The sequence below is a fragment of the Callospermophilus lateralis genome, unplaced genomic scaffold (genome assembly GCF_048772815.1).
Source record: "Callospermophilus lateralis isolate mCalLat2 unplaced genomic scaffold, mCalLat2.hap1 Scaffold_847, whole genome shotgun sequence".
Taxonomy (NCBI): domain Eukaryota; kingdom Metazoa; phylum Chordata; class Mammalia; order Rodentia; family Sciuridae; genus Callospermophilus; species Callospermophilus lateralis.
Genome location: NW_027516554.1, coordinates 32,493 through 104,581, shown reverse-complemented (window position 1 = coordinate 104,581; position 72,089 = coordinate 32,493). Strand labels below are relative to the sequence as shown.

The following is a 72,089-nucleotide window of genomic DNA, read 5'->3' as shown; positions in this document are numbered from 1 at the left end:
ATTCTGCACAGCATCCAAATTTCTAATTTCAGAACGATTTTTAAAGTCTGTACAAAATTCAGAATACAGATTTAAAATAACAAATCCTTCACAAATGTCAGTAATAAATGGCTTAATTTCTTTAAATTATTCTTTGCAAAAAAGATGTCTACTATAACTTCTCTTTCTGATTTTATGACATTTCAGTCTACTCCATTTTCTGTTTAGCTCAGGACACAGAAATGGAAGAGCTGAAATTTCCCTTCTTTTAGATGGGAAATTTATTTCTTTTTCAAGGTCAGAACTAAAACTTGATCTATCTAATTGAACAATGATATGAATGATACAGCACTGCCTAAGTAACAATAGAAAAACCCCAACCTTAGAGATTTGCTGCATAAGCACCTCACAGTAAAAAAACATTAAGTTAAAGTAAAATTTACATAGGGTTGAAGAGAATCTCTATTATCCAGAGAGTTAAACAGTTTTTAACTGAGCATCACCAACAGCAGGGCTTTAAGTCACTTTTGAAAAAATAAATTTTATCTGTATATATTTAAGGTATACAATATTATGTTATGGGATAATGTAGATAACAAACTGGTTACTACAGAGATGGAAATTAGTATATATATTATCTAACCTGCTCCTTCATTTTATGTGTATGTACCAAGGGCAGCTACAACCTACTCAGGAGAAATACAAAATACAGTATAACATTAATAACTATAATATTTATGCCGTACATTAGATAATTTCATACTAATAAAATACTTTATAAAATTTCCTGAAGGATATTACACTTAATTTTTAAATACTTATAGTCAAAAAGGAAAATTAGTTGTAATTCCTTTATGATTATAACGTCCTGATCCTATTTATTTTCAGTTTGAACAATGTCTAGAGATTCTGTTTTTCTGTGTGTATTCTAATTGTACCAAGAATATGTGACAGGAGAACTTGGAAAGACAGACTTTGAAGGCTTCCAACTGGGTATCTGAGTATAGGATGTGGAGATAAAAAGGGAAGATGTGGAACAAATGACAGATTGTTTTTTGTTCTTTTTTTGTGAACCAATAATCCAAAGTCTTTTTATCATTAAACAAATTCCTTAGTTTTTCTTTTTTAAATTACTTTTATTCAACTAAATGTAGGTCATAAAGTCAAGTCAGCATTGAAGCTTAACAGAAATATTGAACTGGCACCGGTCTGCGCAGGTGCAGTGGGAGGCCCGCCTTCCCAGATTAGGTGGCTCTGCTGGGAGGTATATTCTCTGGGCAGCCACCAGTCATGCAACCTACGCTGGGACTCCCTGGTTAGGCTTTGCTTCATTAGGCAGTGAAGGTCCCAATGAGAACTGCTACCAGCACTTTGGTAGACAAGTTGGAGGCTTCATTCCATGCTTACTTTGCTTCTCTTCTGAGTTAGGATTATGTGAATGGCATTGATCAGGAAGAAATTGGAACTGGTGTTGATCAGTGTATCCAGAAGTTTCTGGATATTGAAAGACAGATTGCTTTTTTTTCTGCAAAAAAAAAAAAATTGTAGCTCTCTGTCCAGAAACCACAGCAAGCTATCAAAGAGGTTGTCTCAGGACTAAGGAATGAGTTGCAGTGGAAAGATGTACTGGTGCAGAAGTACTTGACACAGCTGAGGCATTGGCAGCAGGTGCTAGAGGTCATCAGTGTGCAGCACAAAAAGCTAGCCAAGTCCCTTAGGGCTCCTTGGCCTATCTGGAGCAGGCATCTTCCAAAATCCCTGCACCTCTGAAGCAGACGTGAGAGAGGTCTGGCCTACAACATAGCCTTCTGCAAACAGTTTCTCCAAACCTCTCTGTGTATACATGCCATTTTAGAAAAACTATCTGCCAGAGAATGAGTTGTTGTTAATTTTATTTCCACTGAAAAATTTCCCCAATTTTTATGACCTGTTAAGTACTTGAGTACTTTATAAATGCCAATAGCTTGTTAACGAAAGTGAGGTTGCATTTTGTTTGTTTTGTCCACAGCAATGTTTAGATTATTAGTTTGATGCAAATTTTTTTTTCTTGTTTTTAAAATTTTATATAGCTTTTATCCAGTTGTTAGTTTGTTGTGATCTGAGGGGGGATATTTAAATACTCCTAGAATTATGGGAGAAGGAATTTGGTTTTAGGCCTTAGAGAAAAATATGTAAATTTGCTGTTTCAAGACTTTGAACTACCTCAAGAAGCGGAATCTAATGCAACATTTATAATGCTTCCATAGCAGTACAGAGTGCAGATATTTTGTAAATCTGTCAGAAAAAAAGGGTTAAGATAGGCTAGGTTAGCATAGTAATATTACAGTAGACCCTTAAGTTGATGCTGCCTTTGTTATGTGTTCTGTGATGTTTGCTGTTTTAAGCAAGCTGTATTAGGAGCTACTTCACCTCCAAACAGAGCATGTGGATCCTCTGTGGGAAGGTGTTTTGCCCTCTTGTTAGCAGAAGTTTTCTTTTCTCTGTTTCATGCATCTCACAGATTATATCACTTCAGCCAGGACAAACACTCCTCTGACTTCTGAATAGTCAGTATGTCTGTGGCTGTGTCTTGGTTCATTTTGTCCATTCCAACATTGAAGATTTCTCCCAATGCGCCTCAGTATCCCCACTCATGTTCCTGGTGTGGCCTGGATGCCACCTGGTCCACAAAGCCTCCACTCCATTCCAGGGCACAGGACTTTCATTCCATTTACTTTCTTGTGAATTAGTGAGCTGTATCTGTTTCTATGCTCCTTGCTGCATTATATTCTCATGGGAAATAGGCATTATTTCCTTTGAATATACAGGAACATGTATATTATATGATACTTTGTACTCACTTTGTGTACACATATTACTCATTTAGTTTGTGAGCTGTGAGGTTGATACTTGGTTTGTGGACTCAGGACCTCTGATAACCAGCCTGAAGCCAGCATATTTCCCCTTGGTTGGAATATATAGGTCAAAACAGTTATTTTTTACTCATAAGGGTTTTAGCCAGGTCACCTCATGCTAGTTAGAAGCTCTGATTGGCAGCTTTAGGTTTCTTGATTAAAAACCTAAATAAACACCCAGCATGATGGCACACACCTATAATCCCAGTGGCTCAGGAGGTCAAGACAGGAAGATAACATATTCAAAGCCAGCCTCAGCAAAAGCCAGGTGCTAAGCAACTCAGTGAGATCCTTTCTCTAAATAAAATACAAAATAGGGCTGGAGATGTGGCTCAGTGGTTGAATGCCCCTGAATTCAATCCCTGATATGCCCCACTTGCACCCCACCCCAAATAAATTAAGTTGAGGCAGTCTTTCAATGATAAAAGTGTTTTTAGTTAAAAAATCAGAAACTGTTCTACTTGGTGCTTAATGAAAATGTTTTCAATGAATACATATACAAATTATTGTCATTTCTTTATATTAATTCAGAAGTTATCTGTCAAATAATGATTTTTGAATATTGTCAAAAAACTCAGAAATGTTGCATCAGGCCTTTTGTTTATCCTAATTTTAATTTAAATAATTTGTTAATTTATTTCTCTTAATTTAAATTTTAATATGCTTTTAAAAATGCTATCAGAGTACTTAATATCTATCACTTCTGGTAGACATACATTAATAGGACTTGTAAGAGCTTCAAACTGCAATGAAAAGTCGAAGATCTACATATTCTCTTAGGAAATCTAATGACAATATTTTTTTTTTCTTTTTCTCTTTTTAAATTACACAATGGCATGGAAAGCATTACAATTCTTACTACACATATAGGGCACAATTTTTCATATCTCTGTATATAAAGTATGTTGATGCCAATTTATGCCTTTATACATGTACTTTGTTGTTGTTATTTTGCATTATAATTCTTAATACACATATATACCACAATTTTTGTATCTCTGTTTGTATATAAAATATGTTGACACTCAATTTGAGTCTTCATACATGTACTTTGATTACTATGATGTCCATCACACTCCACCATCCTTGCTAATTCCCTATCCCCTCCTTTTCCCTCTCAACTCCTCTGCCCTATCTTGAATTTATCTATTTCTCCCATGCTCTTCCTCCCTACCCCACTATGAGTCAGCCTCCTTATATCAGAGAAAACATTCGGCATTGGTTTTTTTAGGATTGGCTGTTTTGGTGTGAATATCATGCTGTTGTTGTTACTATTGCTCTGTAGTATAGTTTAAGTTCTGGTATAGTGATACCACCTGTTTCACTCTTCCTGTTTATGATTGCTTTAGCTATTCTGGGTCTCTTATTTTTCCAGATAATTTTTATGATTATTTTTTCTATTTCTATGGGGAATGTCATTGGGATTGTGATTGGAATTACATTAAATAGGTATAGTGCTTTTGGAAGTCTGTTCATTTTGATAATATTAATTCTGCCTATTCAAGATCAAGGCAAATCCTTCCATCTTCTAAGGTCTTCTTTGATTTCTTTCTTTAGGGTTCTGTAGTTTTCATCATATAGATCTTTCACCTATTTTGTTAAGTTGGTTCCCAAATATCTTATTTTTTTGAGGTTATTGTGTATTGGGGTAGTTTTCCTCATTTCCTTCTAAGAGGATTTGTCACTGATATACAGAAATGCTTTTGATTTATGGGTCCTGATACTTTGCTGAATTCATTTTCTAGTTCTATAAGTATTCTGGTGGAGTTTTTTTTTTTTTTTTGTGTGTGTGTGTGTGTGTGTGTCGGTGGGGGAGGTCTTCTAGGTATAGAATCATATTGTCAGAGCTAATTTAATTTAATTTCTTCTTTCCCTGTACATATCCCTTTAATTTCTTTCATCTGTCTAATTGTTCTAGTCAGTGTTTCAAGAACTATGTTGAATAGAAGTGGTGAAAGAGGACATCCTTGTCTTGTTCCAGATTTTACAAGGAATGCCTTCAGTTTTTCTCTGTTTAGAATGATGTTGGCCTGAGGCTTAGTGTAGATAGCCTATTCAATGTTGAGATATGTTCCTGTTATCCCTGTTTTTTCTAATGTTTTGAACATAAATGGGTGCTGTATTTTGTCAAATGCTTTTTATGCATCTATCAGATGATCATATGATTCTTATCTTAAGTCTATTGATGTGATGAATTACATTTATTGGTATCTGTATGTTGAACCAACCTTACATCCTTGATTTGAATTCCACTTTATCATGTTACACAATATTTTTGATATGCTTTTGTCTTCGATTTTCCAGAATTTTATTGAGAACTTTTGTATCTATGTTCATTAGAGATGTTGGTCTGAAATTTTCTTTCTTTCGTGTGTCTTTCATGGTTTTGGAATCAGGGTGATATTGGCTTCATAGAATGAGTTTGGAAGTACTGCCTGTTTTTCTATTTCCTTAAATAAATTGAAGTGTATTGGTATTAGTTCTTCTTTGCAGGTCATGTAGAACTCAGCTGTGTATCCATCCGGGCCTGAGTTTTTGTTTTTTTTTTTTTTTTTAGAATTCTATGGCTTCTTCTACTTCCTCACTTGATATTGGTCTGTTTAAGTTGTGAATATCTTCCTGATTCAATCTGGGCAGATCATAAATCTTAAGGAATTTATTGATGCCTTCAATGTCTTCAATTTTATTGGAGTATAAAGTTTCAAAATTCTAATTATCTTCAGTATTTCTGTAGTGTCTGTTGTGATATTACCTCTTTCATCATGTATGCTGGTAATTTGAGTTCTCTCTCCTCTTCATTAGGGTGGCTAAGGGTCTGTCAATTTTATTTATTTTTTCAAAGAATCAACTTTTTGTTTGTCAATTTTTTTTCAGTTTTTTTCTTTTGTTTTGATATAATTGATTTCAACTGTAATTTTAAATATTTCTTGACTTCTACTGCTTTTGCTGCTGGTTTGTTCTTCTTTCTCTAGGGCTTTGAGATGTAGCCTGAGTTCATTTAATTGTTGATTTTTTTCTTCTTTAAAGGAATGAACTCCATGCAATGAGCTTTCCTCTTAGTACTGCTTTCATAGTGTTGCAGAGATTTTGATATATTGTGTCTGTGTTCTCATTTACCTCTAAGAATTTTTAATCTCCTCCTTAATGTCTTATGTAACCCATTGTTTATTCAGTACCATATTGTTCAGTCTCCATGTGTTGCAGAAATTTTTATTCTTTATTTTGTCATTGATTTATAATTTTTTTCCATTATGACCTGATAAAATGCATGGTAATATCCCTACTTTTTGTATTTGCTAAGAGTTTCCCTATGGCACAGTATATGGTCTATTTTTGAGAAGGATCCATGTGCTGCTGAGAAGAAAGTGTATCTGCTTGATGCTAGTTGATATATTTTATATATGTCAGTTAAGTCTAAGTTATTAATTGTGTTATTGAGCTCTGTAGTTTCTTTATTTGACTTTTGTTTGGAAGATCTCTCCAGTGGTGAGAGCGATGTGTTAAAGTCATCCAAGATTATTGTGTTGTGGTCAATTTGACTCTTGCACTTGAGAAGAGCTTGTATGATGAACATAGCTGCACCATTGTTTGGGGCAATTTATGATTGTTATGTCTTGTAGGTGTATAGTTCTCTTGAGCAGTATGTAATGTCTATCTTCATCCTTTTTGATTAACTTTGGCTTGAAGTCTGCTTTATTTTATGTGAGTATGGAACCCCCTGCTTGCTTCTGCAGTCCATATGAGTGATATAATTTTTCCCAACCTTTCACCTTCAGTGTGTGTATATCTGTTCCTATCAGATGAGTCTCCTAGAGAAAGCATATTTTGGGGTCTTTTTTAAAAAATCCAATCTGCTAGCCTATGTCTCTTTATTGGTGAGTTTAAGCCATTAATATTCAGGGTTACTATTGAGACATGGTTTGTATTTCCAGCCATATTTGTTTATTTTTGTTATTTAACTTGACTTGGTTTTCCTCTTTGATTAGTTTTTCCTTTAGGGTACTTCCTCCCTCTGTTGATTTTTACTGTTGTTTTTTGTTGTTCTTCGTGGGATATTTTCCAAGGATGTTTTGTAGTGTCCGTTTTCTAGCTATAAAATTATTTTAACTTTTGTTTGTCATGGGAGGTTTTTATTTCATCTTCAAATCTAAAGCTTAATTTTGCTGGATACAAAATTCTTGGTTGGCACCCATTATCTTTCAGAGCTTGATATATGTTGTTCCAGGATCTTCTAACTTTCAGAGTCTGTGTTAAAAAATCTGCTGTTACCCTAATTGGTTTCCCCCTATTTGTAATCTGGTTTCTTTCTTTCTCAGCTTTTAGACATTATTATTACTATGTGTGTGTGTGTGTGTATATATATATATATATATATATATATATATATATATATATATATATATATATATAACTGCATGATCAATGTGATTCTGCAACCTATACATATATATATATATATATATATATATATATATATATATATATAGATATAGATATATAGATAGATATAGATATATAGATAGATATAGATATAGATATAGATATAGATTGATATAGATAGATAGATAGGTAGATAGATAGATATATTCTCTATCTCCCTGTTGAGGTGATCTTTTGCTTCTTGGATTTGTTTATGTAGCTCATTGTCAAAATGATCTTTCACTGCCTGTATTTTCTCTATTTTATCTTCCTGGAGTTCACAAAACATTTTAAACATGTACATCCTGAACTCCTTCTCTGTAATTCCTTCTTCTATGGCTGCCAATTATTCTAATCATGTGTGGTGTCTTGATTTGTTTAGGACCCTTTCTTCCCTTGTCTTTTCATGTTGCTTGTGTGTGTTCCTTTCCAGCTCTGTGAGTCTGGAGTATTATTGCTGTTTATTATCAGGTTTGTAGTGCTCTTATAGGGTTCTAAGATGTCACCTTTGTAGGGAGAGACAATGTTAACAGATCCTAATTTCAACAATATACCACTTATGTACAATTTGTTGTTGTTAAGACATTTACAGTTTAGTCTCAATGTACAGAAATGTTGTATTCAATTATTATCTAAAATATAATCAGTAATTTTGTAAAAAGATTTAAAGTTTCTGAAGGTGGACATTGAACTGAGGGTGTGGTGTAGGATGATATGCTGAGGAAATAGGATGAGATGATATAAAGTTAATATATCTTAGGAAGTGTGAAAGAAATCTAAGGAAGAGGGTTAGTAGCCAGAGAATAGAAAGGAAGTAATTTAGGGTAGACAAGTACATGGGAAGACAGAGTACATAAAACAAACACACATATGTATTTAGAAAAATACAGGATGTTAAAATAGTAAAATTTGGAGGGGAAAAGAAAAAATGAAAGAAGAAAAAAGGGCATATACAACACTTCTATATTATATTATTCAGGTGGCTCAGTCTTCAAAATCCTATTTCATGCAAAGTTCTTGGTTTCACATATATTGGGAATGTGAGGGCCAGAGGATAGAGGAGTAGAAGAGAAAGAGAAACAAATATTCCAAGAAAAAAACCAGAGTTCTTGCTAGTTTTAGAGATGTGTATCTTTCATACTTCTCTTCTCATCCAATAGGTGGCGTTGTCTATTGTAAACTGGTTTCTCTGCCCTCAGGGTGTTGTAGGTAACCAGGGTGGGAAGATTTGTCCTGGTGTAGGGCACCTGAAAACAGGGAGTGCCACCTGCCAGACCCTGCAGGGAGACTGCACCTCACGGGTCTCTTTCTGGGACCACTGATATGTCTGGGGTGCCCAGTACTATCTCCCTATCTTGCCTGGAGATTTCCCAGGTCCTGGTCTCTCTGTTAGGCTCCAAACATGAGCCCCATCTCCCTCTCCCTTAGCAGTTCCCAATTGGGGAACTTATCACACCGGTGCTTCGGGGGTGGCTCCCTGGTCACACTGCACACCTGTGTTGAGCAGCTACTGTGTTGGGTTACCACCGCTGGGGAAAGGGGGAGGTTGCAAACCTGGTACCTGGCTGCTGGAGATCTGATCTGGGAGCTGCCCCCACCTAATATGGTGAGAATGTTGAGCCAAGGTGGAGGCAGTCTGCTTCCAGCACCGGCTGGGGTGTCTGGTAAGGTGGGGGGAGCGGGTGATGACATTGTTCTGTGGGTAGGTAGTAGCTGAGTGACCTCCATGGGAGGTGAGCAAAGTCTAAGAGTTCTGCAAAGGTGCTGATAGGTGATTCTGCTAAGGTGCCAACCAGCCCTAAATGGGATAGAACTTCAGGCTTTGGGTTTGGGGAGGCAGGAGTCAGGAGTCCTACTTGAAAGCTGAGGCCCAGCCCTGTGCAGAGTCACAGCTGCTGGTGATTTCTGTGGAAATCAGCTGTGTAGGGGTCTTCTAACACTCTCAGAGATGCAGTATTCTGACTAGGTGAGATCTGGATCACGGAGCAACACAGACTGCTGCCTCCCTCTGACCTTCCATCTTTTTGATATCCTTTTGGAGAGTGCAGATTGGCCACAAGGTCAGGAAGGTATGTGAGTATTACTACTGCCATATCTACTCCTATTCAAACACTGTTGAGAAGTGAAAGGAGATTCAGAAGGGGTTGAATACTGGGATCCAGGATCTCTACACTGTGCTTCACAAAACTGAAGATTATTTAAGGCAAGTGCTGTGTAAAGCTGCTGAGCCAGTGAACAGCCACATAATCCAGGTGAAGAAAATGAAAGCCATTTACCACATGCTGAACATGTCCAGCTTGGACTGACAAGTGCCTCATCCCCAAGGTCTGTTGCCCTGAGGGTGATCTGCTTGACCTGCGCAGGGTGCTAGAGGAGGGCTTGGGAGAGAGCAGGGATACCATCTCCTCATTTATGAATACAATCCCCACAAAAGAAACACCCTCAACCCTAATATGGACCAACAGATTCATCCAGGTATTTCAGAGCATCATGGATGCTTATGGCATTGGGAGCTACAGGGAAGTGAATCCAGCTCTTTTCCAACATCACATTCCCAGTTTTGTTTGCAGTGGTGTTCGGAGACCTTGGCCTCAGCTTTGTGATGTTCTTATTTGCCCTCTTATTGGTAATAAATGAAAATCATCCTGGACTGAACCAGTTGCAGGACATCTTGAGGATGTTTCTCAATGGCCGATACATCTTTCTGCTCATGGGACTGTTCTAAGTGTACACAGGCCTCATCTACAATGACTGCTTCTCCAAGTCACTGAACATCTTTGGCTCTCAGTGGAATGTGTCTGCCATGTGCAGATCCAGTCACACTCAGCAGGAGCCTGAGAAGATGGCTCTGTGGAACGACGGTGTCCTGAGGCACAATAGGGTGCTGCAGTTGGACTGAGCCATTCCTGGAGTTTTCCGACACTCTTATCCTTTGGGGATTGACCCAATTTGGAACATAGCAAACAATCACCTCACTTGATATAGAGAGATAGATAGGTAGATAGATAGATATATTCTCTATCTCCCTGTTGAGGTGATCTTTTGCTTCTTGGATTTGTTTATGTTCCAATTTGGAACATAGCAAACAATCACCTCACTTTCCTAAATTCTTTCAAAATGAAAATGTCTGTGATACCTCATCTTTATGACTGTCTATAAGTGGCTCATGTTTCTGGCAGTAACTTACAACGAAGCTCCCAGCATTCTGATTGAGTTCATCAACTTGTTCATATTCCCAGCAAGTGGATCAAGTGGCCTTTACCCAAGGCAGGAGCAGGTCCAGAAAGTTCTGCTGCTTGTCACAGTACTGTCTTCTTGGGAAAACCAGTTTTCTTGTTGTGGCTACACAATGTGCAGAGTTGGTTACACACTTGTAAGGAAAAATAGTGAGGAAGTTGTTTCTCTGCTGGGAAACCAGGATATAGAAGAGAGAAATAACCAAATGGAAGATGGATGCAGAGAAATGCCATGCAAAGAGTTTCATTTTGGAGAAATACTATTAACACAAGTAATTCACTCCATTGAGTACTCTCTTAGCTTCATGTCCAACACTGCACCCTACCTGTGGCTCTGGGCACTCAGTACTCATGCACTGCTCTCTGATGTCCTGTGGGCCATGCTGATGCGTGTGGGCCTACAAGTGTACACCATCTACCGTGTCTTGCACTGCTCCCAGTGATTGCTCTCTTTGCAGTTTTGATTCTATTTTCATCCTCTTGATCATGGAAGGGCTTTCTGCATTTCTTCATACCATATGTCTCCACTGGGTAGAATTTCAGAACAAATTCTACGTTGGTGCAGGCACCAAATTTGTTCCTTTCTCATTCAGTCTAATTTCATGGAAGTTGAGTGGCAGTGACAACATGGCATGATCATATTGCTGTAACCAATGCTTTCAGAATTATGGAGAATATCATGCAGAATTTCAAATATGTCAAATTTATGATAGGAAAAGTTCTGTCTTCATTGATTACCTTATGATGTAGCCAAATAATTCTGTAAGATATACCTCTTCTTCATATGTTAAATATTTTGTAACACTTATCAATTTCAGATACATAATTTTTTGGTTTTTATTACAAGCAAGTGTAAGGTCATGCCAAATATTATACTAAAGTTATTTGTTTCTAAATACAGGATTGGGGGAAAGAAGCCAATTTTGGAAGGCTAATTGAAAATGGTTCTAGATACTTGATTCCTTTTAAACCTTATTTTAAAAGATACAGAGTTTATTATGTCAATAAATAAATAAATATATATAGTTTCTTTCCACCTTCAGATAGTAAAAAATGAAACCATAAGGAATAACTTTTAAACAGGTGGTCTCAATAATTCAACTAGAATGAAACTATAGAAGAATTACTTTTAGCTGAAGGTTACCCAAATACCTACCCCATCATCACAGTAAAGGAGAGTGGGGTTGAGCTTACCCAAGAGCAAATCACTCCTGGTAATTGCTAACTCTAAACCAGTACTCCCTATAGTATCAGGAGGAGATTAGGTGAAAACAAGCCACTGACTTTCTATCTCAGTCATGAGAATGGGTAGAATTGTGAGGAAATGCACCAGCCAGGGTGGACATTTCTGTACTATAGATCAGAATATAGGATTCTGCATTCACAGGCCCTACAATTGCAAATAGCCAACAATTCCTTTGATACAGCCACTACACATAAGCCCCTGCAGAGGAAAGTTGTTACTTTACAATTCACAGTCCCCAGCCACCATCAATTATACTACAGAGCGATAGTTAAATGTGTGTGTGTGTGTGTGTGTGTGTGTGTGTGTATATATATATATATATATATATATATATATATATATATATATATATAATCATCAAAATAGGCATGAATTCCAATGGAATAGTATAGAATACACATAGACAAACTCACATAGATACAGTCATCTAATATTCAACAAAGGTGTCAAAAAGTAACATTGAACATAGGCTTTTTAACAAATGTTGTTAAGAAAACTGGATATTCATATGTAAAAAAATGAAGTTAGATCCCTCTCTCTCACCCTGCACAAAAAGATGAATAAAAAATCTAGGAAATAGACCAGGATCCCTGCAAATGCTTAAAGAAAACATAGGTTCAATACTAAAACATATTGGTTCAGCTTCCAAATTCCTTAACAAGACCCCTCCCAAAATCTCAAAAAATAAAACCAAGAATCAATAGTTGGTATTCCGTCAAATTGGTAAAGCTTCTGCACAGCAGAGAAAACAATTAAGAACATGAAGAGAAATCCCACAATCAATAAATGGGCAAAAGAACTAAACAGACATTTCTCAAAAGAAGAAATACAAATGGCCAAAAATACACACACAAAAAAATGTTCAACGTTTTTACCAATCAAGGAAAAGTAAATCACAACTACATTCAGATTTCATCTCACTCTAGGTAAAATGTCAAATGCAAAGAATATGAGTAATTATAAATGCTGTTAAGAATGTGGAGGACACTCATATGTTGTTAGTGGACTAAAAATTAATATAAGCACTTCGGAAATCACAATGAAGATTCCTCAAAAAACTAGGAAGCTACCACAATACAACCCAATTTTCCCAGTTTCCTTGGTATTTATCAAAATAAATTAAAGTCACATATTCTAATGATACATGCATACCAATGTTTATAGCAACATTATTCATAATAACCAAGATGTTTAAGCAGACCAGATACCTATCAGTAGATGAATGGATAAAGAAAATGTGGTATATACACACAATGGAGTTTTACTCAACTATAGAGAAAAATGAAATTGTAGCATTTTCTTATAGATGATGGAACTAGGGAACATCATGCTAAGCGAAATAAGTCATACTCTGAAAGTCAAAGATTGAATGTTTTCTCTCACATGCAGAAGCTAGAGCAAAATAAGTTAAAAAATGGGGAGGAGAGATTCAATTATAAAAATGGGGAGATCTCAGTGGAGTAGGAAAATGCAACTGAGGGGCAGAAAGTATAGAAGGGGAAAGGAAGGAATTGCAGAATAAATTTGGTCAAATTATACGTACATATATGAATATACTTCACCTTTATGTATATCTTTAAATAAATAAATAAAAACAATAAGTAGAGAGATGACCAGTAAACTAGAGAAATGGGAAGAGAAGAAGAGAAAAGAGGATTTAAATGGGCAAATTGTACTCCATACACCTATAAATATGTAAAAAAGAACCCCACAAAAAATAAAGTTAAAAAAGACCAGCATGGAACTGGCATAAAAATAGATACATAGACCAATGGAACCAAATTGAAAGGCCAGTACAAACCTGCACATATGAGGTCAACTAGATTTGACAAAGGCACCAAAATACACACTGCAAAAAATAATCAATTTAATAAAAGTGTTTGGGGAAAACTGCTTTCTGCATGTAAAAGGAAGTGAAATTGGATTCTTACCTTACACCATATACAAAAATAAGCTCAAAATGGATTAACAACTTTAAACTATAAAACTCCTAGAAGACAATATAGAAGAAAATCCCATGCCATTGGTCTTGGTAATGAGATTATTGCATATGATATAAAAAAACACAGACAATGGAAGCAAAATTAACAAGTGGAAGGGCATCAAGCTAAAAAGCTTATTCAGAGAAACAATCAACAGAGTGAAAGGGAAATCTATAGGAAGAGAAAAGATAATTGCAAACCATATATCCAAAAAGTTGTTCATATCCAAAATGTAGTAGTAATTAGCATAACTTATTAGCAAAAACCAAAATATTGTAATGAAAAATACATCAAAAAGAGATGTGTTCACAAGAAAGGCAGAAAAAATGGCTATGAAAATGTGCTCAACATCACTTAGTCACCAGGGAAACACAAATAAAAACCACAATGAGATGTCACCTCATACATTCGAAAAACCACAATGAGATGTCACCTCATACATTCGAGGATGGCTATCATCAAAAATTCAAAAGATAGTAGATCTTGGTGAGGATGTGGAGAAAGGTTTATCCTTACACATTGTGGGTGGAAATGCAAATAGTTATAACCAGTATGAAAAACAGTACAGAGGGTTCATAGAAATTAAAAACAGAACTACATTATGATTTAGCAACCCCACTTCTGTGTATATATCCAGAGGAAACAAAATCACTCCCATTTTCACTGAAGCATTAATCACAACCACCAAGATAAGTAAACAATCTAAGTATCAGCTAACAAAGGAATAAATAAAGAAAACGTGGTATGTTTATATACAAAGGAGTATTATTCACCCTTAACAAGAGAGAATGCTGCTATTTGTGATAATATGGATGAAATAAAAAAATAAATAGTAGAAGTGTGTTTATCAAAGATTATGTAGTGGTAGAAATTGTGTAGTTATAGAAATGAGGAGGTATTGATCAAAGGAACCAAATTTTCAATTCCATGATGAATAAATAGAGATGCCCTACTGTATTGCAAGCTGATTGTACTTGATAATTACATATTATATGTAATTATATACATATAATATATGTATATACTTGTAATTTGCTAACAGAATGAATTTTAAGTATGCTAAGCACACATGCAAACACTCAGATACATAATTATGTGAAGTGATGGATGTGTTAATTAGCTTAGTTGTGGTAATCATTTCAAATGCATCTATATATTAAAATATCATGTTGTACACCTTTGAATTTGTACAATTTTAATTAGCCAAATATATATCAATAAAACCAGGAAAAAGAAAATTGTAGATCAATTTTTCTCAGTAACTATATGAAAATTAAATCCAATTTGGGATGGGGTTATGGCTCAGTGGTAGAGCACTCACCTAGCACATGTGAGACACTGGGTTCAATCCTCAGCACCACATAAAGATAAATAATGGTATTGTGTGCATCTACCATTAAAAAATATTATTTAAAAAAAATCCAACATGAAAAAAGTTAATAACATAATTAAATGTCAATTCTAGGAATCACCCATAGATTAATGTTTTTAAATAAGTCAATCAGTACAATTTCTTGCATTAATAAAAATTAAATTAAAAGAATATTTCTTTTTCAAGGATAGTATGTGTGCCAATTATTGCCACTTCGTTACAACTTTTACCAGAGAGTCTAGATAATTTAATAACACAAAAAAGAAATATAACCATAAAAGTAGAAACTAATAAATGTTCTTGTTTTCAAATAATGATTATATACATATAAAACTGTAAAAACCTACAAATTATAAGCTACAAGATATACATAAATATAAAAATATTGAATAATGAGTCCATAAATAGAATTATATACATCCAAATACCTAATTTAGAGATGATAATACAGAGCACTTGAAAAAGTAGATCTTTTTCAATAAATTGTGCTGGATTACTTCAACTTTTGCAGTAGAAAAAAATTTGTGATTCGCTAACTCACATCATATATAGAAATAAATTTCAAATGTATTATCATCAATATGTAAATTATAAAGCAATAAAATAGAGGAAAACTAAAAAGTAATCTTCACTAGTTTGATGTAAGCAAAGACTTTTCAATAACATAAAAATAGGCCTGTGCCTGTAAGGTAGGCGGACCTATGATGCACCAGCAGAGCAGGAGCAGTGGCCCGCCAGCATGGTAGACACATTGCCCCGGTTGGGGGAGGTGCAAAGCCGACGCCCGCGCCTGTAAGGTAGGCGGACCTGCTACCGACTGGAAGAACAGGCCCAGCAGCCTGCCAGAGTGGTAGGCACATTGCCCCAATTGGAGGAGGGAGGGAGACTTTGCAACTATACAAGAGCAATATAAATATATAGGGGGAAAATTTCAATAACACAACAGTTTCACCAAGCAGAAAGAAACGCGAGCAGTATGAAAAGACAAGGAAAGAAAGGACCACAAGCAATTCAGGTCAACTCATTGTCAGATGAGGTAATATCTGCAGCAGATGGAATGTCAGATAGAGAATTCAGGATATACATGCTCCAGATGATCTGGAGTCTCAAGGAAGACATTAGACAGCAAAATCAGACAATGAAAGATAACTTCGACAATGAATTACATAAAGAAATCCAAAAAGCAAAAGATCAACTATACAGGGAGATAGAGGTTATATAAAAAACAAACAAACAGAAATCCTAGAAATGCAGGAAGCAATAAACCAACTTAAAAACTCAATTGAGAATACTACCAGCAGAGTAGAACACTTAGAAGATAGAACATCAGACAATGAAGACAAAGTATTTCAACTTGAAAAGAACATAGACAGCTCTGCAAGACTGTTAAGAAGCCTTGAGCAGAGCATCCAAGAAATATGGGATAACATAAACAGACCAAACTTAAGAATCATTGGGATACAGGAAGGTATAGAGGTCCAAACTAAAGGAATGAGCAATCTCTTCAATGAAATAATACAAGAAAACTTCCCAGACTTGAAGAATGAGACAGAATCCCAAATCCTAGAAGCCTACAGGATGCCAAATGTGCAAAACCATAAGAGATCCACACCTAGACACATTATAATGAAGATGCCCAACATACAGAATAAGGAGAGAATTTTAAAAGCTACAAGAGAGAGGAAGCAGATTACATTTAAGGGTAAACCAATCAGGATAACAGCTGATCTCTCAACACAGACTGTGAAAGCTAGAAGATCCTGGAAGAACATATTTCAAACTCTAAAAGAAAATGGGTTCCAGCCAAGAATTCTGTATCCAGTGAAATTAAGCTTCAGAATGGAAGATGAAATTAAAACCTTCCACAATAAACAAAAGTTAAAAGAATTTGCAGTTAGAAAACCATCTCTTCAAAACATCCTCGGCAAAACATTACAGGAAGAGGAAATGGAAAATAACAATGAAAACCAACAGTGGGAGGTAGTACAGTAAAGGGGGGAAAATAATCAAAGAGGAAAAACAAATCATGTTAAGTAACATAAATAAACAAATATGGCTGGAAGAACAATCCATATCTCAATAATAACCCTAACTGTTAATGGCTTAAACTCACCAATTAAGAGACACAGGCTAGTAGAATGGATCACAAAAAAATACCCAACAATATGCTGCCTACAGGAGACACATTTGATAGGAAAAGACATACATAGACTGAAGGCAAAAGGTTGAGAAAAATCATATCACTCATATGGACTTCGGAAACAAGCAGGAGTGTCCATACTCATATCAAATAAAATAGATTTCAAGCCAAAGTTAATCAAAAGGGATAAAGAGGGATACTACATACTGCTCAAGGGAACCATACACCAACAAGACATAACAATCATAAATATATATGCCCCAAACAATGGTGCAGCTATGTTCATCAAACAAACTCTTCTCAAGTTCAAGTTCATAGAATAATTATGGGAGACTTCAACACACCTCTCTCACCACTGGACAGATCTTCCAAACAAAAATTGAATAAAGAAACTATAGAACTCAATAACACAATTAATAACCTAGACTTAATTGACATATATAGAATATACCACCCAACATCAAGCAGTTACACTTTTTTCTCAGCATCACATGGATCCTTCTCAAAAATAGATCATATATTATGACACAGGGCAACTTTTAGAGAGTATAAAGGAGTAGAGATAATACCATGCATCTTATCTGATCATAATGGAATGAAACGGAAAATCAACGAAAAAAGAAGGAAGGAAAAATCATGCATCACTTGGAGAATGAACAATAGGTTACTGAATGATCAATGAGTTATAGAAGACATCAAGGAGGAAATTTAAAAATTCTTAGAGATAAATGAAAACACAGACACAACATATCGGAATCTATGGGACACATTGAAAGCAGTTCTAAGACGAAAATTCTTTGCTTGGAGTTCATTCCTTAAAAAAAGGAAAAATCAACAAATAAATGACCTCATACTTCATCTCAAAATCCTAGAAAAAGAAGAGAAAAACAACAGCAAAAGAAATAGAAGGCAGGAAATAATTAAAATCAGAGCTGAAATTAATGAAATTGAAACAAAAGAAACAATTGAGAAAATTGACAAAACTAAAAGTTGGTTCTTTGAAAAAATAAATAAGATCGACAGACCCTTAGCCATGTTAATGAAGAGAAGAAGAGAGAGAACTCAAATTACTAGCATACAGGATGAAAAGGGCAATATCACAACAGACACTTCAGAAATACAGAAGATAATTAGAAATTATTTTGAATCCTTATACTCCAATAAAATAGAAGATATTGAAGGCATCAATAAATTCTTAAGTCATATGATCTGCCCAGATTGAGTCAGGAGGATATAGAAAACCTAAACAGACCAATATCAATTGAGGAAATATAAGAAAACATCAAAAGACTATCAACTAAGAAAAGCCCAGGACTGGATGGGTATACAGCAGAGTTTTACAAAACCTTTAAAGAGGAACTAATACCAATACTTTCCAAGCTATTTCAGGAAATAGAAAAAGAGGGAGAACTTCCAAATTCATTCTACGAGACCAACATCACCCTGATTCCTAAACCAGACAGACACTTCAAAGAAAGAAAACTACAGACCAATATCTCTAATGAACCTAGATGCAAAAATCCTCAATAAAATTCTGGTGAATCGCATACAAAAACATATCAAAAAAATTGTGCACCATGATCAAGTAGGATTCATCCCTGGGATGCAAGGCTGGTTCAATATACGGAAATCAATAAATGTTATTCACCACATCAATAGACTTAAAGATACGAACCACGTGATCATCTCGATAGATGCAGAAAAAGCACTTGGCAAAGTACAGCATCCCTTTATGTTCAAAACACTAGAAAAACTAGGAATAACAGAAACATACCTCGATATTGTAAAAGCAATCTATGCTAAGCCTCAGGCTAGCATCATTCTGAATGGAGAAAAATTGAAGGCATTCCCTCTAAAATCTGGAACAAGACAGGGATGCCCTCTCTCACCACTTCTGTTCAGCATAGTTCTTGAAACACTGGCCAGAGCAATTAGACAGACGAAAGAAATTAAAGGCATAAAAATAGGAAAAGAAGAGCTTAAATTATATCTATTTGCAGATGACATGATTCTATACCTAGCAGACCCAAAAGGGTCTACAAAGAAACTATTAGAGCTAATAAATGAATTCAGCAAAGTGGCAGGATATAAAATCAACACGCATAAATCAAAGGCATCTCTGTATATCAGCAACAAATCCTCTGAAATGGAAATGAGGACAACCACTTCATTCACAATATCCTCAAAAAAAAAAAAAAAACACTTGGGAATCAACCTAACAAAAGAGGTGAAAGACTTATACAATGAAAACTACAGAACCCTAAAGAGAGAAATAGAAGAAGATCTTAGAAGATGAAAAAATATACCCTGTTCATGTATAGGCAGAACTAACATCATCAAAATGGCGATATTACCAAAAGTTCTCTATAGGTTTAATGCAATGCCAATCAAAATTCCATCAGCATTTCTTGTAGAAATAGATAAAGCAATCATGAAATTCATATGGAAAAATAAAAGACCCAGAATAGCAAATACAACTCTAAGCAGGAAGTGTGAATCAGGTGGTATAGCGATACCAGACCTCAAACAATACTACAGAGCAATAGTAATAAAAACAGCACGGTACTGGTACCAAAACAGGCGGGTGGACCAATAGTACAGAATAGTGGACCAATCCACAAAACTACAACTGTCTTATATTTGATAAAGGGGCTAAAAGCAAGAAATGGAGGAAGGATAGCATCTTCAACAAATGGTGCTGGGAAAACTGGAAATCCATATGCAACAAAATGAAAGTGAATCCCTTTCTTTCGCCATGCACAAAAGTTAACTCAAAATGAATCAAGGAGCTTGCTATCAAATCAGAGACACGGCATCTGTTACATGAAAAAGTTGGCTATGATCTACATACTGTGGGTCGGGCTCCAAATTCCTCAATAGGACACCCATAGCACAAGAATTAATAACTAGAATCAACAAATGGGACTTACTCAAACTAAAAAGTTTTTTCTCAGCAAAAGAAACAATAAGAGAGGTAAATAGGGAGCCTACATCCTGGGAACAAATCTTTACTCCTCACACTTCAGATAGAGCCCTAATATCCAGAGTATACAAAGAACTCAAAAAATTAAACAATAAGAAAACAAATAACCCAATCAACAAATGGGCCAAGGACCTGAAGAGACACTTCTCAGAGGAGGACATACAATCAATCAACAACCACATGAAAAAATGCTCACCATCTCTATCAGTCAGAGAAATGCAAATCAAAACCACACTAAGATACCATCTCACTCCAGTAAGATTGGCGGCCATTATGAAGTCAAACAACAACAAGTGCTGGTGAGGATGTGGGGAAAAGGGTACTCTTGTACATTGCTGGTGGGACTGCAAATTGGTGCAGCCAATTTGGAAAGCAGTATGGAGATTCCTGGGAAAGCTGGGATTGGAACCACCATTTGACCAAGCTATCCCCCTTCTTGGACTATTCCCTAAAGACATCAAAAGAGCGTACTACAGGGATACTGCTACATCAATGTTCATAGCAGCACAATTCACAATAGCTAGACTGTGGAACCAACCTAGATGCCCTTCAATAGATGAATGGATTAAAAAATGTGGCATTATTATACGATGGAGTATTACTCAGCACTAAAAAATTACAAAATCGTGGCATTTACAGAGAAATGGAGGGCTCTAGAGCAGATTATGCTAAGTGAAGCTAGCCAATTTCTAAAAAACAAATGCCAAATGTCTTCTTTGATATAAGGAGAGCAACTAAGAACAGAGCAGGTAGGAAGAGCATGAGAAGAAGATTAACTTTAAACAGGGATGAGAGGTGGGAGGGAAAGGGAGAGAGAAGGGAAATTTCATGGAAATGGGAGGAGACTCCCATCATTATACAAAATTACATATAAGAGGATGTGAGGGTAAAGGGAAAAAACAAGGGAGAGAAATGAGCTACAGTAGATGGGATAGAGAGAGAAGATGGGAGGGGAGGGGGAAGGGGGGATAGTAGAGGATAGGAAAGGCAGCAGAATACAACAGACACTAGTATGGCAGTATGTAAAAATGTGGATGTGTAACCGATGTGATTCTCCAATCTGTATATGGGGTAAAAATGGGAGTTCATAACCCACTTGAATCAAATGTATGAAATATGATATGTCAAGAGCTATGTAATGTTTTGAACAACTAATAATAAAAAAAGAAGAAGAAGAAAAAATAAGTATCAATTTTCTATATACCACCTATAACTTAATTTCCACTATATATATATACACACACATAAATATATTCACATAATTATGTGTATATATATAAATATATGTGTGTATATACATGTATAATACATACATAATTATGTATATATACACATAATTATGAGTATGTATATATTAGAATATATAGAGAAATTAGTATATATATGGAAATAGTATATATAGTGGAATGTATATATATATATATATATATATATATATACATATAAAGTGGGAATTAAGTTATAGGTAGTGTGTGTGTGTATTTACATTTGTGACTAAAAGTGCATGCAAACACACATACACACATATATATTTGTATACATATATCTGTGTGTGCATATTTTTCTTTATTCTTTTAAAAATATATACATAGAGTCACAGAAGTTGTCCTTTTCTGCTCTTAGAGTAACATAAATTTGTGAAGATTATTTGCAAATCAATAATTTTCCATACTGAGGAAGATTGGTATTAGTTCTTGTTTTATAAGTTTGGTAGAACTTGGCTGACAATCCTTCTGGTCCTTGGCTTTTCCTTGTTTATAGGCATTTAATTACTACTTCTATCCCTTTGCTTGGTATTAATCTCTTTAGGTTTCTTTACCCCATGGTTCAATTTGTTTCAGTAATATGAGTCTAGAAATTTGTCATATCTTCTAGATTTTTTTGTTTATTGGAGAATAAATTTTCAAAATAATTTCTAATATTCCTGGATTTCAGAAGTGTCTATTGTATCTCCCTTTTCAACTCCAATATTGTTGACTTGGGTCTTCTGTCTTTTTTGGTTAGTTTGGCTAAGGGTATGTCATTTTTTTCAATGAACCAACCCTCAATTGATTCTTTGTATTTTTCTTGTCTTCATTAATTTAAGCTCTCATCTTAATTATTTCCACACTTCTATTTGTTTTAGGGCCTTGAGGTATAACATTAGAGTATTTGTTTTTTAATATAAATATAAATGCTTAATGTACCATCTCTTGGTATTTATCCAAAAGAAATAAAATCAGGATATGGTAGTGATATAGGCACATTAATAACTATAGCAGCATAATTTACAATAGCCAAATAATGCAACCAGTCCAGATGCTCAGGTGAACGCATAAAGAGAATGTGGTGTATATATACATGATGGAGTTTTCCTCAGCTATAAAGAATAAAATTACGGTATTTTCCAGTGCATAGATGAAACTTATGAAATAAGCCAGACTCAGAAAGTCCAGAGTTGAGTGTTGTCTCTCATATGCAGAAGCTAGAGCAAAATAATGGGGGCAAAGTACAGGAGTTGCAACACCATGAAAATTGGGGAAGAAAATGGAATTGAGGAAGGAGGTTGAGTGATTGGGAAGGGATGGAAAAGGGGAGGAATAGCAGAATGAGGTCTACCAAATCATGCTGTATATCTGTGTGAATATACTATAGTGAATTTCACTGTTTATTTTTAAGTATCAATTTATATAAAAAATCAGGTCAGGAAAGGCCAGTGAAGTAGAGGGATGGGAGGAGAAGCTGAAGGAGAAGTTACTAAGAACCGAAATGGAACAAATTATATTCCTTGCATATGTGATTGTCAATATTGATTGCACTATTATGTATAGCTATAATGTACCAATAAAAAAAAATTTTCAGTTGGGCATGATGGTGCACACCTGTAAGCCCAACAGCTCAGAAGGCTGAGGCAGGAGGATTGTAAATTCAAAGCCAGCCTCAGCAAAATCAAGGCAATTACTCAGTGAGACCGACTCTAAATAAAATTTAAAAATAGGGCTGGGGATGTGGCTCAGTGGTGGAGTTCCCCTGAGTTCAATCTCTGTACCCACCCATCCTTCTCCCTGCCAAAAAAAATTTAAAAAATCTTTCCATACTGGGCTTTTCTGGATTACCAACCAAATAAAATTTAATACTAGATTTTCTTCTTGAAGCCATAGCACATAATCAAATTAAATGAGAAAAGAGAATGCATTAAGCATTTTAAAATTCACTAGAGAAAGAAGTCTAGGAGCCCTTATACTTTGCTGTTATACCTGTATATAACCACAAATATGCCAAAATGAAGGAGAAAAGTCTAATTATTTTTCCCATCACTACATATAAAATCTCTCTTTATCCTCACCCCACGTAATTATTCTTCTTCATAAAAAACTCTGCAAATGAATTGTCCAGACTTCTAATCCTATATGTTGCTTGACTTTTCTCTCAAAATTGCTCTATCGGGTATCCCCACTACAATTCATCCTTTAAAAACCAAGTCATTAATTATCTAATTTGCTAAATCAAATTGCCAATTAACAGAACTCATTTTACTGAATCTGCTATTGGTGTAAAACAGTAGATAAGAATTTTTTCCTTGAAACATGTTCCTTTGCCAGTTTCCAGAGTGATCTTAAAACATATTATCAATCTACCTTACTGAATCTTCCACATCTCTTCAAATTGATAATATCATAAGACTCCATGGCTCAGACTGGGATGTTTTCCATTTTCCACAAACGTACATTCCCTAAATTTATCCCAAATTTATATGTCTACCATAGAATTTTGTCCAAACTATAGGTACATATATTTCACTACTGACAAAGCATCTATGCTTGAATGTTTAACAGAGATCTCACACATCACTTCTAAAACCATGATATGCTCTACATGATGGCTCATGCCTGTAATCCCATAAATTTGGGAGGTTGAGGCAGCAGAACTAAAAGTTGTGAGTCCTTAAGCAATTTAGTGAGAATTTGTCTCAAAATAAAAACCCAAAAGGGATGGGGATGTAACTCAGATAAAGAAACCTTAGGTTTAATCCTAGGTTCCAAAAAAATAAAAATATAAAATAATGATCTTTGGACATAGATGGTTATTAAATGCTTGTCATATAGCTGGATGAATGAATGGATGCTTTAAACATTAAAGAGAGAGAGAGAGAGAGAGAGAGAGAGAGAGAGAGAGAGAGAGAGGGAAAGAAATCATGAAAGCATAAAATAAAGATGAACATCTGTTCTTAAGAAGAAAGAAGAAAACATAAGAAAAAAATCAGTATTTAATAAAAGCACAAAATAAACCAATTTTTTTTATTTGTTGAAGCTCGATGATGAGGAGAAGCTTAATAAACTAGTCTCTAGTTTCAGTTTTGTTTAAAAATTCTCCCCAAAGTATTATTGAACAACTTTTAAGAATATGTATTTGAAATCATTTTTTAAAAAGTTACTTTCTTCTATAATTTGAAAGATTGCATTTTTTAGTAGGGAAATGAGAAGAAGGAATATTTTTAAAATTTTTTTTAGTTGTAGATGGACACAATAGCTTTATTTACTCATTTACTCATTTTATGTGGTGCTGAGGATCTAACTCAGTGCCTCATACACGTGAGGCAAGTGCTCTGCCACTGAGCCACAACCCCAGCCCAGAAGGAAGTTTTTTGACCAATAAGAAAATAATAAAATCCTGACCCTACCATTTCATAACCAAAAGATTAAATTAAGAATACATTTTAAAAAGGAATTAAATTAACTCTTAAACACAAGTAAATAAAAATCGAAACAGAAAAAAAATCACTAATAACTTCTTCCACTTGACAAATATTTTAAAAATGAATCCAGCAATATGTTAAGAGGAAAGTAAACAGAATCTCAGCAATATTTGTGGCAAACTAATATTCTAGATAACAATTTTTAATTTTACCATAACTTTGCAAAAATGAATATATTTTACACCAAAATTCTTCTACTAGAAAAATTAAACTAATCAATAAAATAACTTTTAAAACTGTATAATAAAGGAAAATTGAAAAACTGTGTAATAAAGGAAAATTGAAAACAATCCAATGTCTGCTCATAATAAATTGACTAAATAACTTTTGTAAAAATATTATATTGTAACTTAAACTGATATTGCAAATAAACAATTTACAATAAATGAAAAACATTCACAATACTGCATGTTACAAAAGAGTAAAAAGAAGCCTGTGAATAGAATTGCCATATTCCCAAATATATATGATGCTCCATAATTTCATAGAAAAAATGTAAATGATAACACCAATAAAGAGAAAAGGATATTTTCTCTAGCCTGTGAGATTATAGGTAGGTCATCATTATGTTATCTATTTGCTTTTCTCCATTTTAAGTTTTCAAAGGAAACTTTATTATAAAATTTTGTACTATGAATAAATATCTTTTAGAGAATAAAAGTTAAACAGTACATTTTTAAGAAGTCCCATATCTTTTCATAAGTATAAATTAAATTTTGACTTGTGATACTATATTACTATGTTAAATATTGAAAACACAAAATTCTTCATTTACTGGGGGACATTGTAGAGGCTTAGTACCTGGGAACTATGAGCTGTTATTCCTGTTGAAATGCCTCCTAACACAGCCACCAGCTTGTTTCTCTTCTCATACCTACAGTCATAATTAGGAACTGGAGGACTCTCTCCTGAAAGCAAAGACATGGAACTCTCCATGGCCTTTATCTCAATAAAGTCAGAAATCCATATTGAAGAGGTGAAATTCCAGAGACAAATTGCACAATATATTCAGGTCCTTGTTGATTTTTTCTACAGCAAAAGCCATGGCCAGCAGGTGCTGATAATGCTTAGTAAGATCCTTAGAAGGCAAAGATGCAGAGATAGTCTTCCTTTTATTTCTAAAGTAGATAAGTCAAAAAAACACATGACAATCTAAGAAATAACTAAAATATTTGCTGTAGAAAATGTTGAGAAATTGGCTGCCTAAAAGATATTAACCTGACAGTCTGATGATTTACAGTCAGATTTACAGTTTGGGCTTTTTTATGTGCAGCTTGAGGCAGAGCAAGTAAGGTCAGAGATGAAGTAAATGGAATTAAATTTAGAATTCACATTTTCCTGTCTTGGATTATGTGATATATTTCTGGAAAATATATTTTACTAAATTACCCATGGCAATACACAAAAGTAGTTTCCAATAAACCAATTTAAATGGATATAAGTCAAAAAAATTCTCATCACCATGTCCTATAACTTTAAACAAGGTAAAATAATTCTCAGCTCTTGATTGCTTTTTAAACTTTCTTATGCACTTCATGGAAGTCAAATACTTACACAAGAACATAATCTGGCATATAAAATTTATCTTCAAAGACAAATTGGCTTCTGGTGTCACCATCAGTCACTCTTAGGAAAAAAAAAGTCCACCAGTAATGAAATCCCCATTTTGATAGTACCCAGGAGAAGCAGGTTTCATTAAATAATGAAACAATAGAATTTTTGTCCTGAGATACAAAGAGGAAAGCAACCAGCAGAGAAAAAGCAACAGGTAATTTCATATTAACATTGATAAATATTAATAGAATTATAAACCTCAAAAATATACTTTGTTGAAAATCTTGTCAAAAACTAATCAATGCTTAGAGTGCTTAAATAGTGCTCAAAACATATGCCTCTCCAATCAGTGTGGGGCAAGGTTATAAAAGATTTGATTTAGCCTGATGTTCATATGCTAATATGTAAACATCCTTTGGTTTGTGGGATTATTTCCAACTTTCACTTGTTCAGCCTACATCTCTTGTCCCATTTAGAGTTACTATATGTCTCTAAGGGATCAAAAGTTTCTAACTTTGCACCTGGTATCCATATTCTCATAAGAAAAACATTTAATTAAAAACAAATTTTAAATAACAGAAAACTCCTAGTAATTATTTATTCTCAGTAGATTCTAGAAAGGCCAACGTAAGTGCAATAGACTATATGCTGAAATTATGTTGCCATGAGTCAAGAAGCTTCATATAAATAATGCTCTTATGGTTATCAAACAATTAACAAAGTAGGAAGTCACAGAGATCAAAAAGAAGGGTATGAAAGGGTACAGTCAGGTACAGATGCTTCATTAGACTCCTGTATAACATTGGACCCTTGTATAATGTTGGACAAAAAAGGAATTACCCAATGTATATCTCTACAAAAACAAGCCAAAATATTTTCATTAGATAAAATCATTTCTGATCATTTCACAGAGCCAGTTATTTAGTTATATATGTCTAAAATGTTCAATTGTATATACTTATGGGGTATAACAGGATTTTTTTGTATGTTTGTTCATGGTACTAGATAAAACTCAAGGGTCCTCTGCCACCAAACCACATCCACAGACCTTTTCATTAATTTATTTTGGGAGAGGGTCTTCCTAAAATGTCCAGGCTGGTCTTGAACTTGAAAACCTCCTCCCTCAGTCTCCCAAGATGCTGATTTATAGGCATGCTCCACTGCTCCCAGCTTGGAATATTTTGATATATGTATGCATCATGGAATGATTAACTTTTCAATTTTCATATAGTCTTTTCCCTAGCAGCATAATTATTTCAAATTGATTTACTCCACAGAGAAGAAATCAAGGGAATATTTACAGCTAAGATCTATTATGTGTGAGAATCTGTTTATAGCCTTTGATCTAATAACATGTATTCATAACTACAAACTAAAATGTACATCAGATATTATTTTTATTTTCTTCCAATCAAAGTGATCTATATTATCAAGTCCTATCCAACCCATTTTGTTTACTATCAAAAAGAGGGTAATATCCTCTATAAAATTACACACACATTTCATTGTTTGGAAAATTAAGAAAAACCTACCTTTATCCATATTCGATCTTGACTTCTTCTGATCACCATCTCATTCAGGTGATAGGTGTTCTCTGAAGGACAGTGCTGCAGATTTTGAACCAAGTTTGAGTAAAGGAATCTGCCAATGCTGCCATTCCCAGTACTAAAAGTCCTGCTTTTCCAAGTTTTGCCAGGGGTACATTGATAAGGTATTCATAAATTATGACCATACAGCATTTTATCAATGTATAGAAAGATGGTACGCCAAGTTATATATATCCATATTCTGAATAATTCTCAGAAATTTTGTATCTTCTGGCTCATGAAATACATGTAGTCATGTGTGTAAATCTAGTGGATAAAATTACCAGTTGTGAAATTTTTAATTTACTAGATGTTATTGAAATAATTTCTAAATTGCTTGATTATCTAATAGTCCTTCTAATACTTCAAATATATACCTCTAATTCTGCTGCTAGATCATCTTTCTTATTCTAGCATTAGCCCACATAAATTATTGACAGCACCTGGTAATAATATAAATGCAAATCCTGCTTTGCAAATTCTCTTAGAAATTCTGAAATTTATCCATATTTTCATTTACCCACAGTTAAAATGATCTTCCAGAACCATGTTCATTTCTCTATTCTATGTCTGTGTTTTTATTTTGCTTTCATTGGGCATGTGTCAACCCCTAAAAGATAGACTATACAATTTATAATGTATATGAGGATTTCTTATAGATCTTGCAAATTTATATCAAGAATAAATATAATTGCTATTGCTGATTATACCATTATATCATTTTACTCTTTTCATGACTAAATTTTATTTTAAATGTTTCAGAAGCAAATAAATAGGGTAATTACTTTCCAATTTACTGTAGAAAAACAAAAATTTTTGTGATCTTCACTGGATAAATTTTAGAAGTGGTTTTGAATTTTTATTCCAAATCACATCACTCATTATCTTTGTCAACATATATAAAAAACAACTAAGCTTTTTTTGAATTATGTATGGCCTTGCTTCACTCTTCACTTGTGAGTAAAGAAGAACAATTTAAAAATCACAGAATAAATAAAACTTAAAGATCTTACCATTTCTGATTGATGCTTTTTGTTGGTGGTGGTGCTAGGGATTGAATCTAGGACCTTGTGCATGTGAGGTAAGCACTCTACCAACTGAGCTATATCCCAAGCCTGATGCTATTGCTTTTGTAACTAATAATTAATTACATGTTGTGAACAATTTAGTTCTTAATTTTTTTCAGATTTTAATTTTTAATAGCTTTGGTCAAATGTAGTCATCATGTTTAAAATACTTCCACATCAAAGAGGTTTTTTTCCTTTTTAGTTTAATCAAAAGAAAAATAAATTCATTGGATCACAATACTTCTTTGCAAAATCATCAAAAAGTTATTATTTTATTGTTTTATTTAGAATTAAGTAAGACATAGATGTTCAACAGGATTATAGTCCAGAAGAGACAAACAGGTTTTTTCTGATGGTGACACTTGCACCTTCGGTAACTCAAAAAAGCTGTCTGTCTAGGATTGGAACTCAGCATGATCTGCAGACTTACTCTTTCAACTTAAAAGAATTTTTCTACAAATTGTTGAAAATTTTTCAAAAAATTAAATTGTTGTTAATTTTTTTAACAACAGAGACATATTATTCATATGTCTAGTTGGGTGTGCATTCCACTCTTATTTGGAATACTTTATCTCATTCCTCTTTACTTTGTAGCTCTATTATTTCAGTTTCCACTTTATGTGTGGAGTGATACTTTTATTTAGTGAAATATTATTTTACATCACACTGAAACACCTAATTATTTTCTAAATATCCAGCTTTTCAGTAACATTAGAAGTTGTTTTTCAGTAAAATAACTTTTCATTTGTGCTTTGGCATGTAAGGAAATTTGAAATTATTACTTTGTCTTAACAGGTTTAAACTGAACAGAGAAATCAGCAAGCTTCTTAAATCCAATGGAGAAGCAAGTCAGAGGGCAAACCCTTGTTCACAATATTTCAGAGACCTAAAGACAAATACAGAGAATTATATCTTCTTCTAGCAGAAACTTCTTCTAGCCTCAGTTTCCCACCAAGAGGAAGAAAATGGAAATGTAACAGCAATGGTCCAGTCCAGATGCACAGGATCACCAAAGACAGATCCAATCACACACCTGTAGAATTTTTCATCTTCCCCACATCTTACCACTACATTACTAGAGACACATATGTTTAGAACCTTCTTTTACACCATACATTATGTCTAGCTATCAAAAAAATTATAAACCAGAAAAAGGCAGAAAACATGGATTTAAGAGACAGAACAGCATCAGAACCAGTCAGATATAGCAGGGATGTTGGCTAATCAGATAGGGAACTTAAAATATCTATGATTAATATGCTAGGGGACCTCAGACAGAAAACTTAAGACAACTATGATTAATATACTAGGGGACCTAATGAACAGGCAGCATGCAAGAACAAATGGGCAATTTAAGTAGAATTATGAACTTTCTTATTAGGAACCACCCCCAAAATGCTAGAGATAAAAATCTCTATAAGAAAAGTCATAATGCCTTTGATGGGCTTATTAGTAACCTTCACATTTTTGAAGAAAGAAACCCTGAGCTTAACAATATCTCAATATAAAACTTCAAAACTGAAAAACAAACAGAAAGAAGAGAAAAGAAAAAAGAGAATATTCTAGTCTGTGAGTCAACTACAAGAGTTGAATAACTATTATAGAAAGAGAGACAATAAATATTTGAAATAATAATGACTGAGAAATTCCCCCAAATTAATGTCAGACACACCAAAGTACAGACCCAGGACATTCAGGGAAAACCAAGCAAGCAGACCAATGAAAATAGATGTGCACACACACTCATACACACTTGCACACATAAGCATAACATATTCTAACCACAGAAAATCAAAGGTAAAGAAAAATTCTGAAAGAAGACATATAGTATATACATATGGTAGATATATTATCTTTACCATATATAATAAAATATAAACATATTTAATACCCAAATGATGTTAAACATTTTATATATACATATATATGTGTGTGTGTGTGTGTGTGTGTATATATATATATATATATATATATATATATATATATATTATATATATCAAACTATGTAGGTTAGTTATATAGTATAACATAAATATGTATATATATGTTAGTTAAATATGTATGTGTATATGTGTGTGTATTATATATATACATATATATTAATATTTATATATATATATATATATATATATATATATACACACACATATATATATTACCTTTACATCACTATAACAAAATGCCTGATACACATCACTTATCAAGTAAAGACAGGGTTATTTGGGCATGGTTCTGCAGGTTCAAGTTCAACATTGTACAGCCACATACATGGTTTGGATCTCAGGTGAGAATTCCAAGATGTGCCACTATTCCCTTTAGGATATATCCCAATGATCTAAGAACCTTCTACTAGGCCTAATTTCTTAAAGGTCCAAAGCACCTACCTATAGCACCACCCTGGGGACCAAGCCTTTACATTATAGACCTCTGGAGAACACTCATATAAACCATAGCATTTTGCATATATAATTTTAGAATGTTTTAAATATATATATATATATATATATATATATATATACTATAAAAGGAAGAATATAAAGCAAATTTCCTAAACTATTGAAATAATACAAAGTCCCTGTGGGACAAAAGACATTTTCTAATACATGGAACATCTGCATCATCAAATGTGGGGATTACCAACTCATGTGTATCATACTTCTGCTTCTTTGCACTTGGGAAATTTTAAGACAATGGAGACCAATGTGCTCATGTTCTTATTCTCCTATCTTTAAGAAAGGAAATGGAACCTATCAAACTAACATTCTGGCGAAGCATTACATTCTAACATCCAATAAAATTGCTTCTTCAGACATGTAAATCTTTCTCTCATAATGTAGGTTACAATAAGTAAATAAAATTTCCAAGTGTATCAGAGCAATAGAATTAAAATACTTGCTCTCTCTGAGGCCTCAGGATTTGTTTCATATTGTAACAAATTGAGCTGAATTTCAAAGGAATCATGTCCATGTTGCATGAGGTTGATCAGCTAAGGTGGGTCTGTGAAATAAACCATTGTTGACATTGGATAAAAGGGATGCAAATACTCAGCACTACCATCTCAAGAGGAAGGAAGTAAAATGATAAAAGATGGAAAAATATTCTTGTTGCTAAGTGATAAATACACCCACTATATGCCCAGCTCTCTGCTAAATCTGTGAGATTTGGAGTCCAAGCCTTCTTTTTCAGTTATCAAATGTATGGGTGATACAGATGAAAATTGAAATTTTGAATGCAAAGATGGACACCACAGTGTCAAGGGAAAATTGGGAATGAGTTAGGTGTTGAAAAAATGAGACTTTTTCCACCTAAAGAAAAAACTTTTTTAGGTTTTTTGCATTTTATGTCAGTCAGCCTACATGTGTTGCGGCTTAGTGCTTTGTCATTTCCTCATCTTGTTATTTCCTGGAGTGAGGAAAATAGAGGAGTTGTACAGTAAACTCCCTTAACCTTACGCAAGAAGGGAAATCCTGAGTTAAATGCACAGTCACCAAACAAGCTAATCTATATCTACTAGTGTTGAACTATCTAAAAGGAAATAAAGTGTTGATCATTCATGATTCATTTTCCCTGGAATCTTACAAACCGAACACTCCTGGATGCACAAACTGAGAAGGGAGAGAGAGAAAGAAAGAGAATGAATTCATGCAAATCATCTGCACTACAATGCATAGGTAAACCTGTAACTCTTTCATTTCTTCCTTAGATATTTTATTAGAAAAGGAGATAAATATGGTGAGGGGAAAGACAATAGAAAAATACTCAGTGGAATTAAGAAAAAAATAGGAATGAGAAGAGGAAAAAAGGAGGTTTAATAAGACAGAGAGAGAGAAAAGAGAGAGAGAGAGAGAGAGATTGAGATTGAGACTGATTAGAAGACTATATGTCATACTGGAAGCTTGTTGACTTGAATGCAAGGAGAGCTACCAGACTGCTATTTCTCCTTTTCTTTGATGCCTTGAGTCACTTCACTTCTGTGGAACTCACTTTCCTTGTCCTTAAAATGTATATTAGAAAGAGGGGGGAAGCTAATACAGGATTGTCAATGCTTTATCTGATTAACTTACAGCAAACTTGATAAATGAGACACTGAAGAGAAAGGAGAGACAAGAAAAGCAGAAGGGATAAAAGGAAGAGAAACAAAAAGAGCCTTATAAATATGAAAATACTTTTTTAACTGGAAGAACTAGAAGGAAAAAAATTGTATAACTGAGTTCATGAGTCAAAGTCTTAATATTTGTCATGGATTACTCTTAAAGTGGGGTCCTCATACCAGCAGCATCTGCAACCCCTGAAAACTTGTTGGTTCCAAATGAGCTCCTCCAAATTGCTAACTCTGGGGGTAAGGTTCAGCTATCTGTTTCAGCAAGCCCAGCAGGTGATTTTGCTGCATGCTGACACTTGAGAATTACACAATACAAACAATGCGAGTGGAAAGAAACAAGAAAAAATAAGACTCTCTTAAATCTCTGTTGTTATCTTGTCCCAGGAAGATTGACTGTGTTTGAGTCTGCCTTTCTACAGAGAGAAGATTCTTCTCTTCCCAGGCATTCTTATGGACTGTGGCCAGTGCCTCCATCCTGCTTCTCAGTGCCTGTTTTATCACCAGATGTATCGGTGGGTTCTGAAGGTCAAGTTTAATCCAATTCTCCACAATAATATTAAGAGTAAACTCTTCCTTGCTGTCTCTGGCTTTTCTTCTCCTGAAACATGTATTCTATTTTGTTTTTTTTCCCTCTTAATCTCCGGGCTATACTTCAAGCCAGAAACCCCAAACTACTAGAGGACCATTACCAGATTTCAGTGATCTCTGGCACAGTTTTCACCTCCCTGTTGCTAGAGCCCTTCCCATTGTACCCTTATCATTAATGTACTCTTCTCTGTGAGACAATAAACTGGAACTTGGATTCACTGGTCAGGAACAGATGTAAAAACAAATTACTTTTTTGTAAGAAAGGGTTGAGAAGTTAAACTTGGAATAAGAGGAAATGCAAACATGTTTGGTTTTTCTAGATTTTTGGGTCTGAAATAAAGTGTACTCGTCTTCAAAAGTCAGGAAAACTATGAAATATGAAACTGTCTTCTCCTTTTTAGGAAGTGAATCCCCTTGCCTCTGTAGATGGAATGAAAAGTAAATAGGATATAAACATCATAATAATTAATGCCACTTTTGTTATGAACACTAAACTGAGAAAAATTATAAATTACAACAAAAAAATGAACATTAACTGGGCCCTTTTTCTTACAGTGACATATCACAGCTTTCAAATTCGTGATGAGAAAAAGTCCCGACCACATGAGAATTTACGGGAGCTCTCCTGCAATAATGATGGTTCAGGTATAACAGGCCCCACTGTTGAATATCAAAATTTATAAATCTACACTTTATGGCTTCTAGACTGATTTTGGAATAAGAAAATTATCTTTGGATAAGATCCTGTTTTTTAAAACAAAATGTGAAATCCTGTCTACACTATAAAAGAATGTTGAGGAAATGGTCGGGATAGACGACAAAACTTTGGAAATGTAATTAGCATTGAGGCAGAAAATTTCAGGGACATTTGAGAAAAGTTTAGAATAAATTAGAGGATGTGTCTGAACAGTAAATCTGTAAACAGAAAGTGTATAACATTTTCTTTTTCTTTCACCTGTATCCAAAATAAGGTAAAAGAAAAAAAGAGTACAGAGTAGAGAATTTGGTAGTACCTCAGAAATAAATTGTAAACACCTGTATATCTTTTCTTGCTACAAGTCTTAGAAAAATGCTACATGATACTGGGAAATGGACTTTCTTCTTTGAGTTATAATTTTCTCACCATTAAATTGAGAGATTTTGGTGGGTTTTTTTTTAAAGAAACTTCAAAGGCTAAAATTGTATTATTCTTAGAAATTTTGCCCGTCTTTATGCCTTGGTTGAGAATACATTTTTAGGTAGCAAAAGAGACACTTGCTTAGGAGTCACCCAGAAAAAAAAAAATGCATAGCTTGCATTTTCTGCCCTTAATAATCTAAGAACAAACGAAAGAGTTCTGTATCAATTGTATAACTTAAATAGATGGCATGTATTGTTGTATTTATTAGCACTGACATTTAGAAAATGAAGATATGTTCAAAAGACAAGAAAAATGTTGTTTAAATATTTACTAATACTGGAACTATCTAAAGTCTTAGTAAGATGTGGGGAATTAACAAGGATTTCTGAGGTTTCTATTATCAATGCTGGACTCCATAGGATCAGAAGAAATGTTATGTTTCCTTACTCAGTTCATTTGAGGCACTAACTGAAATGTCTCTTCTCCTAGGATCAGTTAAGAATTGCTGTCCATTGAACTGGAAACATTTTCAATCTAGCTGCTATTTCTTTTCTACAAACACCATGTCCTGGTTATCAAGTTCAAGGAACTGCTCAGGCATGGGAGCTCACCTGGCGGTTATCAACACACAGGAGGAACAGGTAATTATAGTACAGGCTCCTCCAGTGTTGATGTAGTATTCTCCACATAATCCATCCCTTTTCCCATACATGGGCCAGTGTTTGACCCAAACTACAGTTTATTAAATAAACATAATTCAATGCATGCTGCTTCTAACACTTCTAATATTTGTTTTAATTTATCTTCATTACTAGATTAACCTAACAAAAAGGTGATTTCCTTGTGGAGTTACACTATTATTTAGGGGAAAGAAAATTGGGAATTAATTTTAGAATAACCCTTTTGTTTATGAACATATCATATGAGAGAAGAAAGGCAACTACTGTCCATTATTTTTAAATTATGATTACAAATGTTTTGTGCTATAGATATACAAGAGATTTGACTATCTATAAAAGTAGATAAACTTTGAATTAATCATTGAAATTCTCCTGTTGATTGTTACCTTTTAAGTTTCATTTTAATGTGTATTTTACTACAATAAAAAATTAGAAGGTAATCCTTGATGACATTATTATTTCAGATTCATTGATCTATCATTTCTTGTCTTGACCCTACTTTACCTCTTTCAATTGCAATTACTTGCAACATCTCTTCTGAAGTGAAATAGCTTATTTTCTCTTTTTTTGATTTTATATCTTCCATAGGAATTCCCTTACCATGCAAAACCTAAAAAGAGAGAGTTTTTTATTGGACTGACAGACCAAGTGGTTGAGGGTGAGTGGCAATGGGTGGATGGCACACCTTTCACAGAGTCACTGAGGTAAGTATCTTCCTGTAGGAAAATAACCACATTACCCACAGTCCTAAAGTTAGACCACTGTTGAGGGTCATTCTCAAAACTTTTTTGTTATTGTTGATACATGAAGAACATTCAGGTTGTATTAGATTCTTAAAGAGGAAAAACTCGTATAGAAGAGAGAAAAGAGGCACAATCTCTTACTTCTCCCATTTCCTGGTACTGTCTCAAGAATCAAGGAGAAATGATCAATGAAAATATGAAGAAGATTAGAATGAAATATGTGCTCATTGAAGTTGCAAAAGAAAGAATAGAATAAAGTTTTATGCCCCCAAACTAGATAAATGAAAAAAATAGTGTTTTGAGAAAGCATGTAAAACTTTTTAAAAATGGTTTCCCACTTATAATGTGAAAGTGGGAACCCTTTGAAAATGTCCCTTTTCTCCTTGATAATTGTATTGAATTATTAGAACACAGCACTTAAGTTTTTCTCTCATTTGTTATTTCATTTAACCTAAATTACCCCTTTCTGAGAGACATCAATGTACTTAGTCTTCATCTAGCATTTGGGGAAGCTAAATGTCAAAGGATTAAATGTCTTACTCAGCTAATAAACTGCAGTTTTAAGAATACAACCCAGAGGCTCGGATTCTCTAGAGAAGTTGCTTCATTACAGCACTGTAAAATTTAAGGGTGTACCTAAGTTAACACATACTCTGAGTAGAAAAAGAGAACCAACTTTAACATAAGGTAAGAATGCAAAGGAAATAAATCCATTAGATAATCAAACCTCCCCATAACTTCTCCTTAGGGGTCTAAAACCATGAAGAGGCATGGCAGAATAGAAAGTCTAAAGAATCCAGTTCAGTTTTAAAACCCACAAATTGGACAAATGGTCTTGCTTTTCTGAGACTCCTTTTCTTCCCTGACAAAATAAAGATAATAATTTCTACATCACAAGATTATTGTAAATAACACAAATGTGGTTTGCCTTATGTATTAGGTAACTTTATTTCCTCTTGCTGGGATTTAAAATCTCCCATGTTGGTCTTTTTCAGCTTCTGGGATGCAGGAGAGCCTAACAATTTAATTACACTGGAGGACTGTGCCACCATCAGGGACTCTTCAAATGCAAGGCAAAATTGGAATGATATACCCTGTTTCTACAACATGTTTCGGATTTGTGAAATGCCAGAAATAAATGCTGCAAACTAAGACAAATCTTTAAGAACTATTTGCATGACTTAAATATATAAATGATAATGAACAAGAACATGAACATATCCATAGCCCAACAAGAGAAAATATTCATTGCATACCATAAGGACTTCATAAGTATTCATTACTCAGATATAAATAAAACAAGTGTTTTTCAATGTTATAATTTATGATGCTGACTGAAGTACATTCTACTCCATGTTAGTTCCTCCTCTCAGAATTTTCAAAGCAATCCACTAGTCATGAGAAGCAAGGAACTCTCCTTTTGATACACTCACCTCATTGGTATTTATATGAAAGTACAGGAACATAGAGCAAGTACAGAGTAAAACAAAGAAGATTTTGGAAATTCCTTTGAATGATTGCCTGGTTGTCCCTTTCTAGCTCCTAAAAAGCCTGTCTTTTCTCATGTTGTTTTTCATCTCCTGTTCAAACATACATCTTCTCTATGTTTTCCTGTATAATAACGAAGATGCATCTTCAAGTCATGAGATAAAATATATGTTGATTTCTATGTTCCTCTGACTAAACATTTCTGATGACTCCTATGTCTTGTAAAACTTTTATTAAATAAATCTATATGGTTTCATTTTATTAATTTATCTTCTGAATTAGGACATCAGCCATGAATGTTGTGATTCATAAGAAGAAAATTATTCATTTTGCTCCTATACAAAGAAATTATACAACATGATACTTTTTCAATATTAAATTTAATTTTATTTTTATTAAGTGAAAAATTAAAAATCTAAAGGTTTTAGAACTTCAAAAATTGTATGTTTTATAGATTACCATATAAAACTTTTTCCTAAAATGTTGCTCAGTCTGGACTAGGGGTGCAGCTCAGAAGAAGAGCTCTTGCCTAGCATGTACAAGGCCTGGGTGGCAACTTATAAAAATAAGTTGTTCCGAAGTAAAGAAAAATTATAAAGAATCATGTAAAGTGTTCTTACTCTTGTATTTCCTCTTTCCAGTCCCTTTCCCTTTCTTGATGATGCAGTCTGATAATCATTCAATACGTGGAGCAAGATCTTTTATATATGTATTTATAAGTACAAGTCTTGCAATCAAGTTTAAAATTTTCTCCACAATCATGAAATTCATCTGGAAAAATAAGAGACCCAGAATAAAGCAATTCTAAGCAGGAAGAGTGAAACATGTGGTATATCTATACCAGACCTTAAACTATACTACAGAGCAATCGTAACAAAAACAGCATGGTATTGGCACTAAAACAGACTGGTAGAGCAATGGTATAGAATAGAGGATACAGAGGCTAACCCACAAAATTACAACTATCTTATATTAAACAAAGGTGCCAAAAGCGTGAACTGGAGAAAAGTTAGCACCTTCAAGAAATGGTGCTGGGGAAACTAGAAATCCATATGCAACAAAATGAGATTAAATCCCTATCTCTCACCATGCACAAAAGTTAATGCAAAATGGATTGTGGATCTAGGAATTAAACCAGAGACTCTGCGTCTACTAGAAGAAAAAGTAGACCCTAATCTTTAGCACATGGGCTAGGCCCCAACTTCCTTAATAAGATGCCTATAGCATAAGAATTAAAACCAAGAATCAATAAATGGGATGGATTTAAACTAAAAAGTTTTTCCTCAGGAAAAGAAACAATCTGTGAGGTGAACAGAGAGCCTACATCCTGAAAGCAGATTTTTACCCCTCACACATCAGATAGAGCTCTAATCTCTAGGGTATATAAATAACTCAACAAGCTAAGCACCAAAAAAAAAAAAAAAAAAAAAAACCAAATAATCCAATCAATAAATGGGCCAAGGACCTAAACAGACACTTCTCAGAAGAGGATATACAATCAATCAACCAATATATGAAAAAATGCTCATCATCTCTAACAGTCAGAGAAATGAAAGTCAAAAGTACTCTAAGATACCATCTCACTCCAGTCAGAATGGAAGCTATTATGAAGACAACAACAAGTGTTGGCAAGGATGTGGGGAAAAAGGTACAGTCATACACTGCTGGTGGGACTGCAAATTGGTTCAGTCAATTTGGAAAGAAGTATGGAGATTCCTTGGAAATCTGGGAATGGAACCACCATTTGACCCAGATATTCCTCTTCTCAGACTATACCCAAAGGACCTAAAAGCAGCATACTACAGGGACACAGCCACATGAATGTTTACAGCAGCACAATTCATAATAACAATTCATAATAGACAATTTTGGTATAGTAATAATGAGAATTTTACTTTTTGCCTAGAGTTTTATTTTTATATTAAGCTAGCTAAGATAACGAACACTTTATTGCATAAAAGCTGCTATTGTGAGCACTTTACTTTGCTCTTGTTTTCTCTGGTATAATATATTAATATTTTATATATTTTAAATATAATAATATTTATTATATTTTACAAAGAAAGCTTCTAATGGTTAACATTGAGTAGAACATTTGCTACAGATTTAGTGTAGGCACCCTTTAGAATATTCCTTTTATTCCTCATTTGTTAAAAAGTTGGAACTAAGTGGTTTATTGATTTTATTAGATGATACTTGCTATCTTTTAAATATGGTTTGACCATGTCCTCTGAAGTTGCATGTGCTGCAAACTTGCCTCCAGAGTGGCATGTAAGAAGTGGTGGAATCTTTAATAAGTGGGGCCTGAGGGAAAGTAATTAGGCCAGTTGAGAGCACTGCCCTTGGAAGGGACTAATGTAGTTTTCATGAAACCCAAGTGAGCTCCTCTGAGAGTAGGTTGTTATAGAAAGGGTGGGAAAAGCCCCTGTATCCTTCTTGCTTCCTGTCTCTTGATGTGACTGCTGTTTCCCTCTCACATGCCCTCCCACCATGATGCCACCCTCTGTATTGTGATCTAGCCTGAATGCTTCCACCAAAAAGTAAACTGATAGGGTTAGCTGACTCATCAGCATCCAAACTATGAGCGGAATTAACCTCTTTTCTTTATACATTTCCAAGCCGCTTGTATTTTGGTAGAGCAACCGAAAATGGACTATGACAATGCTCAAGCACCTCTTTTCCAAAATAGTTGCAAGGACTGGAGGTGGAGCTATGGAACAGCGTTTGCCTAGCATGCATAAAGCTGTGGGGTTAATCTCAAGAACCACAAAATAAATAATAAATACTGATGTGACTAATTACATTATCAGATTTTCAAATTATCTACATAAATATTTTTTATTAGTTTCTATTAACTGCACACTAGATAATGCAAAGATAATGAAACTGGTTCTCATGGAATAGATGATTCTTTCCATCAAAACACCACACATGTGTTTTAAAAAACAAATTCTTCTTCAAGGGTTGTAATTAAAAGTAGCTGTCTTCTTCTAACTTCTGATTCCTAAATCAGAGGAGCAACTACATTCAACTCTTTAGATGTTTCTTTATCTAATGAGTTCCAGGTTTCTACTCTCAATAGCTTCTAAATATAGTTTGTATTACAACTCTTTGGTTTCTTATTAAATTTTTGATTAGTTTCTATTAACTGCACACTAGTGAACAAGACTATCTCCCTTCTCTTTCTGTTTCACATATGTACAATGTCTATTCTTTTATCACTATGTGATCACTTATTTTTAAGTTTGTACTTAAATGTTAAGTATTCAACATTTACATTGTTGTGAATTTGAAAATATTATTCACAGCTGAATCATGTACTAGTATGTATTATATACATCTAATATTATCATGTACTCTTAAAGCATTCTGATTTTCACTGTGGTTAGTATTGTCATTATTTTTCATATTTATTTAGTTTTCTATGTACACATATAATCCATCTCTTAACTCTCCAGAACTGCACATCACCTCTCAATGCATTCAAATTTGTTCTGTAAGCCCCATATATTTGTAGGTGGAAAATCCATGAAATATTTTCCCCATTTCCAGCTCTGAACTGGGACTGCTTTGTGGTTTGTTTTAGAGCTATCATCTTGTTGATTTTTTATTATATAAAGGAAATAATTTATAATTTTAAGATTACTTCCAATTATGATACAACCATACAATGAAATACTATTCACTTATAAAAAACAAGGTAAAAACAATTTCCAAACCATTATTATGTTTAAAAAAGATGTTTAGGAATATGTAAATATTGATTATATCAGTATAAAATATTGTGGACTACATATTAACATGTTCATATAGTATGCATATGTCTATATTTCATATAGTACATAGCTAGCTTATACAGTATACATATTTAACCCTTCATTTGTAGAATATATAGTTATATATTATGTAAACATATGGAAATATATATAAGAAACCAATAATCATATTTCCTCTGAAGGGGCATTGGGGGACTGAAGATTTATTTCATACTTTTATTTATGTGTTTCTTGTTTTTCCTCTTTAATACACTTGTATATTTAAAAAAATAAAAATGAAAACACTGCTTAAAATCTTTTGAGTGTTTCAAGCTTCTAGAATATTATGAAGTACTAAAATTTAGAGTTTAGTTTTATTAAATTACTGTCAGTTATGTTTCAAAAAATTGTGAATAGGAGATGTACTATGAGAATTGAAAACAGACCGAAAATGACTAAGGTTGGTAACAGAGAGATAGATTCAAAGGCCATGAGGCTTAAGGTGTAGTGATGGCATTGGAGGTGACGAAAGATGATTGACATTTGGAGAAACACATTATACAGAGATAGACATAACTGAATAAATTATCACATTTTATTGACACCTGAATCTCTACCTATATACAGGTTTATATGAATTAATAATTGAAGAATTAACTGAACAAAGCCTAGTAGCATCTACATAAAATTATTATAACAGGCTTTGTGCTATGTAATTTAGTGTATATGGTAGATAGGATTAAAACTATTTTGTATCATTCCAATTAAAAGCATCAGTTTGAGATGTAGACACATAACACACACACCACACACACACACACACACACACACACACACATACACACACACACACACACAATGCACCCAATCCCCACATATAATCATACACCAACACTCCAAAATCAGAAAAATCAATAACAGTTTACAAAATAAATACTGTTTTTAAAAGAGTGGCATAGAAAATCATTTAAAAAATTATTACTTAAAATTTTTCAGTTGAGAGCCAGGAAACATTAGCTGATTAAAATTTTTAAGAAAGCACTGTATTTTATTAAAGTTGAATGGGACTGCCTCATAAGTGGTATTACATACATAACAATTTTAAGAGGTTAAAACAATGACTTCCTTTCTAGTTTGAACTATAGCTTTATAGCTTAAAAATATTTTAACAATATAAATTAATGGGTTAAAATGTGACTCTTTCCTTCATGTGAAAATGAAGTTACCAATATAGTGGAACTCCAAATAATTAATGAATTACAGTAGAGAGGGTAGAGAGAGAAGAGGGGAGGGGAGGGGAGGGGAGGGGAGATAGTAAAGGATAGGAAAGACAGCAGAATACAACAGACACTATTATGGCAATATATATATCAATGGAAGTGTAACTGATGTGATTCTGCAATCTGTATACGGGGTAAGAATGGGAGTTCATAACCCACTTGAATCAAAGTGTGAAATATGATATATCAAGAACTATGTAATGTTTTGAACAACCAACATAAAATAAATAAATAAATAAATAAATTTTAACTGTTAGCTAAGAGCCAAATTATCCCCAGTAACTTTCCTATAATTCCAAAGGGAATACATTTCATCTCTACTAAAGGATAGATCTAAGCCTTAGTAATGATTATCAGGAGCAAGCAATACAAAGGTGAGTTTTTTATCTTCCCAAGGATCTTTTTTCTTCAATCCTATAGAATTGAAGGTGTTTGGTTCAAGTGGCCAATAATGGGATTTTCCACTAAAAATGATATTAAGTCAGTTTGATACATTCTGCTTTCAAAATTATTTAGAGTGGAGTAAGAAGGTTATTCATTGTTTTTCTACCTGTGCAGTACCATAATTTAGAACTGTTTTATACTATGGTTCTGGAAAATTTTCACTCACAAATGTCAGTTTAATGACATTACTTCAAAGTCTGAAAATGAAACATCAAACAATAAAAATATCACATAAATACTTCAAAGTCTGTGATACTTGGGTAAAAAAAAATGATTCACCACTACCAGTTAAGAATTCTAAGAGATAAGAATTTAAAAAAAAGAAAAATGACAAAAAAGATTGCATTATTCAAGTGATTCTGTTAGATATTTAATCAATGCATACCAAACAAAAAGTAATTACCTTGAGATAATATCAAGAAAGCAAAGATAATGAAACTGGTTCTCATGGAATAGATGATTCTTTCCATGAAAACACCACACAAAATCACATTATCTTGTACACACACACACACACACACACACACACACACACACAATCTTGCATGAATTGAACAAAAATAAATAAGGGCATTCTGACTGAAAATTGCTCTATGACTCCATGTTTTCTCTGTTTGAATGATGCTTTACATTCTGCCCTGCTTGATTTGGTTGTTCTTTTTCATCACAAGGATCGCTTTGTAGGTTTCTAGTTGAATCCTGTTCCAGGTATCTTACAAATTCTACTTGTCTCAAAGTTACAAGGAAAATCATTCCAGGCCCATTTATCTTGGACATTAACAATGACAACACAGTCTTCTTCCTGAAAGTTGTTAGGTTCATCCTCATGCCAGAATCTGAAAGAAGAAGAAACAGAGAGAGATATAGATGATATGGATTACAGATATAGTTATCAGGGGACCATGTCAGAGAAAATGTCCCTATTGAACATTTCAGAGCTGCACTGTGCAATGCAAGAGTCGCTATTTGATGTGACTCTTGAACACCTATTGAGCACTTGAAATGTGATCTCTCCATATGAGATGTTTGTTATGTGCACACCTTACTTTGGAAACTTAGTACAGAAAGAAAGGGTTTAAACATCTTATTGATAGTTTTCTATTAATCACACATTGAAACAAGATTTGGATTATTGAGTTAAATATATTATTCATGATAATTAAAGCATTATTAAAATAAATTTTACTATTTCTTTTTGCTTTATTCTTGTGATTGCTAAAACATTGTAATTATATACTTTGTGATTTTGTTTATATTAGACAATATTGGTTTCACAGAAGAAAAACAGGTTATAATTCTCAATAATAATTTTTATCAGCAGGACATAGTGGCACACATGTAATGTCAAAGACTCAAGAAGATCACAATTATGTTCAAGGTCAGTCTTGGAAACTTAATAATACCCTGTCTCAATATGAAAAATAAAGGACTGGGAGTATATCTCAGTAGTATAATGTACTTGGATTCAATCCCCATACTGGAATTGAATCACACACACACACATACATACATATACAGTAGTATACTCTTAGCTGATAGTGAAGACATATATATCACATTATGTTGTTTATACAAATGTCAAGTTTAAGGACTATTTTCTCAAATAACTGTTAAGCTATCCATTCTTCCATCAATATTGAATAAATAAAAATACCAAAAATTTTGCTAAAGTCAGGATTATTCTGCAACTGGGTGTGGACTACAGAGGCTACTTGATCCACACTGCTCTATTCTGAGTAAATATTTTACATTGGTGTATTCCACTCTACAATTAATTCTTCTTGCTACATCTTCCCACATTTGCCTATAAATGCCCTTAGCCCCAACAAATATACTCACGCCATGTGTGGATTAAATGGTGTCTGGTCCACCCAATGCCGTTGACCTTCCATATCCTCGTCTGTAAGTCCCAGGAAATATGAAAATCGTCTATCCAAAAATTTAGTCATAAAGTTCTGCACACAAAATATAGATTTTTATAGATATATTTGAACTTAAGCCATAGCTGTTTTGTTGAGAAAGAGAAGTCAAATAGATTACTGGTTTAGTACAAAGATTTGATATCAGGTCTGTTTTCAAATCCTGCTTCTAATGATTTTAGTAAATACTTTTGTCTTACTGAATCCCCAGTTTTCTTATCTCCAAAAAGAACAACTTACTACTTCATAGAGTTACTGTGTAGATTAAATGAGCTATACTTGAAGCCCTCTTAATACCTGCTTAATAGCATTTTATTTGTAGAGGCTTTTGTTTCTAAAATTGCCTTTTTAAATTGTTTCTTTAAATTGCATTTATTTGAACAGCAGCAATCCTATAGATGGAAAAGGCTTAGAGATAGAATACTCAAGGAAACTATTGATTAAGAAAAAAATAGAATCTGAGTCATAAATATATGAGGAAATAAGTTTCATCTTTGAAAAACTGAACTTACCCAAATATTTCTTTATTTGGAATTAGAACTATACATCTCAATTTTTTTGTCTGTAATTTATCTTGAGAAGCTATAATCAATCCTGATTAATCACTCGTTTACCCACATACTCACCAAACATTTAATAAGTCTTATCCAGTGTGCCTACCTGGCTCTGCACAGAACACTAGAAATGCAAAGATGAGTATATTAAGGCTCCAGCCCTCTCCCAAGTGGGAGTCAATGGAAGAGATGGTGTAGCAAACAGACATTTTAGTACACTAGAGTAAATGCTACGACCTCACTTGCAAATGAGTTACAACTGTACCTACAACTTAGAATCGGGATTGTGGAGTAGGGAAGGTCATCAGGGTCATTTTCTAGAAGAGATAATGCTTGAATAAAACCCAGAAAGATGAGAAGTTGACAATATAAAGAAAAATAGCTAATTTTCTAACATGTAAAAAATGTTTCATAGATAGATGTATATGTTACTATATAATTCCACATGTATGTAACATTTCTATTATCAGAGAAATGGTAAAGTATACTGTAACATATGGTGGACTTTATATTAAAACCACAGTTTACCTGGGCGTAGTGGCCCATGCCTGTAATCAAAGCAGCTCAGGAGACTGAGGCAGGAGGATCACAAATCCAAAGCCAGCCTTAACAAAAGTAAGATGCTAAGCAACTCAGTGAGACCCCTGTCTCTAAATAAAATACAGTATATGGCTGGGGATGTGGCTCAGTGGTTGAGTGCTCCTGAGTTCAGTTCAATCCCCAGTACCCCCAAAGAAGAAGAAAGAAGGAGAAGGAGAAGAAGAAGGAAGGAGGGAGGGAAGGAGAGAAGAAAAAAAATAAGAGAAGAAGAAAAGGCCCACCAAGCATATGGAATAGATGAAGAAAAGATCCAGAGGCCTAGAAGAGCACAAAAATTCTTTCCCTGAAAAGAAATTAAAAGCAGTAGAGAAACTGTGGTAGAGTTCCTGACAAACCTGCTCAGCTTCTGTGCTGATTGTCGCCAGATGGGCTCCCATCTCTGAACAGTTCCTTTCACTCTCAGCCCATGTTTTGTTGTCATTAAAAGGAAGATAGCAGTTGGACTGGAAGCCTTTCCAGCCAATAGGACAGCAATTCCAGGTATCTCCTAAGGTGAAAATTGAAATGGAAATTAGATAAATTTTTTTTTTCATCTGTGACAAATTGCATAACTATTCTATGACTTAATATCCATTTAACATTTGTGTAAGTAATACCAGGATTACCACAATCATTATCTCCCATTTCCCACCCCCCTAGCAAAATCTCAAAAAACTAAATTCTAAATATCTTCTAAATAATAGTACCTGAAACCACATAATGTCGATGAGAAAATTGCTTAGTATTCTCTTCAAAAACAATGTCCCTATATCTATTTACTTTCAAATATAAAGTGTTTCCTTAAAGTCTTTTGCAAGACATCTTATCAGAAGGAGTCAAAAGGAAATCTGTTAAAACTCAAACATTTCTCCATTCTCTTAAATGAGAATGCAAATAAAAGATAAAAAGATACCTCAGCTGAGCTATATAGTCTAAGAAGAATCTGTCCATATAATAAATTGGAATTAAATTCATGTTATATCTTGGATGTCGAAAATAGCCCATGAATGTGTTATTATATTTTTTCCAGTTATTCCACTGAGTGTAGTCATGAGAAATATTTTTCCCAGTTTACTTATATATTCACCTCTATGCTAGATTCTTCTTTATGTTATTTTACTCCTCCTTGGCTTACTGCTTATATTCTTTAAATCAAATTATGAATTTGAATAGAAATGAAAATAAGAAGACATTCATTTATGCTCTCTGCTATCTATACCTTTTAGTCCTGATTCTTCTCTGATGCACGTTAGCTTCATATGATACTCTGGTAACTTGAACCTTTGCATTCCTCTCTTACGTAAAAAATTGTTATGTGTCACTGTCAAGAAAGAAAAGTTTAGTTTCCTTTCTTTACATAACCAACTTTAATAGAAAAATTAAAGCAGTCTAAATTTTCTCTTACTCTAATAGTTAAAGCCCACACATTGTGTTTTCTTCCTATGCAGTTTCCTTGTGCCAGCAACAAGTGAATTGGTTGAGAGCAACTAGGAATGGAACCTCCATTTGACCCAGCTGTTCCTCCTTGGTCTATACCCAAAGGACTTAAAAACAGCATACTAGGGCTGGGGATGTGGCTCAAGCGGTAGCGCGCCCGCCTGGCATGCGTGCAGCCTGGGTTCAATCCTCAGCATCACATACAAACAAAGATCTTGTGTCCGCTGAAAACTAAAAATAAATAAATAAATATTTTTAAAAAAAACCAGCATACTATAGGGACACAGCCATATCAATGTTTATAGCAGCACAATTCACAATAGCTAAACTGTGAAACCAACCTAGATGCCCCTCTGTAGATGAATGGATTAAAAAAATGTAGCATATATACACAATGGAATATTACTCAGCAATAAAAAAGAATAAAATCATGGCATTTGCAGGTAAATGGTTGGCAATGAAGAAAACAATGCTAAGTGAAGTTAGCCAATCCCCCCCCCCAAAAAAAAAACCCAAATGCCAAATGTTTTCTGATATAAGGTGACTGACCTATAATGGGGTAGGGAGGGGAGCATGGGAGGAACAGACAAACTCTAGATAGGGCAGAGGGGTGGGAGTAGAAGGGAGGGGGCAGGGGTTAGCAATGATGGTGGAATGTGATAGACATCATTATCCAAAGTACATGTATGAAGACATGAATTGGTGTCAACATACATTATATACAGAGATATGAAAAATTGTGCTCAGTATATGTAATAAGAATTGTAATGCATTCCACTGTCATGTATTTTAAAAATAAAAATTAATTAAATATTTTTTAAAAAGCAATTGTTGAAAATTATATTTGATATTAATGTTTATTAGTAATTTTTCTCTGAAATATGGCCAAATGCTTTAAAGAAAGTGGAAAACATAAATGTACAGTTTAGAAAACTATTGTAACATGTAATAATAATATGTTAAACTCGAGGTATTTTGTCCTACCCAAGAAATAGAATATTGCCAGTGGCCTTCAGAACCCAAATGCATTCCATTTATCCTGTAAGGTAACCATTTCATGACTTTTAAAGTGCTTTGCTTCACAATTTTACCACTTTAATAATGTAATCCAAGACCATATGGAATCATGGAATGTATTCCTTTGGTTTTAATCTTCTGCTCAGTATTGTTTCTGGAATTTATCCATGCTAATGCATGCGCAATAACTCAACCATTTCTTTGCTATAGTAATGTATAAAACATATTTATCTATTCTACTTCTAGTAGACATTTGTATTATATACAGTGTTTGGCTGTTGTGAATATGCTTCTCTGAGCAATATTCACCACCATTCTAAAGCACATGAGCATGTATTTCTGTAAGGTAAATCCCTAGAAGTGCAATGGATGACGATAGCATAAACGTGTTATAAACTATAATCATGGTACACTTTTCCAAAGAGGTTGTCTGCTTCACACTCACACAAGCACCAAGTCTTTAGCAGTTCGGGTCCAATTTTCCATAGCATCAACAATATTGGGAAGTGCCAGATTTTTTAATCATTACCGTCCTGGAATGTTTGCAAGGTATCTCATTGTGAGTTGCAGTTGCGTTTCTCCTGACTAATGAAGTTGACTTTCCTGTGTTTATTTGTCTATCATTTTTCTTATAATGTACTATTTAAAATTTTGCTATTATGTTGTAGATATTCTTTTCTATTGAATTGAAAAGATTTTGTAGTGTAGATATCACATACATTAGTTGTATAGACTACAAATGTTTTCTTTTAGGTTTTTCTGTTTCCACTTTGTTATCTTGTTATATGGAAACTCTTATTTCAATGTATTATAATTTGTCAAAGCTGTATTTATTTTATATGTGCATTTTGTGATTTAAGAAATCATTGCCCTATCAAGATCATAAAGATATTCTCCATTTATCTTTTTAAGATTTAATTAATTCACTCTTCACATTTTGGTCAATAATCCAATTAGGATGGATGTTTGTACTTAGTGTGATGCATGAGCCTAGTTTCATTTATTAAATATAGATAAATTAATGGGTTTAAATATTAATTTAGCAAAATTATCCTCTTCTCATAACTATGCAATATTCCCTTCTGTTTTTATATAAAAAGTTTATGTATGCAGGATATGTAATTAAGATCTCTATTATTTCCTCTAGTCTGTTTGTTTTTGTAACTGTGTAATATTACTTTTATTTTAATAATTTTATTTTGGGTCTTGATATCATAAAAAAACAAGTTTTCCTATGGTTGTGATGATACTTATGGTCCCATAAATATATACTCATCCTCAAACTTCATATGTGTCTGTTAAGTATTTACAGTTTTTTATATGTCAATCATTTCTCAATAATGTGTTTTTTTAAATAAAGAAAGGAGAGAAGGAGGGAGGGAGGGAAAGAAAGAGAGATAGGGAGGGAGGGAAAAAAGAAGGAAAGGGAGGGAAGGGAGGAGGGAGGGGAGGAGGGAGGGAAAGAAAGAAGGAGGCAGAGAAGGGAATGGAGGGGAACATCCAACCTTGCTCTCCCTTTCAAAGTGAATACATTAGAAAGTTGTTTTTTTTCTGCCTACTCCCTACTCATAAGATGCAGCCCCTTGTAATTCCACTTCAAAACTTTACTATTTTTACCAGTTTTTACAAGTACCTAAAATAATCTTTCATTCTGTGGCACAAGATAGCACCATCAAACAATAAAAGGCAACTAGGTAAGTCTAAATTGTAAATCAAAGGCACTGAATGTATTATACGTTTATACGTTGGGGAAAATCAAGACAGTAAAAGGCTAGGATTAACCTTATGAAAGTTGTTTTCAATAAATAATTCAATAAGAGTTCCACCTTAGCTAATAACTTACCAAAACAATTTGCAATAAAACAGGCACTGAGAAGAGAGATGCAAACAATTGCAAAGACCCAAGTGACCAGCTGGGAATGCCGGCCTCCTTGTCCTAAAAAACAAAACAAAAAAAAACTGGTTAGATAACTTGGCCAAAAAGTGTAAGAAATGCAGTTCTACCAAGGAGCAAGCTAAATGTAAGAACATCCAAAACATTTTAGTATCTAGAGGACAGCTTAAATATTTCTTGTGAATATATTGATTTTAGAGCTTAGTGGTAAATAAATAAATGTAAACATTTTTATAATTTTGGAATAGGAAACATTTCTATAAGCAAGACATAAAACCTGACACCCATAAAAAGTTGAGAATTTGAGTACATAAAAATTAAAACTTCTATGTAACAAAAACAACCTAAAACAATAAGGAATACATGAAAGAAAAGTCTTGTCTCAATATTACAATCCATATTATATAAAGAATTTCAAAATCAATTAGAAAACTGAGCAAAGCTTCGAGCAGAAAATATGCCAAAATTATAATTTGCTGAAATTATAAATGGTTATCAATCAGGAAACATGAACTATAATATTGTAGTGTGATTTTTCATATAGATTTGTAGAAGGAAAGTAAAAATTGCAGTGTTGGCAAGGATGTGAGGAAATAAGTACCCACAGTGAGGAAACAAATGCTGCTGAGACTGTAAATTAAAAAAAAAAATCTTTCAGAAATATCAATTCAATAGATTTTATCCATTTTTTAAACTCATTAATTTTCTACAAATAAAAGAATGTGCATTGCAGTTTTTAATAGCTGCTATTTTATTTATGGAATACATCAAATAGTTGTGAAAAAAAGGACCTAATACTTACATATGTGTTATCAATATCATATATTCAAAATTACAATCAGTGTATATAATGAAATTATATGTAACAACTAAATAATTATGCATATCATTATGTATTAGCATAAAAATTCCCAAGGCATGTTGTTACATGAAAAGGCATTTTTCAGGACCACTGTACAATGTGATCCTACTAAAGTTCACCTTGGAGGGTTGATGAGATTAAGCAAAACTTTAATTTTAAATTTAAATAATTTTTCATCGATTCTCTATATTTCTCAAAACTATTATTTAACATTCTTGCAATACAAATATTTTGGTGTCCTTTAAGTCAAACAAAATCAGAGTCAGAGCCCATGGTATACCATGATCCTGAGGCAGTGTATTTCTACACTTTCCTTCTCTCTCCCCCTTAAAAGAATCCATTCAAGCAGAATGAAGTTATCCAAGTTATGCTACTTGCAAATATGAATACATTACACTGAATTTCGCCTTTATATATGTCTATACAACACCAATTAAAAATAATAAATAAATAGAAGAATGACAAGTAAAATAGAGAAAGAGAAACAGAAGGAGAGAGGAGAGGAGGGAAAGAGGAAATACTGAGGACTAAAATGAAGCAAATGCTTTTCCACACATGTATGTTTGTGTCAAAATGAAACCCCATTTGTATATAACTGCAATGCACTAATAAAAGCATTTTTAAAAGAATCTTCCCAAATGACTCTCTTTCTTTTCACCTTACTTCTCTTTTATATTTTTATTATTTCTCTCTTGGTACAACCTACATTTTGTAAAGAACTTTCTGCTACCCAACTCATCTGTCTCTTCACCAAGGTTATTCTCATTTCCTCCCACTGATCCTTCTCATCACTATCTTTTATCTTTGCAATTATCATCAATTCACATTGTTAACTCTTAGTTATCATTTCCTCTGCCTCTTTAAAATTGAAAAAAGTACTCACGTTTACTCTGAGTTTCTCCAAGCCTCATTCTGTGTTTACTCTATGTTGACCAGTGGTCAAGAGGACCAGGAACCTCGTCCTTTTTTTTTCAGGGTATATATTTCTGTGGATAGAGAAATATGTTCATTAATACTTGAGATTGAACACCAATCTTAGCTTCTGGTGAGGTCAGAAAGTTCCCAGTGTAACAGTTGACTCAAAAGAAGAAGTCTTTTCAAAAATTGGGGTTTCCCTTGATTCATTCAAGCAGATGGGGCAAAGTGAAAATGGAAATTGAGAAAGCAATGCCCCAAAAGAGTTGGTAGACACTTCCATAAGTATATGAGATCCTTGGTGTGTCATGTAAGATTTCACAATTTGTTTTTGTTCATCTAGACAAAACATTATTAATGCCCTAAAGGAAATAACCATTATGCCAGATAAAAACGAAATACTCATCCCCTCATCTTTTTCTTTTCCTGGATATTGTCTTTTCAAAGGCAGTTATATGCATGGGGTAAACTCTGCCCTTATAAATTTCCTTGAACCAAGTGAGATATTCTCTTCTAGGTGGCAAAGACAAATAAGCAATGAACAAAAGCTTTTAATGTACATTTTGTATGTCTGTTGATGTGAAAACACAGAAGTCTTTGTTTGGGAATTGAGGGAAAGGTGGTAAAAATTGTTCATTAAATTCCAGGATCTTCTTAGGTGAGAAAAAAATAGGATTTTTAAGGCAAAGAAAAAGAAAATGGAAGATTCTGTGATAGACACCAACAGAGCCCCTGACTTCACTTACAGTGGAGAGTGACTATTTGTTAGGTTAAAACCCTAACCCCCATATGATATCTAGATATAGGACATTTGAGCAACAATTAGGATTAGATAAAATCATGAGGATTATGTTTATGGGCAGCAGAGTGTGTGGTTTGGCTTCCACACTGATTCTGGAATCAGTGCCCTTTTAAAAAGTACTCAGAGAGTTTGCACTTGATATATCTTGATATCTCTCTCTTCTGCCACTACCCACCTCCTCATTCTCTCCATGTGAGGTTACAGAAAGAAACCAACCATCTGAAAACCTGAAGAGGGCCCTCACCAGAACCTGCCTACATTGGCACCCTGATCTCATACTTCCACCTTCATAACTGTGAGGTTGAGTGTTTGCTCCGCATCCAATCTCTGATACTTTATTTTAGTGGCTCATGGTGACTAATGCAAGTGCCTAGCACTTTAGAGAGCTTTCTTAAAGTCCAGTTTCCAGAATATAGCCCTGTTTTTTAGTAAGTTCTTGCTTTACTGTGCCCAAAAGACCTGGTAAGGAAAACATAGAGGAAGAAAAGTTTGTTTGAGCTCACGGTTTCAGAGGTTTCAGTCTATATATGAATATAGTCACCATAGTCTAGACCCAAGGTGAGTCCAAACATCAGGAATAAAATAATATGACTAAAATATAGTAAGATATGAAAATATGCATTATAGCTTCCACTATGAATGCACTGAAAAGTTCAGTTTCTACTTAGGAATGTTTTTAATATCTGCTGTTTTACTCCAGTTTATGGAACACCATCAAATAGTTGAATGTTGATTTGAACTTCTTCCTAATATTCCTGAATTTGTATGATCAATGATCATATGATCACGTAGGAAAAACAATGTTAGTAGTATAAGAACAACTTTTTATTCAAATTTATTATTAACACATTAATATTTTATTTTAAACTATTCTTAGTTATTCTAAATGTAATTTTAATGAAGATCCTATTGTATGTTTATATGTTGAATTCTGTGAGTCAAGTAAAATGTACATTGATTTTGACCAGAATAAATGGCTCCTAGAAATAATGATTGTGAGAATTGTTGACTTCATAGTAAATTTTTACTTTCAATATTTAAATAAGGAAATAAAATACCAGTAAACATAAATATTAAGACAGTGTGGTATTTAAGAACAGCATCACCTTCTTTTTGCAAAAGGTTTTAAATATCAAAAGTAGAGCAGCATGGCCTCCTTTTTGCAAAAGATTTTAAATAGCAAAGGCAGAAAGACAGAAATTAAACTACATCATAATTTTATTAGTTGCGGAATTCCATGGTAAACTAGAATTTATAATAATAGTTATAAATTTTATTTAGTAAGCATGTTTCACTACAGAAAATTCCTACTTTGTAAGTTCTTCACAGCTTTTAAGAATACAGCACACCAAGTTAAAAAAAAAAAGAAGAAGAAGAAGAAGAATACAGCACACCATCACATTTCAAGAGGGAAAAATGCACAAGGCTTATAATAAATTGTCTAATCTAAACATAATCAAAGATAAATTGTATTGATAAAAGAAGACAGTATTAGAGGAAACTGCAGTACCCCAAAGATACATTGGTTCTTCAGAAATCTCTTTGAAAATAAGTGGTTTATTGCAATCCAGAAATTGAGTCTTATGAAATTATTGATATACTATGTGGTCAAGCTCTTGTGACTTAATGACTAAAAATTTAGCTGAAATAATTTTGATAAACTCACATTTATTTATTATGATATACCAAATATCCATTCTGTGAGGTAATATTTTATTTTACCTCAGTTTTTTTCAAATGTTTGTTTTAACACTTAGCCATTTCACATTTATTTATTCAAACAGTAGATCAATTTTTAAAAAAAGTAGATCAGGTAATACCTCAAGGAGATGCAAGAGGATACATCACAGGAAGGCTGCATTCCTAATTGCTCTGTGGATTAGGATTCAAGCAGAGGTAGTACTGTTTCTCAGCAAGCTGGGTGAAAGAGGGACTTCACTAAAATTCAATATGGATCACTCAGAGCATCTTAGAGATTCAGAAATTTGGGTATACTAAACAAAGAAGAAAGAGTACATTGGAACCAAGATAGATGTGGTAGCAGCCACAGAAACAGTGCTGGTTCACCAAAGAGGTCAGGAGAACATAGAGAGAAACACAGATTTGGTACAGAAAACCAGAAAAGCAGCCTGAACTTTACTGATGCAGAGGCTGCTCTGTGCCATTGGTGCTGGCTACAGATAGCTGAAGCAGAAATCACCTTGAGGCAGCCATGCTACAACTACTGCTGTGGGAGCTGGGAAATCATAGCAAACATTGCCACACTATTTCAGCAAGCATCTACCTTGTGGTCTAGTAGAATATGAGTGAAACAAGCACAGAGAATATTCCAGCCAGAGGGATCAGAAACGCAAAGGGGAGTCCAACTCTTTACTCCTCTGAGTCTGGCAGCTCATGGGCCAACTGAAGCAAGTTGGTAACCTGAACAGACAGATGTGAATACACTCAGGAGTAACCCTGGGAAGATTGTGTTTATGGGCAGTAGAGTGTGTAGTTTGGCTTCCATGTCCCCATAAGAAGAATTCTTGGGATACTCCTGAGATCCAGACTTCCCACAGAAATTAGCAACTGCCAGGCCAGAACATGCACCACTCAACAAAGCTCCTGAGGCCAAATTAGACCTAGAAGAGAATTAGTTCATCAGCCCCACCCTAGTTGGTCTGTACAGACAAAACTCCAACTGACAGTACTTCCCATTCCATCCTACCTCATACTGGTGAAAGGGGAAGTTGAGATTTATTTCAACCATCTTCAGTCTTAGGACAGACATACAAACTGGCAGTTCAGAGAGCAATAAAAAAATAGAAAGAAATTAACAACTTCTAGTTCTTGCTCTCACTCTCAATACTTAGCTAAAGAAGAAAGAAAGAAAGAAAGAAAGAAAGAAAGAAAGAAAGAGTGACCATCCTTCTTGTCAACTATCCTAACCACCTCAGTGGAAAAGATTCCTTCATTTTTCATAAATAATTCCATTCCCAACAGCCTCAAAAATAAATAAATAAATAAATAATCTAGGAATAAATATAACCAAAAAGGTGAAATACTTCTACAGTGAAAACTATAAAACATTGAAGAAAGAAATTGACGAAGACCTCAGAAGATGGAAAGACATCCCATGTTCATAATAGACAGATTGCTAAAATGGCCATACTCTCAAGAGCAATATACAGATTCAATGCAATCTCCATAAATATACCAGTGACATATTTCACAGAACTAGAAAAATAGTCCTAAAATTCATTTGGAATAATGAAACACCTAGAAGAGCCAAAACAATTCTAAGCCAAAGAAGCAAGGCTGAAGGCACCACAACACTAGACTTCAAACTATACTACATAGCTATATTAATAAAAACTGCATGGTACTGGCATTAAAACAGGCTCATAGACCAATGGTATAGCCTAGAAGACACAGAGACAAGCCCACATATCTACAATCATCCAAGCCTTGACAAAATAACAAAAACAAACACTGAAGAAACAACAGCCTTTTTAAGAAATGGTGCTGGGGCAACTGGTTATTTATATGTAGAACAATGAAACTAGACTTTTATCTCTCACCCTGCACAAAAACCAACTCAAAATATATCAAAGGCCTAGGAATTAGACCAGAAACTATGCAACTCCTAGAAGAAAATGTAGGATCAAGAATGATAATCATCAAGAATACCGACAATAATAAATACTGAAGATGTGGGAATAAAGAAAAACTTTTATAATATTGTTGTCATTCTAAACTAATACAACCACTATGAAAATCAGTATAAAGATTCCTCAAAAAGCGAGCCATGGAAGGACCATGAGACCCAACTATATCACTTCTCAATATTTATATTGAAGAATTAAAGTCATCATACTACAGTGATACATACATACCCATGTTTATACCAGCACAATTCACATTAGCTGAACAATGGAAATAAGCCTAGGTTTCCATCCATGGAAGAGTGGCTAAAGAAAATATGGTGTATATACACAATGGAGTTTTAATTCAACCATAAAGAAAAATGAAATTATGTCATTTGCCAGATGGAACTAGAGACCATTATGGTAAGTGAAATAAATCAAACTCAGCAGGTCAAGGATCTTATGATTTCTCTCATATGCATAAATTATAGAGGAAAAAGGAAAAGGAAATTGGATGTAGGGATCTTTTGAAAATCAAAGGAATATCAATAAAGGAATGGGACTAGGAGGTAGAAGAACAGAATTCCAGTTTTAAAAGCTGAATCTCTCTTTTCACAAAGAATTGCCTGTTTTTAGGGAATTTATTTATGTTGTCATAGACACACACATTAAAAAAAAACTTTTTTAAACCTTTTACAAGGATCTGATGAGTTTAATAAGAACAAAAAAACATACAAATTTTTAAAGTAATTTCAGTGGATCAAGTTAGGAAAGAAAATGTTGGCATACCTACTGATTCCTGTAACTATGAAGACAAGCTACATGGGAGCTTTTGTGTACAAATAAGCCACTGGGTGTTAATGTGGAGACAATGTGATTTCAATGATGAGGATGCAGACACCAGTCTTTCAGGGGCTCAATCTCTGCATGATGCTGTTCCCTATCATGTCATGCTAAAAAACTGATGTTTGATTATCAACATAACTGAGTACTGAAAGTACATGAATTACATATTCACAGGTCCCTAGGCCTTGTGTTTCTTCACCTCAAGGAAGGTTTGTCAGGCAGTCACAAAAAAAGAAAAACTTACTTATAACAAATAATAACCGTATTTCTTTTGTTTTCCAGAAAATGGAGGTATTGGAGTGCTTGGGTAAAGATCCTATAAAGAGGAAGAGGGGAGATTTCTAAAGACTTTCATAAGAACAAAAGTTGCCCCATTCCAGCAGCCTTATAACTTGTATCCCATATCCTGCCAGGCTCCCAAAAGTGAACATGGCACAATCAGTGAGACCCTGGTGCATTGAATATTAAAAGTCTTTCTTGTTTTTCTGGATATCACATAAGTGTCCTGGATTCTCATCACATCAATTGCAATTAAGGAAAAGCAGCCCCAGAATAATAGATTTAACTTCTTACTTGGCTGGCATAATAGGGGCTTAGAATCAGGCTTCTTTTTAATTAAAACGTATACTGCTTTTAGCATATCCAAGTTTGTAGACTAAGAGTTACATCCAATAGGATAAAGAGAAAGGCACAGTATACAAGAAACAGTAGATCAGAAACACAAGAATTGGGAGAGGAAGTCTATGTATGACAACTGTGGAAAAGCCTAAAGAATAATAAACTAGGTATGGACCAAACAGAAGGGTTCTGAGAAGACCAGATTAAACAAAATACCATGTAATAGAACAATTGAAAGGACAAGGCTATAACAGATACAGATTTTTTAAGGAAAGGTAACAAGCAATATTAGAAAATAATATAAGTCATATGAGAAAGTTAGGGTTTAAGTAGGAATCAAATTAAAATTTAGATTATGTTGAAATGATTAATTCAATTCAAGCAAATGGAGTCAATTCATGTTGCGTAATAGAAGCTGTCTCCTCTAAATGAATCAGAAATGTGTCAATGACTCTAACAATTTAAAATTAAAAGTGTGACTGACTTAAGAAGTAAAGGGCTGAGGCTTGGGCTCAGCTGCAGTGTAGGCCCTATGTTCCATCTACAGTACCACCGCCCCCCCCCCCCAAGAAAGTAAAAGGGTAAATAAACATAAAGGAATTGTAGAAACAATCATTCTTATTTTAGCAAAATGTAACAAATAAATAGACAGCCAATAATATTTTTTAGAATTATAAAAGTAACCAATAAATTCACTAAAAGTGATAATCATCACATAATTATCAAAATTTGAAATAAGAAAAGACAAAGATAGAAAATTGGAGAGCAGAATTTAGATGAAATTAAGGGAGTACTGAATTGTAATTTTCAGATAAAAAAAAAAAATATATATATATATATATATATATATATATATATATATATATATATATATATATATATTTAGAATCATGGAAGAAATTATTAAAACTTAAAAAACACTGAAAGAACTTGTATATGCACAGTAGGATAAGAAAAGACTATTGCTTTTCATAATCAACACTTTGTAAATTTTTAAATTACTATCTTGTACATATCTTATTTTGGTTTTAATTTTGTTTAATCTTATATAGGCCTATATGATGCCAGAGTTTGCAATCTTTTTATTGTTCCATACTGCCCAAACATGGGGGTAGGGGTAAGATTGTAAACCAGCACAATGATTAGAGTATGGCAATGGTAGCATAATCCCCCTAGATTGTTACAGCTCAGGAATAAGAATGGGAAGTCTATCACACAATGTCCAGAAAGTGTATCTAACTCAGCTGTGGTCGAAGATAGTGTCAGTTTCTGAGTGAGTCCTACAATTCAAGACGAAGGTCACTATTGAAATAAGACAAGGAATAGCACTGAAAGCATTGATAAAAGATCATTAAAGGTACAAAGAAAAGCTAAAGGACAGATTAAAAAAAATATAGAATTGAATGTTGATTAGCAGTTTGCAGCACAGAGTCCAAAAATTCATCAAGAAATCAGTAATGAAGAAACTGATAGAGAAATCCAATCATATTAAAGGGAGCCAAATGAATGTGCTCGGAAGATGTGATATGAGAATGGGGAAAGGAATTTCAAAATTTACAGAAAATATAAGTGCCTCATACTGCAAATTTTAGGATTATAAGGAGAAAACATAATTTCAGTCCTATCAAAAAATCAAACAGTTTATAAAAAGGCAAAGGACATAAATAGACATTTCTCAAAAGAATAAATGTGTTCAAAAAATTATGAAAATATGTTCAACATCCTTAGCAGTCAGAGAAATGCCAACCAAATCTGCACTGAGATTTTAACTCACTTCACTTAGAATGGTAATCCTGAAGAACACAAATAAAAAAAAACCTACTGCTAAAAATATGGGTAAAAAGCTTCACTTATATAGCTGGTGGGACTGCAAATTAGTACAATTACTTTATAAAGTAGTATAGAAATTCCTCAAAAGACTAGAAATGAGGCTACCATGGAATCCAACTATCCCAGTCCTTGTCATTTATCCCAAGTAACTAAAATCAGTATATTATGTATGCATACCAATGTTTATAGCAGCACATTTCAAAATAGCCAAGATATGGAACCAACCTAGGTGACTTTCAATAACTAAAAGGATAAATAAAATGTATATATGCACAATTTGCTGGTAAATAGATAAAACTGAAGAACATCATGCTAAGTTAAAGAATTCAGACCCATAAAGTTAAGGGTCAGTGTTCTCTTTCATATGTGGAAGATAAACAGAGATGGGAATAAAGAATTAAGAAGGTGGGGGGGTATCTCATGAAGATAGAAGGAAACCAATAGAGTAGATAAAGAGGACTGAGGTGGAGGGAGGACAGGGTGAGGTAAAATAGTAGGTAATAAAATCTATCAAATTATTCTATGTCCATGTATAATTACACCATACATCTTGGTGTGGCATGTAATTATAACAATTACATAATATAATAATAATGATGATGATAAATGGAGATCAGTAAAGTAGAGCAAGTAGGTCATGTGAAAGAAGAGGTGACAGGAAGGGAATATGCTATGTGCTATAATTGAACAATTTATAATATATGCTTGTTCAAATATGGCATAATAAATTCTACTATTGTATATAATTATAATTCATCAATAAAAATATGCTGAAAAATAAATAAATATCAAGGTTTTATAAAGAGGAATGACATCCTATCATTTTACAGGAAAATGGATGGAACTGGAGGGGATCATACATGCTGAATGAGAAAAATCTGACACAGGCAGACAAGTATCAAATGTTTTCTCTCATATATGAAAACTAAAAAAAATTAAAATTAAAAATGACCTAAAAATAGAAGATGAACTGTTAGGAACTGGGAAAGGAGAGGGCAGAGCAGAGAGACAGGAAAGGAGTAAAGAATAGAAGGAAAGATGAACATGACCAATATATGATATACACATATTGGAAATGTCACAGTGAAAAATTATTTTGTAAAATTATACTAAAAAATAATTTTGAGGGAAAAAAATTTTATAGTTATGTAGGCTTGGAAGAACTAGATGCCAGCACGTTCAGCATCTAGTAAGGAAAAATAAATAAATAAATATGGAGGATTTCCACAAAGAAATTGTGAAGAATAAAAAAGAAATCCCTTGGTCGAAAAACTTAAATAATACTAAGTAATATACCTTAAGAATATGGAGTATTAGCTGATGTCAGTTACAGCCATTGATCATTATGGAAAATGCTAAAGCAACAAATTAACTAATGTTGATGTGCAGGTACTGTGCTAAACACTGAATGGAGATTAACATTTTTAATCTGCACCAAATGAAGTGCTATTATTATTCCTCTTTTACAAATAGCATACTTAAGGCTTTCAGAGGTTAAAAACTTGCCCAAGTTCCTGAACACTGCCAGAGTATGCTAGAACTGAAATTCAGATTTAGATAACATAGGATTCAAACCCACATTGCCAATCACTATAGTCCTGTGAGAAAACAATCTTTTATCAAATTAAACATCACTGACAGATAAATTGAAAACATAGAGTAACAGGGGATGAAAAACATCTAGTGCTCAAATATTGTAAATCATGGCCAGACTAACTAGAAAGGAGTCTGTACAAATGAGGCATAGACTATGAGTATGGGGTTCAAGTTTAAGATGGTGACAGCTTTGAAAACAAAGCACTGCATGCACTATGCTTAAGATAAATGGCAAGAACAGGAGTATAAGGTGAAAGTTTAAGTTGGAGACAGTTTTTAAAACTTACTGCTTTATACTTAAGATAAATGCCATAAATTCTGTTCCAATTATATTCATTGTTGAAGATAGACAACAAGAAAGCATCAACTGGTGCAAACAGATCCCACAACTATTGAACCAAAAGTAACTGAGACCCTCATTTAAATACATTTACATGTTAAAAGATATGACTGGGGAGCATATTTTGGACACTTCAAAAATTGATTCAAGCACAATAAGAGGATTCCTTGAAGCCTATAAATATTTTAATTTCTATCCCCCAAACAATCTCATGCATATGTTGTTCACCCCTTTTCTTCTTGGCCAATCTGTCTATGGGTTGGTCCAGTTTGCTGCCTGACTCCTCTATCTGTGGGGTAACCACCTTGCTATGCAAATCAGTATAATAAATAATTCTTTCTAATATTCTGTTAGCTATGTTTTATTTCTATCCTGCATGAGTTAAAAGACCCACTGGTCCAGTGATACAAGGAGGCAGAAAAAGGAACACAAATATACTGGCTACTATGATGGTGAAACTTCCAGCAACAGAATCGAAACCATAACAATGACTCAGTGATTCAGTGATAACCCACAGCTTCCTCTTGGGGAGAGAAGTTAAAAAAAAAGCACTGTTCTGGGACAATAAGCTTCCCGGAGATCAGAGGCCAGAATAAACTAAAAATGTTTGCAAGTGAATATGTCTAGTAGTAAAGATTTACTTTTCTTCTCCAAAGTGTGTTAATACATCCTACATGCCAGGCTATAATAAAGGACATAAATCATATTACTTTCTTAAAGTAGTGAGCCTGTATTCATATGTTAAGGCTACTGACTGTCTCTTTGTATGGAAGACAAAACCCTTAGGAAACAGAAATTAGATATTTATATCTATATTTCTTTTTTGGCCATGGCATGCTTAGCTCTCCTTTCAAGGTTACAACAGTTGCCCCAAACCACTATCATTTTTTATTCCATTCAAATCCTTCTTTGTTTTTCTTTCTTTAACTTCTAGTTATCCAGATAGCCTGTGTATTATGTTATCTTTTTATTCACAGATAAAAGAAATAAGCTGGCTAAATATTGCTAATGAAAAGGTAAATTTACCTCATAAAACTAGGAATGGAACCACCATATAACCCAGCTGTCTACTCCTTGTTATTTATCGAAAAGAACTAAAAGCACATATTATAGTGATACAAGCCCATCAATATTTATTCACAATAGTTAAGTTATGGAACCAGTCGTGTGCCCATCAATCAATGAATGGATAAAGAAAATATGGCATATATACACAATGGAGTTTCAGCCATAAAGAAGAACAAAATGATGGCATTTGCTGATAAATGGATGGAACTTAAGAACATAATTCTAAGTGAAATAAGCCAAACTCAAAAAGTCAAAGTTCTGATGTTTTCAGTACATATATAGAAGGTAGAGTAAAATAAGTGGTGAAGGGGGACCTCATTTTCAATGTATTTTATTTTTTTATAAGATTAGTGATTTGTAGTTTCTTTCTAATGCTCCAAGAAGTTACTTGTAACTGAGTGCAGTGGTGCATGCCTATGATCCCAGCACTTGGGTGGCTGAGACAGAAGCTTCATATATTTAAGGTAAGCCTCAGCAACTTAGTGAGGCCCTAGGCAACTCCATGCAGCCCTGTCTCAAAATAAAAAAATAAAATATGAGGGGGATGTAGCTCAGTGGTAAAGCACGTTGAGTTTAATTCCCATATGGAAAAAATATTTGGAATGATTTTAATATCCTTCAGATTGCTACAAATTGTTTTGTAAACTAGTTTGAAATTTATCTGAGAGAATGTTTTTTTGTGAATTTGAAAAGAATGACTATTCTACTATTCTTTGGTATCAAGTTCTCTATATGTCTTTTAGATCCACTTGATGTTGTGTTCAAGACTGCTATTATCTAATTTTCTAATGGAAAGACAAATACAAATAGGGTATTAAAGTCTCTTGCTTATAATTCCTTCTCCTTACAGATCTTTAATTGTGTTATATTCCAACACTTTGTGTTGAGTACATACATATTTGTAATTGCTATTATCTTCCTGTTGATTTTTTATCATTAATATAGTAATGTTCTGTGTTTCCTATGGTAGTTTTTTACTTAATGTCTACTTTTTCTGATGTAAGTATAGACAAAACTGCTCTCTTTTGGTCACAAGTTACATGCAATATATATTCCATTTTTTCAATTTTAGTTTCTGTATCCTTAATTTTATTGTGCAATCTACTACAGACAGAATATATCTGAATCTTGTTTTCATCTAGTTATCTACATATTTTGAAGAATATATTTTTAATTCATTTATATTTAACCCAATTATTTATATCTATTTTAATAAACTTTTGTGTCATTGTGACCAAACACCTGACAAGAACAAATTAAAGGAGAAAATGTTTATCTGAAGCTCGTGGTTTTAGAGATCTCAGTCAATTAATGGCCAACTTTGTTACTCTGGGCCCAAGATAAGGGAGCATATTGTTGAGGAAGGGCCCACCAGAAGAAAGCTGCTCAGCTTATGGAAGAAGAGAGAGAGAGGAAGAAGAGGGGAGGACAATTCACCCTTCCAGGGCACTCCCCCAAGAACCCACATCCTCTAGCAATGCCCCATCTGCCTATAGTTACCACCCTATCAATCCGTTCAAAGTAGGATGGAATGAATAAGATATAGCTCTTAAAATGCAATCCTTTACCTCTGAATATTCCTGTACTAACAGAAGCCTAGGGGGGAGAGCTCCTATCCAAACCATAACATTAGAAAAGGACTTATTATCACTATATTGTTCAATGATTCCTATATGTTTGTTTGTTTGTTTGTTTGTTTTCTCTGCCTCCCTTGTTATCTTCCTTGGTGATTGAAAAATTTTTGGTAGTGAAATACGTCTTTTCCCTGTTTCTTTTTGGGGTTGTTACTTTAGTTTGTTTGGTTGGCTGATTTCTTATGGTTGTGGTTGTGTATTTGTTTATTTGTTTGGGTTTCCACGGGCATATCTAAAAATTCTTATAGTTATTTATAATAAAAATTGTTTGAGTTAAAAATTTAATTTTAAGTGTGTACAAAAACTCTTTATGCTTTTATTTCAACCCAAAAAAACACACACTTTACTGATGTTAAAGTCTATTTTTATTTTCTTCACCCATTAGCTAATTTTTGTGATTAGTATTATTCTGATTTTGTCTTTTAACACTGCTATTATTTTTAGTAGCATATTATATACCACTCCTAGGGAATTACTTCATTCTGTATTTCTCTATACATTTACCTTTTCCAGTAAGACTTATGTTTTTATAATCTTTCATGATGGATGATCACTGTCCTTCCATTTCAACTTGAAGAACACCCATTAGCACTTTTTTGAAGTAAGTCTAATGGAAATGATCTTCAGGTTTTGATTGCTTAAGAAAGTTTTTATCTCTCCTTAATTCTGATAGGACAATTTGGAGGATATAGTGCTCATGGTTGGCAGGTTCCTCTTCACATTTAAAATATCATCCAACTCTTTTCTGATTTGCAAATTTTCTACCCAAAACAAAACTTAATAGTCAATTAAAGATTTTTTGTACAATGTCACTTGCTGCTTTTATAATGCTCTTTCTTGTACTTTTGCCAGTATAATTATGTGCCTTGGTATAGACCTCTTATGTTCAACTTATTTCAGATCCCCTGGGCTTCATAAATATGGATGTTCATTTCCTTCTCCAGATTGTAGAAGTTTTTAGTCATTATTTCTTTGCACAATATTTTTCCCATTTTTTATATTGTCCTTCTTTAATTTCCATAATGCATCTATGGTTTTGCTTGCTGTTGTCCCCTTATTCACATAAGCTTTCATTAATTCTTTCTTTTTTCTTTCTTTTCCAATGGATGCTTTTTAATGACTTGTCTTCAAGTTTGCTGATTTAAGTCTGTTTTTGAAGTTCTCTATTGATATTTTCAGTTCAGTCCTTGTATTCTTGGACTCCAGAATCTCTATTTGGATCTTTTTTTATATGGCTTCCATCTATTATGTCTCATTTCAATCATATATGGTTTCCTGGTTTCATTTAGTTGTCTGTGTTACCTTGTAACTAATTGAACTTTATTATTATTATTATTATTATTATTATTATTATTAATACTTACTACATTTCATGTACTTCATAGACCTTAACTTTTTAGGTTTATTATTGGATCTTTATTCTGCTTCTTTGATGGTGTCACTTGTCTCTGATTCTTCAGGATCTTTATACCTTGCATTGTTGTTTATGCATTTAAGCAATGAGTCACCTCTTCTAATCTTTGTATACTGGCTTCAACAGGGAAAGCTCCTCATCTGTCAGCTCATCCAGAAACTTGGGATGGGAATGTGCTTGGATGCTTGGGTGGGCAAGCATCATGGTAGTGTCTATCCAGGTGGGCCCAGAGCAATGGATTGTAGGTAAGTGGGCCTGGTGATAGTAGGTACATTGAAGTCAGACATTCAGTTCAATCTTTCTTTCCCTCATTTGAGAATGCATAAGCCAAAAGGATCTCTCTACAGACTACACTGTTTAGGGATGCATTGTTATAACAAGCACTGTTAGGTGACATAAGTAAAGTGAAATTGCTTAATCTTTTCAGTGATTCTGTATTTGTTTCTATACTCTGCTCATTTGCTATAGCCTTTCACATGAATTCTGGAGCTGTTCTGAAGGTATTTTTAATCCTTTGATGGTGATAAAAATCTGTGTTTCTTTTGGAAGTTAAGTACTAGAGCCACCTATCTCACTATCTTGCTACAATATTCCCTTCCTTCAGTTCTTAATAACACTCATTGTTAACTATCCTCATCATATTAGAAGTAAGGGAAATATAAAATATATTCACAGTCTGTCACTCATTGTCCCAAAGTAAAAAACCTTTAACTTAAATGAACTTAAAATTATATAAATTGAGATGGTATAATATTAAAATCTTTGGCTCTTCAAAATAGGAGTATTTTGAATCCTCACCATGTACAGACAATGCTTTCTTCTTAATGGGAACATAAACAGAAATCATGAAGGAAAAAAGTAAAAAAGAATGTTTAATGTGGTATATCAGTGTCCCAATATGCAGTAGATGTTATACACTACTATTATATTTTACGTATTTTATCTTCAAAATAATTTTCCTTATATCAAGAGCACAGTGTTCTCTGTCATTTTAGATAACACTATTAAGGATTTTATTTCTGGGATGTACTGACAGAAAACATCAAACTTACAACTGAAAAATTAGGCTTCAAAATACGTTGACTTTCATGATAAATGAAATAAGCGATATGCAGAAAGACAAGCATCACATGTTTTCTCTTATGTATGGAAACCAAAAAAATAAATTAAATTAAAAGACAGCCTCAAAGTATAGAGGGGCTTTCAGGGAAAGTGGAGAGAACCAGGAGGAGGAAGTAATGAGGGAAAGCAAGAGAGGGAAGGTGGACATTGTCAAGGTATGATACTTGCATGTATATAAATGTCACAGTAAAACTCATTAATGTGTTAATAGTTATAACAATGAGAATACAACTACAGATGCTTCTCAACTTATGAAGCATTTATATCCTGATAAACCCATTGTAAGTTGAAATTGTCATAAGTCAAAAGTGCTTTTAATACACCTACCCCATTGAGCATCACAGTTTAGCAACACAATACACTGTAGAGTATCAATTGCTTATTGTTCTGATCAAATGGCTGATGGGGAGCTGCAGTGGCTATCACTGGCCAGCATCATGAAAGAGTATTATACTCCATGTTGTAAGCACTGGAAAAACTCAAAATTCAAAATATGAAGGAGAGTTTCTACTGAATTTTTATCACTCTAGCACCATGATAAAGTAAAATAAATCATAAGTTGAAACAGCCTACACCAACCATACTAAACCTCATATACTTGGTACAAATGAATTGCTTTTAAGAAATACTTCATTTATTCTATTTTGCAGGATTTCCATGAAATTTTTAAGTAAATTCTAGTTGTCAGCTGAAATTGTACAACTTAATCTAGTCTCCTATGAATGCTAACCATAAACATTTTATATTTCATGTCTGATAGCACCAATATTTGTATGTACTTTAATTCTATATTATGGAATTGCTTATGGTTTCAGATATTTGCTCATTTTCCTTTATTAATTGAACAATTTTATGTATAAAAATGGCTTTCTTTTTTAATTATTAAATAATTAATTTCTTAATTATGAAAATAATTAAAACATCTTGGTTGAGAAACTTCTAATTTGTTTCTATTTTCCTCTAGTTACTGTATGTGGAAATAAACAATAATTAGGTAATGATTATTTATTTACCTAGTACCAGGTTTCAAGCACAAAAGTGTTATAACTTTGGGAGCATTATAAAATAGTCTTTGACAAGTATAGAAAACTACATTTCAAGGAGTTATTTTCCAAATATAACCTGATAAGTCAGAGTCAGATTTTAAGGCTAATCATACACCAAAGACAATAATCTTAAACAGAAAGCTATGGAAGTTTTCATCACTGACATTTCATTTTGATAATTCTGATTTTAGAACTGCCATGATTTTATTTCAGAGTCATCTAATAAAGTTTAAAAATTTTTAAATTCACTTTATTTATTTCAATAACTCCAAATTACAATTATAAATACCAATTTATAAACAAAATTTAAAAATCTTATAAGATGTATTTCCTACATGTGCCCACTCTGGTAATGAAATAAATCAAAACCATCTTATTGGATGAGTTTGTGCCATGGACAATTAAAATGAATAATAATTATGAGTTCCCAGTTTAATTTGAATGAGAATTTGTTCTCTCTGTAACAAACTTTGTGTATAATTAATAATGAAAACAAAAGTCAGCTATTTGCACCCCTTATATTCTTTTCACTGCTACCAAATAATTATAAAAATGCTACCATTTCTTTTTTATTTATTTTTTAAAAAATAAATGACAGTGGAATGCATTACAATTCTTATTACACTTATACAGCACAATTTTTCATATCACTGTTTGTACATAAAGTATGTTGACACCAATTCATGTCTTCATACATGTACTTTGAACAATGATGTCTATCACATTTCCCCATCCTTGCTAATCCCCTGCACCCTCCCCTTCCCTCCCACCCCTCTGCCCTATCTAGAATTCATCTATTTCTCCCATGCTCCCCCTCCCTACTCACTATGAGTCAGTCTCCTTATATCAGAGAAAACATTCGACATTTGTTTCTTTGGGATTGGCTAACTTCACTTAGAATTATCTTCTCCAACTGCATCCATTTACTCGAAAATGCCACGATTTTGTTCTCTATTGCTGAGTAAAATTTCATTGTGTATATATACCACATTTTTTATCCATTCATCCACTGAAGGGCATATAGGTTGGCTCCACAGTTTAGCTATTGTGAATTGTGCTGTTATAAACATTGATGTAGCTATATCCCTGTAGTATGCTCTTGTTAAGTCCTTTGGATATAGACTGAAGAAAGGAATAGCTAGGTCAAATGATGGTTCTATTCCCAGTTTTCCAAAAAATCTCCATACTGCTTTCCATATTGGTTGCACCAATTTTCAGTCTCACCAGCAATGTCTGAGTATACCTTTTCCCCCACATCCACACAAACACTTATTGTTGTTTGTCTTTATAATAGCTGCCATTCTGACTGGAGTAAGATGATATCTTAGAGTAGTTTTGATTTGCATTTCTCTAATTGCTAGAGAAAATGAGCATTTTTTAATATATTTGTTGATTGATTGTATATCCTCTTCTGGGAAGTGTCTGTTCAGGTCCATGGCCCATTTGTTGATTGGGTTATTTGTTTGTTTGTTTGTTTTATTTTTGGTGTTTAGCTTTTTGAGTTCTTTATATACCCTAGAGATTAGTGCTCTATCTGATGTGTGAGGGGTAGAAATTTGCTCTCAGAATGTAGGCTCTCTTTTCACCTCACAGATTGTTTCTTTTGCTGAGAAGAAACTTTTTATTTGAGTCCATCCCATTTACTGATCCTTTGTTTTAATTTTTGTGCTATAAGAGTCTTATTAAGGAAGTTGGGGCCTAATCCCACATGATGAAGATCAGGGCCTACTTTTTCTTCTATTAGACGCAGAATCTCTGGTTTAATTTCTAGGTCCTTAATCCTCTTTGAGTTGAGTTTCGTGCATGGTAAGAGATAGGGGTTTAATTTCATTTTGTTGCATATGGGTTTCCAATTTTCCAAGCACCATTTGTTGAAAAGGCTGTCTTTTCTACAATGTATGTTTTTGGCACCTTTGTCTAATATATGATAATTGTGATTTTGTGAGTTACTCTCTGTGTCCTCTATTCTGTAACATTGGTCTACCAGTCTGTTTTGGCACCAATACCATGCTGATTTTGTTACCATTGATCTGTAGTGTAGTTTAAGGTGTGGTATACTGATGACACTTGCGAAATACTACCTTTTCTGATAGAAAAAAAATTATATTGAAAAATTTTTGCTTCATTTATGCAAAGACAATAAAAAGAGATTATTTTAGAGTACATTACCAAGAGCAAAGTATGCATATAAAACATATATACAAATATTGGAAGGCTCAAAGTATATACAAATATTGGAAGTATAAGACATGAAATATAAAGTGTTTCTCCAAAAGATTAAAAAACTATACTTTGTAAAAACACTTAATAAACACCTTTTTATTAAAACAATTTCAGTCTCAATAATAAGACAGATATTGGTAATACAGAAATTAATACCATGTGATCACTGCCATAAAAAGTCAACTATCTGGCCAGCAGTGGTGGCATATGCCTTAAATCCAGCAACTCTGGAGGATGAAGTAGGCCAGACAAGAGTCAAGTTCCAAGCCACACTCAACACTTTAGCAAGTTCAGCCTCAGCAAATTGGCAAGATCCTGTCTCAAAAGAAATAACAATAATATTTTTTTAAGAAAAAGCTGGAGATGTGGTTCAGAGGTAAAATTCCCCTTGGTTCAATCCCCACTACTCAAAAAAATAAAAAGTCAACTATCTAGTCAACAAAAAAAATGATAATTTCATTTAAAATTTTTGCATTCCAAAGTCTCTGACCAGGTACAGGTTAGCCTTCACCAGAGCTAATAACAGTTTTTAGTTTTCTTTAACATATCTACATAGTAACTGCATCTCTGGTTAAAGGATCTTCAACTAACGAAAATCGGGTTAAATATTCAACAAACCACCAGTCACCTGAGATTTAGTCACATCACCTCACTGAGATCATCAGTTTCCCAGCAAAGAACACTCACAGACATCCTGTTGAATTCAGCTCTGAACTCCAGTGATGGTTATAATGATTAAAGAAAGAGTTTACCTCCACCTGAATTGATCAAAAGACCCATAGAATTTTAACCTCAGTTGTGGGAAAATGGGTCATTTGTATTGCCAATATTTAGGCAGAAAGTTACCTTTAAAGACTGCTCACTTCTTCTCACACATAAGAAGTCTGTTGTTTTATTCTTAATGAAAAGGATTCCCATATTACACTTGGGGTTGGGAAGTAACAGAAAACACTCTGGCTTTAAGTCCATTCCACACTTTTTTAGTACAACTTTACCAGGTATAAAGCTAGTATTTCGATTTATTCCTTTGTTCATAAGTCAGAGAAGAATGAAGTATTGCTAGTTATAATCTTTAAACTCTATTTTTTTTTTGGTTGGGTCATTTTTTTTTCTTTTCTTTTTTGGAGCTGGGAATCCAACCCAGGACTTCGCATATGCAAAACAAGCACTTGCCACTGAACTACAGCCCAGCCCTTTAAACTCTAAAATACATGTCTTGATAATGGTTTAGACAAAGCAGGAAAAGAGAAGAAATTATTTTTTTATAAAAATTATTCTTAGAATTGAGGATATAGCTTGTTGATAAAGAATTTGCCTACCATTTGCCTAGCATGTCTGACTTCAGGGCAGAAAA

The 72,089-nt window shown here is 33.7% G+C and overlaps 2 protein-coding genes and 1 pseudogene across 2 annotated transcripts; 2 read left to right on the top strand and 1 right to left on the bottom strand.

Annotated features, from left to right (window-relative positions):
* The first annotated feature begins 9,316 nt into the window (after positions 1-9,316).
* On the top strand, positions 9,317-11,164 carry LOC143386800 (V-type proton ATPase 116 kDa subunit a 2 pseudogene; annotated as a pseudogene).
* Positions 11,165-32,827: 21,663 nt separating this feature from the next.
* Positions 32,828-37,578, top strand: LOC143386799 (C-type lectin domain family 4 member E-like). The gene is made up of 6 exons (XM_077108508.1): positions 32,828-32,864; positions 33,715-33,807; positions 34,439-34,528; positions 35,493-35,644; positions 36,272-36,387; positions 37,422-37,578. The coding sequence occupies exons 1-6, from the start codon at positions 32,828-32,830 to the stop codon at positions 37,576-37,578; spliced, it is 645 nt and encodes a 214-aa protein (XP_076964623.1).
* Positions 37,579-44,081: 6,503 nt separating this feature from the next.
* LOC143386797 (C-type lectin domain family 4 member D-like) lies at positions 44,082-52,566 on the bottom strand. The gene is made up of 6 exons (XM_077108507.1): positions 52,539-52,566; positions 50,743-50,835; positions 47,665-47,766; positions 46,802-46,953; positions 45,233-45,348; positions 44,082-44,229 (listed from the first exon to the last, which is right to left on the bottom strand). The coding sequence occupies exons 1-6, from the start codon at positions 52,564-52,566 to the stop codon at positions 44,082-44,084; spliced, it is 639 nt and encodes a 212-aa protein (XP_076964622.1).
* Between the last annotated feature and the right edge of the window lie 19,523 nt (positions 52,567-72,089).

Coding starts and splice junctions, on each gene's coding strand:
- LOC143386799 (XM_077108508.1), top strand. CDS start 32,828: ATGAATTCATGCAAATCATCTGCACTACAATGCATAG. Junction 32,865..33,714: donor ATCTGCACTACAATGCATAG/GTAAACCTGTAA, acceptor GCCTTTCTACAG/AGAGAAGATTCTTCTCTTCC. Junction 35,645..36,271: donor TCAACACACAGGAGGAACAG/GTAATTATAGTA, acceptor TATCTTCCATAG/GAATTCCCTTACCATGCAAA.
- LOC143386797 (XM_077108507.1), bottom strand. CDS start 52,566: ATGAGGCTTGGAGAAACTCAGAGTAAAC. Junction 45,349..46,801: donor TCAGCACAGAAGCTGAGCAG/GTTTGTCAGGAA, acceptor TTTTGTGTGCAG/AACTTTATGACTAAATTTTT. Junction 44,230..45,232: donor CCATTTAATCCACACATGGC/GTGAGTATATTT, acceptor TTCTTCTTTCAG/ATTCTGGCATGAGGATGAAC.